Source organism: Podarcis pityusensis (assembly GCF_964106645.2).
Source record: "Podarcis pityusensis genome assembly, chromosome: 6".
NCBI lineage: Eukaryota > Metazoa > Chordata > Lepidosauria > Squamata > Lacertidae > Podarcis > Podarcis pityusensis.
In genome coordinates this window covers 48,905,873-48,963,877 of record NC_138030.1, presented here as the reverse complement: position 1 = coordinate 48,963,877, position 58,005 = coordinate 48,905,873, and the positions used below count along the sequence as shown (strand labels likewise).

General features: G+C 41.6%; 4 protein-coding genes across 4 annotated transcripts; all 4 read right to left on the bottom strand.

Moving 5' to 3' along the window:
• Positions 1–1,931: 1,931 nt before the first annotated feature.
• LOC308479215 (embryonic pepsinogen-like) lies at positions 1,932–13,604 on the bottom strand. Its single transcript, XM_081009669.1, has 9 exons — positions 13,473–13,604; positions 11,972–12,134; positions 10,072–10,189; positions 8,745–8,863; positions 7,831–8,015; positions 6,320–6,430; positions 5,445–5,574; positions 3,510–3,608; positions 1,932–2,303 (listed from the first exon to the last, which is right to left on the bottom strand). The coding sequence occupies exons 1-9, from the start codon at positions 13,526–13,528 to the stop codon at positions 2,163–2,165; spliced, it is 1,122 nt and encodes a 373-aa protein (XP_080865795.1). The 5' UTR covers positions 13,529–13,604; the 3' UTR covers positions 1,932–2,162.
• Positions 13,605–18,080: 4,476 nt separating this feature from the next.
• Positions 18,081–28,091, bottom strand: LOC308479216 (embryonic pepsinogen-like). The gene is made up of 9 exons (XM_081009670.1): positions 28,006–28,091; positions 27,440–27,596; positions 26,121–26,238; positions 25,048–25,166; positions 23,406–23,590; positions 21,907–22,020; positions 21,206–21,329; positions 20,186–20,284; positions 18,081–18,452 (listed from the first exon to the last, which is right to left on the bottom strand). The coding sequence occupies exons 1-9, from the start codon at positions 28,059–28,061 to the stop codon at positions 18,312–18,314; spliced, it is 1,113 nt and encodes a 370-aa protein (XP_080865796.1). The 5' UTR covers positions 28,062–28,091; the 3' UTR covers positions 18,081–18,311.
• A 4,936-nt stretch (positions 28,092–33,027) lies between these two features.
• Positions 33,028–42,480, bottom strand: LOC308479214 (embryonic pepsinogen-like). Its single transcript, XM_081009668.1, has 9 exons — positions 42,372–42,480; positions 41,133–41,295; positions 40,507–40,624; positions 39,843–39,961; positions 38,922–39,121; positions 37,508–37,621; positions 36,746–36,890; positions 35,327–35,425; positions 33,028–33,410 (listed from the first exon to the last, which is right to left on the bottom strand). Exons 1-9 carry the CDS (start codon positions 42,425–42,427, stop codon positions 33,273–33,275), a joined length of 1,152 nt encoding a protein of 383 aa, XP_080865794.1. The 5' UTR covers positions 42,428–42,480; the 3' UTR covers positions 33,028–33,272.
• A 7,040-nt stretch (positions 42,481–49,520) lies between these two features.
• PROK1 (prokineticin 1) lies at positions 49,521–55,085 on the bottom strand. The gene is made up of 3 exons (XM_081010203.1): positions 54,785–55,085; positions 50,576–50,701; positions 49,521–50,016 (listed from the first exon to the last, which is right to left on the bottom strand). Exons 1-3 carry the CDS (start codon positions 54,854–54,856, stop codon positions 49,897–49,899), a joined length of 318 nt encoding a protein of 105 aa, XP_080866329.1. The 5' UTR covers positions 54,857–55,085; the 3' UTR covers positions 49,521–49,896.
• Positions 55,086–58,005: the final 2,920 nt, after the last annotated feature.

The following is a 58,005-nucleotide window of genomic DNA, read 5'->3' as shown; positions in this document are numbered from 1 at the left end:
GGCATATGACCTGACCAGATACCCTGAGAAGGGAGAAGGGTACATATGAAGGGTACATATGAAGGTGAATGGCAACAGGGCCACTTGAGGCATTAGGAACTTGACAACTGAACAAAGAGACCTCTAAATAGATCCCTTCTCTCTGCCCAGCAAGGAACTTTTCCCTTCACCCAGCAGGTTGCTGGGAGTATTGTTGGCATAAACATGTGTTCCGGCTCCCTCCAATTCTTACCACCTTCAACCACCAGATTCCTGCCACCCATCACTGGTAGGGTCCAGAGGATGCCATCATGGCAGCAAATGGGCAACCAAGCTCTCCCACTGACACTTCTGCATTCCAGCATCCTTCCATTCCTGGAGGAGTCCAGAAGGCCACAGAAACAGGCTAGAAAGTGAACCAAGAACCTCTGCTCCATACAGAGGTAGAGCCAGGGCCAGCCCATCCACGAGACAAGGTGGGATGACCACCTTAGGCAGCAAGATCCACAGGGGCAGCAGATCCCGCCTCCAAGGAATTCATCGCCTGCTGTTGCTGCCATTGCCATGTGCTCCTTGCATACCAGATCTGCTGCCTCCTCAGCAGCCCCCTTCCATGCCACCTCTACAGCGACTTGGAGGAGCTACTAGTCTCCTCTTAGGTTCTTCATTCACCCAACATGATTCAGACCTAACATGGGACTGAACTTTCAACTTAATGTGTTTTAAGAATTGGGTAGCAAGAAAAACAAGGAAACTTGGACCTAATCTAAATTCCACCAAAACAGATGAATCACTTTTATTTGGGTGTGATCATTAATGGTGCAACATCAGGAAGGTGATATAGCTTTCACAATCACTTGTTTCTTCAGAAGAAGTTTTGCAAAAGCAACAGCTGTGAGGATGAAGACAGCAAATAGGTGCAATTTCCTTTATGCTGGAGAAATTTGTAAGTGCCAACTCAAAGCTCAGAGCTGCAGTTCAACTGCCCCAGAAAGAAGGAAAGGCAGGTTGGCTCTTCAATAAGCTTGGTTATTTTATCCTTAACAGTTATTTTTATCCTCCAGTCTTCCTTGGAGAATTGTTAAGGTAAGCAGCCTGTTTTTTCCAGGAGCCCCCCGGATCCCTTCTTAAAAATTGGTGATACATTGGCTACTTTCCAGGTTTGTTTCCATTCTATTCTCCATTTGGACAAGACTTATTTCTTTTAAAGAAGCCTTTTTGTCTATACTAGCTTCTTCGACATTGCTCATTAACTATGCTGGTATCCTTTGGGCTTTCATGGTATCTTTCCTGATCTGTACTATACAGTCAGTGGGTGGTGAAGCAACCTAAAAACTGCTTGATCAAGAAACTCCCCAAGGTCCAAGCAAGTTGAAAAGGCTGCCAAGTTTGGCCCTTGAATCAGATGTCTCATCTGGTCAGAATGTGAAATTGTGAAAGGAGGCAGTGAAAACAGATGTTGCTCCAAAGAAACCACTAGATGGTGAGGGGGCACAGTCCTTTCACTGCCACCCAGTTTAGGACAATATGTGATTATCAATAAGGGCAGGCATGGCGAACTTTTGACCCTACAGTTTCCATCATTCCTGAACTCTGGCCATGCAGGTTGGGGCTGGACTGCAGCTCAACAACATATGGGGGCCCACAGGTTCCCTGTCCCTGCAGGATGAGTGCTTGTATCTGTGACAACTCTCCAGTTCTGTGCGTGGTATTAGTGTACAGTACTTGCTGTGTATTATTTATAGGGCATAAAAAAGAAATAAATGAGTAAAAATACTGTTAATGTACATTGGTGGCTTTTTACTCTCTCTTTCTCTCCATAACTTAAACTTGACTATCCTGAGACTGGGCCCTTTTCCTTTGCCTTTTCCCTCCTCATTGACCTCAGAAATGGCACCTCAGCTTCACTCACATTAGCTATAGGGTATTGTACACGAAACACATCCAAAAGCTTAGCCATGGAACAGTTTATTAATTTGAAATACATAATTTTCAGATCATATATGCCACAACAACGCTACCACCTGCATCTTCTTTAAAGACATCTGACAAATAAAATTTTTATTAGGACACCGAATGATAGTATTTGTTCAAATACATTGCTATGAAGTTAGGATGACGTTGGCATTAGTTGATTAAATGAGAAACTACAGCACTTGCATAGTTTAAATGCAGAATTTTTTTTACACTGCCTTTGCCAGTCCAACTTGGTTGTTCCCCCTGTCAAATATACTGTAGTATTCTCTGAGGAACATATCTCCTAGTATCAAGTGATCATAATCTTTGCTGCCAGAGCTAAAGCCACTCTTGCAATGGTCATCATCCTAGAAGGTAAGGAAAGGAAAGGATATCCTTAAGATGTGGGTGATTCGACATCCATACCAACCAAGAAATTAATCTAGGTAAAAATGCACAAGGAAGGGTTGCCATATTTTAAACCCTAGCATAAGGTAACATTCCAACATAAAGAAGGACAAGGAAGGATTTTTCCAGGAAGAAAAATCTCAAAAGGAGATAAATGTTGTAGATGTAACACTAGGACAATAGTAATAGTGCACAATATTGTAAATTGTGTATTCAGTCTATAATAATTAGCATAATACCTTAATAATGAACAACCAAATTGTACAAGTCAGCAAACTATTTTAAAATTATAGGCAGTCTCCACAATTCAAAATGTTTTTTGCTCTCCTCTGTTGGAAGAAATAATTGCATGCAAATGCCATCTTATCCCTGGAATTATGCCGGCTTAAAGATGATAGAATCAGTTCCACACAAGGAATCTTTGCCAAGCCCACTTGGAAATGTTGGAGGTTTAAACTGTGAACTTCTATTGATAAAGCAAATCCTCTACTACTGAGCTATGGCCCCTCCCTATGGAGTCAATGGAGATCACAAGAGACTTATTTCCCATCTCCTCCTCGCTCCACCTCTCCTGCTAGCTATAAAGGATAGGATCACTGTGTCCCTCTGCCAATAGAAGCCCTTCTTCAGGGCTACATGTGGAGCATTAGGATGCTGCTGAGAGTGAGATTTAGAAACTCTCTAGATTGTGTTGTCACTACATAGAGGAAACGAGGGGAGAAAGAACATTATTTGCTTCAAAATTGTTCCATATCTGCAACTGCCAAGCAAACACACCTGAGAGCTGCATACAGTATATATGTTGCTCTATGTGATGGAAGATTTAAGTCCTTCTCGGGGTCATCAAGCACCCATGTTATACAACATGTCAGAGGCAACCTTCCTGGGATGGGAATCATCTGCAGTCAGAGATACGATACTAAACTGTCATGAAACTATGTTGGTGGGAATTTGCACTGGCCTTTTTTCTATAGGACATGCAAGTTTGGGTCCAGCTCTTCTGACCGTCTCAGGATATCTAATAGGCTTTCTGCCCCAAAACGTATTCCATTTCCCCCTGTCTTTAGCCCGTGTGTTCATAAATATTTTGCACTTCTAATCTGCCCTAAACTGTTTGAACCTGCATTATTATGGCAAGTAGATAATATTCCAGTTCTATCATATACCTTATGAGTATAGGCATGTGGAGTCAAAGGATATTGAATTCCATTGATTACAAAAACAACATCTGGCATGTTGTGGAGGTTTCTGCAGTTGAAGGAATGCTGAAAGAGATAAGGAAGAGTTGAGTTTGGGCATTATTCTGATCATGAAGGAATTGAACCAGCAAACCTCAAGTTTGCTCGAGAAATGTCATGGATTTGTCCCTGAGCCAATCTCGGGAAAGCAAGCATACCGCTTTAAGTGAGAACTTAATAACCATCTAGTGTAACTCACAGGTTTGAACAGCACACTGTAGAACACTGTAGCACAGAAGCACGCCATCTAGCTGAATATTACAAATAAATCACCTCAACACTTCACATCTAAACCTCACAGTCTAAACCAGTGGAGATGATCCAATCCATTTTTAAAGTCCAGTATGAGACCAAATCCCCATTCTAAAATGGCTGCTGATGGCAGGCTGATGTACTGAATCTGTTTTGAGAGATGTTGTCTGGAGGAAATAAAGCCAATGTATTTTGGAGACAGACTACAGTACGAAATAACAGCAGTGCTCTCTCTCTCCCCCTTCCTTTACTGGATGTCATAGCTTATTTTCTTTTCCTGCCATTTCCATTGTTGTAGCTTGGATGCTCATTCACATTTGCATGCATATGCGGTAGGTATCATGAAGAACCATGAAGGCTAACACTGAGGTGCCAGCAGCTGTAGTCCAGGAGGCAGGGCGGGGCACCAACTTGGGCCCCAGATTATGGGTGCCCAATGGCATCCGTGATGTAACGTGATGTTTTGACATTTTGATGTCACGTTACATTGCACACGCTGCAGCAGTTCCTGGTAGGCCTCCAATGTGACCTCCGGGGTCATGACTGAGGTCTCTCAAAGCCTCCAACATGACTTCTGGTTTCTCCTGAATTGTCGCTTCGGGAGGCCCCGCAAGGCCTTGGATGTGACTTCAGGAGCCTTGCGAAGCACCCAAAATCACAACGGAGGCTCCGCAGTGTCGGTGCCAAACACCCACAATTTTTTGTGTGGTGCCTGGGCCCCCAATGGGCCCCATGGAGTTGGTACCAGTGCCAGGAGGTATCGAAAGTCAAGTCTAATCCTCACCACCTTTGGTTGTGTGCCTCTGAAACCTGAGCTCCGTCTAACAATTAGAGTATGGAGTGTGGACACTAGAGTGATAAGGATGAAATGCACCCTCTATCTGTATGGGACTTGGATGTAGAAGAAGGGTTTTCAGCAGAACTAATACCTGCTGAAAGTTCCTCCTCTGTACAACTATTAAAGGTGCAAGTGTTTTGTTGCGTTTTGCATGTGGCCACCTTTCCTGTACTGTATAGTGGACTCTTTTCAGAACCCTGCATATAGGAAAGGATAGCCCAAAGCACATGCAACAGTGCAATAAACCCATGGGAGATTCTCAGGTTATATCATATGAAAATGGCAAGGTCACACATGAAATCACCATCAGTCAAAGAGAAGCTTCCATGGATCATACTCTCATTGCATCGGGATCTAGCAATGGGGAACAATCTTCCAAAAGCCAATAAGCCCATTGAAAAAAGGCCATCACTTCATTTAACTGTGTGGATTTAGTATCAGGCTCACTGGAAGTGCTTATTTCATGGGATGTCACCCTCCCAGATTGCTATCTTTCCCTGCCATTTCCATGGGCGTAGTTTGTAAGCTCATGAACATTTGCGTGCATCTGCAGTATCATGAAGAACTATGAAGCGTGGCACTGAGGTTTCAGTAGTTGCAGTCCAGGCCATATCCTAGGTCAAGCCTAATCCTCACCACCTTTGGTTGTGTGCCTCTGAAACTTGAGCTCTAGCTAACAATTAGAGTATGGAGTGTGGACGCTGGAGTGAAGAGAATGGTACTGGGCCTCTTTCAGCTACAGTATGAAGACAACCAGCAAAAGTCAATCTTACTTTTGTAACTCCAATGGCTTGTTGGATTTGGCTAATTTCAGGTGCTGGGCCAAGCAAGAAGGACGTCCCTGTGTCAAGAAGTGCTTCACAGCCATCTCTGCAGGCAATTGCCTGACCATACACTAGAATGCTGAGAAATAGGACATCATTAGATTCTTTAGATTCTGACATGAAACATAAAAACCCACACTGTATGGAGCAGCTCTCCAGGATTTCAGAGAGGGAGTTCTCATAGCACTGCCTGGAAATATCAGCTATGCGACCTAGGTGAAATTTAAAAACCGTTCTGAAAATGGTATTTTTTAAAAAAAGGTTTTAAAAATACAATGAATTTTCTGTAAGGCTCACCATCAACATCTAGCGTCATATTGTATACCGTATTTCACTTAAAACACACTTAAAACATTTTCTTTGCAGCTGTATAGCTGTGTCCATGGAGGCTTCTCCTTGCAAAGCAAATGATTCTCAGCTGAGGTAGGGCCCTTCCCCAAACATGGGTTGGCTTTTTTAAATGGAGAGTGGGATGTGATAAGTACTTTCAGGTAGCTGCATTGGAAATAGTACAAGGAATAAAACAAAACTCATGAACTACAGATTGTAAAGTGCTCAGAGCAAGGGCCTGCCCTCATATGCTCTGTAAATGCCATTTACAAGAACGGTTCTATATAAGTCATCCTAACAACGGACAACTAGAAAACACAAAGTAAGTTGCACATTCGTATTTGCATTTTATTGCCCTCCATCTCTTCCTGTTTAGCTAACTAGTAGCCATTAAAATTATTCAGAAAAACTTTTCAGTTTTATTGTACCCAGTCAATATGTTAAGATTAACAATAATGTTGCTAATACTACTAATAAGAATAATTTCTGCTTACCTGTCCACTTCAATCTTAAATTTCCTATATGTGGCAGGAATCCAGTTAATAGGACCAGTGAAATAAGATTGATCAATTCCACCAAAAATGATCATGCTCCCATCTGTTTTTCTGAAACATAGATAAATATATGATGTTGTGAAGTCATTCATTCAGAATAAGCTGGGCTGCATATTTAAAAAGTGTATGTATCATGTTCTTGTACCTCTGTCCAAATTAGACAAAAAGAGAGAGAGAAAGGAACTTTTGCAGTGCACCAGTATCTACTGGTGAACACTGGACAATGAAGGCTCTAAGATTTTGAAAGGTGAATGCTGTTAATGTTCTATATATCACCATGCTTCCTATTCAGCTCTGTATATCACACACTGACTTCCCTCTTCATAATCTTCATTAGTTTTGTTCTTCTAATTGGTTTTCATTGTGATTTTAAGCAAGCCAGTTTGGGGCAGTGGAGGCCATTCTGCGGAAATGGCTTCTACTCCACCAGCCTCAATCTACTACTAGCCAGCCTCACCTGCCTGCCTGCCTGCCTGCACCCAGTCTAGGGAGTGTCACTGTCTGTCAGATTCCTCCTCCTTAGTCAGTCTAATTGCTACCTTTATATCCTCAGCTGGGTGGAGAATGCGGACAAAATCAGCTGGCTTCACTTGTGTCTGGCTCTGCTTCCACCTACTGCTTCCCTTCCTGCCTTCTGCCCTACAAAGGCTTACTACCTCCCTTTCAAAAAACCATTAAGGTTGCAGTGCCAGGCACTGTAGCACTGACTTCTGAGCTGACATGTACAGGATGGGTTGCATATTAGCCACCTGATGGGAGGGAGCAATTTATACACTTCAGTTCTTGATCTACCCCCAAAATAGTCAGGTGAAATGGTCTTTGTGATACTATCCTCCAGTTATTCTGCATGGGGTAGGATTGTGATTTGGAGCAAAAACTCCAAATCTCTAAAGTGTTTTTGGGGGCAGATTTCAAGTTGGTACAGTATTAAATTAAAATGAAAAGGGAATGTAGCTACATGGATGAAATACAACATTTTTTAAATTCCGTATTTCCATGCATTAAATAATAGTAAAAGAAGCAGGGGGGTTGACCTCTTCACTCTCTGCCTCAAGTCTGTCCACCTCCCTCTCTTCCCACATTAACACTTAGCTCACCTGAGCTTGGCCCCTGCTCTCAAGGCACAACAAGCAAGATGGCGCAGTCGACTGCTGGGTACTAGAAAACTGGAGGAACCTTTTCTTCAACAGCATCAAGTAGCCTTGACTACAATAGCTTATTCATCCCTGGAGGGGCTCAGCATTCTGACCAATTTGGGGATGGAGGTTCCAGTCCTCTCTACCCATCAACCGCTGTGCAAACAAAGCACAGTGGTAGACAGCCTGTTCTACAAGATTCAGCAGGCAAAGCATTAGCCAACCTGTAAACTAATCTCATGCACAGTTTCCTTCCATGAGTCCTCCATCAACATGCAACAAATCTTCTTAGCAGTAAAGCAAAATAGTGTTTACCCGCTGAGATAAACAGAAAATTCGTCTTTCTCAAGCAAGCCTTTCTTCATCAGGTTATCAAAGAATGAACTTTTTTTCCAAGGGTTTAAGCCAAGGATCCCATCATATTTAGTTCTGGAAAAGGGGTCTTCTGACTCACTGGTACTCAAGCCGAATTCCATATCGGAAATGGTAAGATCAGATATCTAGGAGAAAAACAAAGTCTTCCCTTACTTCTTTATCAAGTTGTAAAGTACAGAGCAGGCTTTTATGAGCATTGCATTGAGGCTACAATCCTGTGCATGTTAACATGAAAGGAAACCTCATTTGACCTTTCAGACAATAATATTCAAACATGGATAGTGGCAGGTAACAAAATATTGGGGGCGAGAGGTAAGTCCCATCCTGCATAATTGATCACAAGACACAGTCAATGCACACCACTTGAATGGCAAAGCCCAGTAACTTTGGGCGGCGGCCCTCGTCAGATAATATTTGGGGGATGAAGGGACCATGGCCCATAGGAATTGGCTCCTATGGATAGTGGGCAAGAGCAAATTGGGTCCTAGTTTTATGCCTCTTTATTCAGAGGTAGGTCTCATCAATTTCATTGATATTTACTTCAGGATTGCATAACCTTAGTGCTGCAGCTTTAATTTGTACTACTTTGATTGTAACAACGACAATTAAAAATAAACTTATTTGTTACCACATATTGTGTTCTGAATTCCTTGAGGAGCAGCCATCAATGTATATATACTGTGCATAAATATCTCCACAGAATATAAAGGGCTGATTCAGTTTTTACTGCTTTAAATTTTCCAGGATTCAAAAACACTGAGAAGTATAGTTCTTGGAAATCCACAGAAGAGTCAATATTTTTATAAGCTTGTATTCACAACTTGTCCTGTATCTATAAAATACTATTAGTTTACCTTGACTGTATCAAGTCCAAAGATCCCTTCCATGCTTCCTTTCCCATACTTAATGGAGAATGGCTGTCCTGTTTCTTGGAAGGTAGAAGACGTACGTGGGTCAAATCTATGGTGTGTTTCTAAAGGTAAAAAGGAAACAGAAATTAATTAATACAAAAACAACTTTTAATTAGTGATCAATAGCAGAAACAAACTGAAGGTATAAATTTTCTGAAGAGAATAATTGTAATAAAAGGACATTGGAAAACACTAGGGAAACATTTAGATAACCGGAGCTGGGATGTATTACTTTTTTTACTAATCTCACCAAACACAATTTTTTTACTAATCTCGCCGAATAATTGATGCTTTTGAATTATGGAGCTGGAGGAGACTCTTGAGAGTCCCATGGGCTGCAAGAAGATCAAACGCATCCATTCTTAAGGAAATCAGCCCTGAGTGCTCACTGGAAGGACAGATCCTGAAGCTGAGGCTCCAATACTTTGGCCACCTCATGAGAAGAGAAGACTCCCTGGAAAATATCCTGATACTGGGAAAGATGGAGAAGGGGACGACAGAGGACCAGATGGTTGGACAGTGTTCTTAAAGCTACCAGCATGAGTTTGACCAAACTGTGGGAGGCAGTGGAAGACAGGAGTGCCTGGTGTGCTCTGGTCCATGGGGTCACAAAGAGTCGGACACGACTAAATGACTAAACAACAAAAGACTGTCCCCGGGACAGGTGAGGCTGCTGATCCCTTATTTTCAAATCTGAAAGTTTACAGCTATGTACAAGGTGGGGACTCAGATTGAGCACCTTGTAGCTGAGAATGGCAGGCTCATGCTGCTCTCTCTGTATTAATTGTAAACTACTGTAAATCTTCCAAGAAACTCATTACTTCTTTCTGGAGCTTGTTTGCCTGCCTGAGATCATTACACCTGATCACTGAAAACTAAGATCTCTCTCTCCAGCAGTGGAGTGCCCTGTTTTGCCACTTGAAGCATAATGGGATGTGCCCCCACTCTACTACCCTGCCCCCCTTCACTGCCCCCCTTACTTGGGCTGTGTGGGGACACTGATGACACATCAGGTAAATGGGTATAGGATTGCAAGCCCACATCAGGTAAATGGGTATAGGATTGCAAATTCCACACATATTTATTTAGACGTTGGCATCACTGAGTTCAATCAACCCTACTCATATGTAAATAGAATTATGACCCGAGTCTGCAATGCTGGATTGTGAACTAATGAATCCATTCCTTTACACAACTTCATAGGCCCTCCCAGGTCATTTTTAATAACAGACTGACATGCTTGAAGACTTTTTTATAGTCAGTTACTTACGGCATGCTGGACTACTGCAATAGACAGAGGGTACCCAGAGAGTGGATGATCCAGTATCAAACACAACAGTGAACTTCTGTGGTGGGGTTCCAATGTAGATTGTTCCATAGTATTCAGTCTGTTAATTCATAAAATAAACACAATTTGCAAAACTTTCCTTCTTTTTAGGCTTTTGAACATTTTACTTCCTCACAGATATGCAAGGTAATCACTGTAAATCTAAGTGCTACATTTAAAAAAATAATAGTTAGAAAGGAGAAATTTATTTCCTGTCAAAAGTGGGATAATGTGAAAAGGGAATTGTTCAAATAAACAAATAATAAACGACATAATGCAAAAGCAGTATGTGCTTTAACATAACTCACAAACAGGAGAAATACAGCAGAACTGACATTTCCTCCACTTCAAATAACTTCTGTGCATAAGAAATAAGTGCCATTGTAAAAACCTGCAGTTTCTAAAAATGTATATAATAGATTTTTAAAAAAGAATAGATTGAGACAATCTGGGATATGCAGGGAAAGATGAAAACAATTTTAAGGAACTACAGAAAAAGGGGGAGGGAAGTCAAGATTCAAAGTGTAAGAATTACTGTTGATTGATTTGTGAAATGTTTTCCTTTTTGTTATAATTGAAAATTATAAATATTTTTTTAAAAAACAAGTAAGTACCATTTATTGCCATAGAAGAGCTGTCACAATGTTCATCACAAAAAGCAAGCTAAAGTACTATTTTTCTGGCCTACACAACACCCTGGCTTCATCATTTTCCTGCTCTGCCCTTTAATAAGATGTCTAGATGCAAAAAAGAACACGGTTCTCACACCTTGAATAGTTGTAATAAAGGGGCACTCAGCATCTGTGAACTTGAATGAAGGGTCACGAAGAGTCGGACACGACTAAACGACTAAACAACAACAACAACCTGCTGAAATTCCCTCTTCTACACAACTATTAAAGGTGCAAGAACCCTGTTCTCTACTGTATCTGGCTACCCTAGGTGTCAATGGGATTTCAATGTAATTAACTTTGGCTGGCTCATAACTCCTCTATGGGTCACAATCCAGCAAAAGTTAGTTGCAACTTCTTATGTTGAAAACGATCACTGCAGATGGTGACAGCAGTCACGAAATTAAAAGACGCCTGCTCCTTGGGAGAAAGGCGATGGCAAACCTAGACAGCATCTTAAAAAGCAGAGACATCACCTTGCCAACAAAGGTCCGTATAGTTAAAGCTATGGTTTTCCCAGTAGTGATGTATGGAAGTGAGAGCTGGACCATCAAGAAGGCTGATCACCGAAGAATTGATGCTTTTGAATTATGGTGCTGGAGGAGACTTTTGAGAGTCCCATGGACTGCAAGAAGATCAAACGCATCCATTCTTAAGGAAATCAGCCCTGAGTGCTCACTGGAAGGACAGATCGTGAAGTTGAGGCTCCAATACTTTGGCCACCTCATGAGAAGAGAAGACTCCCTGGAAAAGACCCTGATGTTGGGAAAGATGGAGGGCACAAGGAGAGGGGGACGACAGAGGACAAGATGGTTGGACAGTGTTCTCGAAGCTACAAACATGAGCCTGACCAAACTGCGGGAGGCGGTGGAAGACAGGAGTGCCTGGCGTGCTCTGGTCCATGGGGTCACGAAGAGTCGGACACGACTAAACGACTAAACAACAACAACAACAATGTTGAAAACAAGAGGGCTTTGTGATAGTCATGACTAAGTCCCATTGTGTGATTGAGTTGTGGCTGTGTTTTGCTGAATTGCATCTAACATATTATGTTGATAACCTCTGGGTGTCAGGAGAAATATGAAGAAGTATCTCAACTGAGCATCATGAAAACTTTGGGGAAATATTGTTCAGCAGCATAGAAAATTGATAAGAGAAAAGCATTACCTCACCTCAAAAGAGTTCAGAAGTGGTTCTTCAGCCACCTGGGCAGCATTAGAAATATCTGAGTTGTATTTTGTACCAATGTCATAACGGTATTTCTGAAGAAGATTTTCTAGCAGATTTTTCTCTTTGAGAGTGTCTTCTACTTTTGTCCCTCTCTGCAAGGGAATCCTGGAACATAAGAAACAAAATACTAGGTTTGGATTTTCTGTCTTTGTAAAATTTGCCTATTTTGCAACCTGTCTTTCCATTCCATAACTCCAAACATAATAATAGGTTTAATATCACCACCCCATCATAGACATAGCTAGGTAATCTTGCGCTCCTGGCAGAACTGTCCAGATTGTGCCCCTTAGCCATTGACAAATTAGCTCTTCTTTCCACCTCTCCTCTATTCCCCCTTCAATTCACCCTCTATTTAAAACCTTTTCTTATGAGGCAATAATCAATATTTTTATAGACATATTTATGGAAATATTTTAGCCAATTTTGTGCCCCCCATTGCCTGCGCCCCTGGTGGGGGCCCACCTCACCACCCCCTAGTTACAGCCCTGCACACCTTCCAAACTCTCTTAACTACTAGATCTAAGCTATTACAAAAATTTGGGTACTCAGGAAATTGAACTGGAAGTTCGCACCCACTCAATGCAATCAAAGTCTTTTTTTAGCATCAAGAAATAGTACCATAGCCTATAATCTTGCACACATTCATTCATGCATCTTTTCTATAGACATGGATGGGATCTGAACAGCTTTAATGCAGGGGAAAGAAGCCAGTGGGGATTTCCAGACATTGTTGAGCTCCATGTCCCATCAGCCCCAACCAGCAAGGCAAATAGGGATGGTGAGGGTTCAAGTTCAGCAACATATGGAGTATTAGGATCCTAGTCCCTGCTGTAATGCATGACAGGGATATTAATCTGCTTCATCTCTCAATTAATTTAAGGAAGATAGCTGGGGGGAAAAACTGTAGGTGTGTAGGGTGTTTAATATTTGCTGACATGAAATTAATTCTTTGCAGCCCATTTTTTAGACTCCTTTTGTTTCAATTAGTGTCAGCAGCAGTTCAAAGTGTGCTATTGGGCCCTCAATTGCTTATTACAAAGAACAGTTTGACAATTCCACTTTCTCTTGTCACTTCGGACATGCTGTGATGAGCTTCAGGTGCTGAGCATCATCCTGTTACTGTGTTACTGAAGGCAAGGAGACCTGTTGGGCTAAAAAAAGCACACACACAAATGCCCCAAAATATTGTTCCATCTCAAATTAGACGTTAGTGATGCTTTCTTCAGTGAGTCTATGTGTTTCTACCCTTGTAATTGCTACCAGATGACCATTTTGCATTTACTAATCTCCTCTCAGCTGTGTGTATGCGTTTATATATATGTATATATCTGAAAAATTCTTTAAGATTTGAAGTTATAATTCACATTCTCTCTCCTCTTCATTAGTTAATCAGAAAGTATAGCTGTCAGATGAGTAAATATCAGCAACGAAACAATAACTTACTTAACAAGACATTCGGAGAGAGCAACAATGGTGAAGAGAACTGCAAGGTACTTCATCCTGCTTGTCCAGTGGGGGCTGCTCTAGTTTTTCTGGTGCTTGTTGGGGGAAACTCTGTTATTTTATAGCTGCTTGAGAAGTGCCCACCATCATCTAAAGATCATATTTCATCACAGAAAGTCCAGCCCATACTTGGAAATGAGAAGTAATCAGTCACCTTGCTTTGTAAACACAATGAAATCATACCTAAGAGGAAGTCATGTATTCAGCATATAATAGGGTAAATAACTCACTCGCTGGGTTTTCACCTTGTCGGGGTGAGTGGGCTTGCACGTTCCTATGACCCTTGTGAGCAAAACCATCAGGAGTCTCATACTCCCAGCCGAGTCACCCAAGACGGTAAGGTCAAAGAGGAGGAGCTAGACAAAGAATGATCCAAGAAGTCCTCAAAAGCTGAACAGGTGGAAGATAACAAGGTATGTTACAATGGCTGTGAAGGTGGATGAAGGCTGCAGCAGATAAGAATCTACCGGTTGTCATGGTACTCATGCCATCGAAATAGAGCCTTACTGTGAAGACTGAGTGTTGGTCAGCATGCACTGATCTATATACATAAAACAAATTCACACACAGGTTTCTTCCAAAAACCCATCACAAACCCAAACCCCCAAAGTCCCATGACCATTGGCAAATGGTAATGGGGACAGGACAATGAAATCTGGAAGCCCCTAGTCATGAACTGGCACATGGGTGGTGGATACAGATTCAGTCACTCTGACTCAAGGAACGAGGCAGTTGAGCAGCTCGGCAGCTGTGTCCATGATGGAGCAGCTCTATATGGGATCCACTCTGTTCACCCCGAAAAGGGGAAGGCTAGAAAAGTTGCCCTAAACATAGTCTGCCTCCCTTTTCCCCTGACTGCATTACCATGCCCAGTGGGGTCACCACCCACTGGTCGTAAAAGACAATTGAACTTAGTAACATGCAATATAAGGGCTTTGTAGGGTAACACAGACCATGAGCATCCTGAGCGGAGAACTGCCATCACTGCAAGGGAGCTGCAATGTTTTAACATCGATATTACAGCACTTCAAGAAACTCGAAGAGCAGGCGAGGAACAACTGAAGAAAGAAAAAGGAGGCCACACATTCTTCTAGAAAGGTCTACCTGAGCAAGAATGTCCAACAAAAGAGAGAGAACGCATATATATATATATATATATATATATATATATATACACACAGTGGTACCTCAGGTTACATATGCTTCAGGTTAAATACGCTTCAGGTTACAGACTCCGCTAACCCAGAAATAATGCTTCATGTTAAGAACTTTGCTTTAGGATGAGAACAGCAGCAGCAGCAGGAGGCCCCATTAGCTAAAGTGGTGCTTCAGGTTAAGAACAGTTTCAGGTTAAGAACGGACCTCCGGAACAAATTAAGTACTTAACCCGAGGTACCACTATATATATATATATATATATATATATATATATATATATATCAGAATATGCACTGCTTGCAAATGAAGCACTGTGACACTCCAGAAATTTTTCATGTGCAAACATAATTAAAATCATGACCACATGTGACCACCTCAATAGCACGTGAGCACAAATCATCATGAATGGGGAAAAAAGAAGAAAAAGGGATGCCAGGAAGGACCTGAAATTGCACAAAAAGAAATGAATCAATCTTATTTTGGGGGGTTGTCATTTCCTTAAGGGTGATATACCAGCCATTTAGGAACAGAGAAAGCTACCTTATACAGATCCAAGCTATTAGTCCACCTACATTATATCAGCGAATGTTCTCATGCCCTTGATGGGTATATCTACAGGCATTGTATGTCCAAAGAGCAAATTTACCACTCTTATCTGAGGTCCTCAACACATATATTTGAGCACAATCACTTTGATGTCTTATTAATAACAAATGTACATATTTAACACTGCTATTGGACTAAGCATTCTAATGGAAATTTGATAAGCTGCTCAAAATGGAATGAGATAAGCTTCTCAATAACTTTGCACGTGTGTGTTAGGTTAAGTCTTAACGCTTACGTCCAGTCAAAGGCGACTATGGGGTTGCAGCATTCATGTCGTTTTTCAGGCTAAGGGAGCCAGAGTTTGTCTGGAGACAGCTTTCCAGATCATGTGGCCAGCATGACTAAATCTCTTCTGGCGTGACAGAACACTGTTTACCTTTCCACTGCAGTAGTACCTATTTATCTACTTGCACTGGTATGATTTCGAACTGTTAGGTTGGCAGAAGCTGGAACAGAGCAACGGGAGCTCACCCCGTCACGTGAATTTGAACTGTCAACCTTCCGATCAGCAAGCCCAAGAGGTTCAGTGGTTTAGGGTATATCTGAACCAATTTTTTCTCATGGATTTGCACCTAATCTGAATGACCTGTGATGATTTTCTGCACAACATCCTGAATTCTGCTCTACTTTCAAGGTGTTAAAGTCCAAACCTGATGGGTAAATGTCTTTCAAGTGTGTGCTATTCAATTGTCTCAAACACAACAAGGGTTAAGAAGACTTCTGAAAAATTTTAGTCAACTGGCAGTGCAAGAAAAACTAAAAATTCTGAAAGGACAAAAGTCACCTCTGAAAAAGTGGCTTGTTTTGCCTTCAGAGCAGCAATTTTAAGGAGAAAAAATTCTTCAGGAGAGCAAACTCTTATCTGACAGAATGCCTGGTTTTAAAAATTATTTTAACTGCATAAAGTATTTTATTCTGCTTATGTAGTTTGTTTTTTGTAATGTCATTTTGTAATGTCACTTTCTACATATCTCCATTTGAAGAACTGTTCATTTATTCCTACTCTTGCCTTCCGGCTTCCCAGCTAATTCCTGATGCTGAGGAGGACCTCTCCTCTTAGCCTATGACTGCCAAGCTTAATCAGGAGTCCCTGATGAGGAACTTTGTCAGAAGGTTTTTGAATGTCCAAGTATGCTTTGTTGACCAGATCATCTCTATCTATGTGCTTGTTGACACTTTCTCAGAACTCTAGTAGGGTTTGTGAGACAACTCTTTCCCTTGGAGGAGCCTTGCTTGGTTCATAAGAGCCAACTCCTTGGGGCTGAGGTCCCCCCCCCAATAAAATATTTGAGTGGACCCGTGGACCCCAAAGTTGATGGCCATTGCTATTCAAATGATGTTTGTGTACAGCATCATATGACTGATTATGTGGCGTGAGGCTTACCTGCCTCCCCCAATATTTTATTTAACTTGACACCCCAAGGTTAGACATTTTATCCTTAATAATACTTTCCACCAGTTTTCCCTGGAGAATTGTTATGGTAAGCAGCCTGCTATTTCCAGGAGGCCCCCTGGATCCCTTCCTAAAAATTGCTGATACATTGTCTACTTTCCAGGTCTTGGGTATGATGGATGATCTTAGGGACAAGTAACATGTTTTTGTTAGAAGATCAGTGATTGCACATTTTCATTCACTGAGAACTCTTGGGTGGATGCCAGGTAGACTCGGTTATTTGTCCATTTTTATTTTGTTTATTAGGCTTAGAAATTCATTTCTTATCAGCATTCATCAGTTCTTCAGAGTTGATCCTACAAAAGTTAAATTATGGTTCCGGGATCTGCCCAAAATATTCTGTTGTGACGGCTGAAGCAGAAAACTCAGTCAGTTTCTCTATGATTCCCTCATCCTCCTTTAGCACTCATTTGACTCCCTTTAGCCCAGCCATCTCCCTGCATATTTGAAATTCTTCTTGTTAGTCTTAATTTTTTATGTGTGTTCATCAATTTCCTTTCTAGCATCCCTTATGGTGTACCTGCACATTTATTTATTTTTTGGCCAATGTTTGCAGTGATGGAGTGTAAGATACAATTACCCGGGGTGGGTGCGTGGAGCAAACCCTCAAGGGTGGTAGGGCACAGAGGAAGCCCACTGCAGCTTGCCTCGCAAAGTGGCACATGCGACGCACTCACATTCTGCAGCCAGGCAGAGGAGGGAGGTGGCAACACTGCAGCCAACTCTCCTGCTCTCCGCCCCTGGGTCAGGCTTCACCTGGGAGTGGAGCTAACACGAGGATCCACTGAGTGAGCCTGTCATGGGGGCACTTGGTTGCACCCCCTCCGAAGCAATACACCCAGGGCCACGGTCCCCCAGCCCCCCCACCTTACTGTCTGCTTGCACTTTTTTCTTTTCTTTTCCCCCCTCACCAAAGTTTGTGTTATTTTTGTTCTCAGTTTGGACAAGACTTTATTTGTTAAGGGAAGCCTTTCGCCTCTAGTAGCTTATTTGACTCTGCTCTTTAACCATGCTGGTATCCTTAGGGCTTTCATGGTATCTTTCCTGATCTGTAGTATACAGTCAGTGGGTGGTGAAGCAACCTAAAAACTCCTTGACCAAAAGACTCACCCATGTTCTAGCATGTTGAAAAGGCTGCCAAGTTTGGCCCTTGAATCAGATGTCTCATCTGGTCAGAATGTGAAATTGTGAAAGGAGGCAGTGAAAACAGATGTTGCTCCAAAGAAACCACTAGATGGTGAGGGGGCACAGTCCTTTCACTGCCACACAGTTTAGGACAATATGTGATTATCCATGGGAATGGCACCTCAGCTTCAATCACATCCAAAAGCTTAGCCATGGAACAGTTTATTAATTTGAAATACATAATTTTCAGATCATATATGCCACAACAATGCTACCACCTGCATCTTCTTTGAAGGCATCTGACGAATATAATTTTTAATAGGACACCGAGTGATAGTATTAGCTCAAATACATTGCTATGAAGTTACAACAACATTGGCATTAGTTGATTAAATAAGCAACTACAGCACTTGCATAGTTTAAATGCAGAATTTTTTTTACACTGCCTTTGCCAGTCCAACTTGGTTGTTCCCCCTGTCAAATATACTGTAGTATTCTCTGAGGAACATATCTCCTAGTATCAAGTGATCATAATCTTTGCTGCCAACGCCAAAGCCACTCTTGCAATAGCCGCTATCCTAGAAAGAAAGGAAAGGATATCCTTAAGATGTGGGTGATTCAACCAAGAAATTAATCGAGGTAAAAATGCACAAGGAAGGGTTTCCATATTTTAAACCCTAGCATAAGGTAACATTTCAACAAAAAGAAGGCAAAGGAAGGATTTTTCCTGGGGGGGGGGGGGAGTCTCAAAAGGAGATAAATATTGTAGATGTAACACTAGGACAATAGTAATAGCACACAGTGTTGTAAATTCTGTATTCAGTCTATAACAATTAGCACAATACAGTGGTGCCTCGCAAGACGAAATTAATCCGTTCCGCGAGTCTCTTCATCTTGCGGTTTTTTCGTCTTGCGAAGCACGGCTATTAGTGGCTTAGCGGCTATAAGCGGCTTAGCGGCTATTAACGGCTTAGCGGCTTAGCGGCTTTAAGAAAAAGGAAACAAACTCGCAAGAACTCGCAAGACGTTTCGTATTGCGAAGCAAGCCCATTGGGAAATTCGTCTTGCGGAACGACTCAAAAAACGGAAACTCTTTCGTCTAGCGAGTTTTTCGTCTTGCGAGGCATTCGTCTTGTGGGGCACCACTGTACCTTAATAATGAACAACCAAATTGTACAAGTTAGCAAACTATTTTTAAAATTATAGGCAGTCTCCACAATTCAAAATGTTTTTTGCTCTGCTCTGTTGGAAGAAATAATTGCATGCAAATGCCATCTTATCCCCGGAATTATGCCGGCTTAATGATGATAGAATCAGTTCCAGACAAGGAATCTTTGCCAAGCCTACTTGGAAATGTTGGAGGTTTAAACTGTGAACTTCTATTTGCAAAGCTAATCCCCTACCACTGAGCTATGGCCCCTCCCTATGGAGTCAATGGAGATCACAAGAGACTTATTTCCCATCTCCTCCTCGCTCCACCTCTCCTGCTAGCTATAAAGGATAGGATCACTGTGTCCCTCTGTCAATAGAAGCCCTTCTTTGGGGATACATGTGGTGTATTAAGATGGTGCCGAGAGTGAGATTTCAAAATTCTCTAGATTGTGTCATCACTACAAGAGGAAATGAGGGGAGAAAGAACATTATTTGTTTCAAAATTGTTCCATATCTGCAACTGCCAAGCAAACACACCTGAGAGCTGCATACAGTATATATGTTGCTCTATGTGATGGAAGATTTAAGTCCTTCTCGGGGTCATCAAGCACCCATGTTATACAACATGTCAGAGGCAACCTTCCTGGGATGGGAATCATCTTTAAGAAGATTCCACCTAAACATTAGGAAGAACTTCCTGACAGTAAGAGCTGTTCGACAGTGGAATTTGCTGCCAGGGAGTGTGGTGGAGTCTCCTTCTTTGGAGGTCTTTAAGCAGAGGCTTGACAACCATATGTCAGGAGTGCTCTGATGGTGTTTCCTGCTTGGCAGGGGGTTGGACTCGATGGCCCTTGTGGTCTCTTCCAACTCTATGATTCTATGATTCTATGATCTGTAGTCAGAGATACTATACTAAACTGTCATGAAACTATGTTGGTGGGAATTTGCATTGGCCTTTTTTCTATAAGACATGCAAGTTTGGGTCCAGCTCTTCTGACCGTCTCAGGATATCTAATCGGCTTTCTGCCCCCAAATGTATTCCTTTTCCCCCTGTCTTTAGCCCATGTGTTTGTAAATATTTTGCACTTCTAATCTGACCCAAACTGTTTGAACCTGCATTATTATGGCAAGTAGATAATATTCCAGTTCTATCATATACCTTACGAGTATAGGCTTGTGGAGTCAAAGGATATTGAATTCCGTTGATTACAAAAACAACATTTGGCATTTTGCGGAGGTTTCTGCAGTTGAAGGAATCCTGAAAGAGATAAGGAAAAGAATTGAGTTTGGACATTATTCGGATCATGAAGGAATTGAACCAGCAAACCTCAAGTTTGCTCAAGAAATGTCGTGGATTTGTCCCTGAGCCAATCTCGGGAAAGCAAGCATACCGCTTTAAGTGAGAACTTAATAACCATCTAGTGTAACTCACAGGTTTGAACAGCACACTGTAGAACACTGTAGCACAGAAGCACGCCATCTAGCTGAATATTACAAATAAATCATCTCAACACTTCACATCTAAACTTCACAGTCTAAAGCAATGGAGATGATGCAAATGGGTGCTGATGGCAGGCTGATGTACAATCTGTTTTGAGAGATATTGTTTGGAAGAAACAAAGCCAATGTATTTTGCAGACAGACTACAGTACGAAATAACAGCAGTGCTCGCTCTCTCCCCCTTCCTTTACAGGATGTCACAGCTTATTTTCTTTTCCTGCCATTTCCATTGTTGTAGCTTGGATGCTCATTCACATTTGCATGCATGTGCAGTAGGTATCATGAAGAACCATGAAGGCTAACACTGAGGTACCAGCAGCTGTAGTCCAGGAGGCAGGGCGGGGCACCGACTTGGGCCCCAGATTATGGGTGCCCAATGGAACCTGCGACGTAACATGACGTGTTGACATTATGATGTCCAATGCAATCTCCGGGGTCATGTCTGAGGTCTCGCAAAACCTCCAACATGACTTCCGGTTTCTCCTGAAAGTCGCTTCGGGAGGCCCCGCAAGGCCTTGGATGTGGATTTGTACCAGTGCCTAATCCTCACCACCTTTGTGTGCCTCTGAAACTGGAGCTCCGTCTAACAGAGTAAGGAGTGTGGACACTAGAGTGATATGGATGATACAGGGCCTCTATCAGCTACAGTATGAAGAAAATCAGCAAAAGTCAATCTTACCTTGCCAATGGCTTGCTGGATTTGGTTAATTTCAAATTTTGGACCAAGCAATAAGGACGTTCCTGTGTCAAGAACTGCTTGACAGCCATCTCTGCAGGCAATCTTCTTAGAATTCACTAGAATGCTGAGAAATTGGAAATCATTATATTCTTTAGTTTCTGACATGAAACATTTTAAAGCCACACTGTATGGAGCAGCTGTCCAGGATTTCAGATAGGGAGTTCTCATAGCACTGCCTGAAGATATCAGTTATGGAACCTGTGACCTTCTGTTTGCAAAGCAATTGATCTGCCACTGAGGTAGGGCCCTTCCCCAAACATGGGTTGTTGTTTTTTTAATGGAGAGTGGGATGTGATAAGTACTTTCAGGAAGTTGCGTTGGAAATTGTAGAAGGCATAAAACAAAACACATGAACTACAGATTGTAAGCTGCTCAGGGCAAGGGCCTGCAATCATATACTCTGTTAATGCCATTTACAAGAACGGTTCTATATAAGTCATCCTAACAAGGGACAACTAGAAAACACAGAGTAAGTCGCACATTCATATTTACATTTTATTGCCCTCCATCTCTTCCTGTTTAGCTAACTAGTAGCCATTAAAATTATTCAGAAAAACTTTTCAGTTTTATTGTACCCAGTCAATATGTTAAGATTAACAATAATGTTGCTAATACTACTAATAAGAATAATTCCTGTTTACCTGTCCACGGCAATCCGCCATTGATATTTAGATCTGACAGGAATCCAGTTAATACGACCAGTAAAATAGGATTGATCAATTCCACCAAAAATGATCATGCTCCCATCTGTTTTTCTGAAACATAGATATATAGTGTGCTGTTGTCAAGTCATTCATTCAGAATAAGCTAAACTGCATATTAAAAGAGTGAATGTACCATGTTCTTGTACCTCTGTCCAAATTAGACAGAGAGAGAGAGAGAAAGGAATTTTTGCAGTGCACCAGTATCTACTGGTGAACACTGGACAATGAAGGCTCTAAGATTTTGAAAGGTGAATGCTGTTCATGTACTTTTCCATTCTTGTTCTATATATCACCATGCTTCCTGTTCAGCTCTGTATATCACACACTGACTTCCCCCTTCATAATCTTCATATGTTTTGTTCTTCTAATTGGTTTTCATTGTGATTTTAAGCAAGCCAGTTTGGGGCAGTGGAGGCCATTCTACTCCACCAACCCCAGTCTACCTTCAGCCAGCCTCACCTGCCTGCTGGCTTGCTTGCACCCAGTCCAGGGCATGTCACTGTCTGTCAGATTCCTCCAATTTAGTCAGTCTCATTGCTGCCATTATGGTGGAGAATGCCGAGAAAGGGAGAATTGGCCGGCTTCATTTGTGCCTGGCTCTACTTCCACCTACTGCTTCCCTTAGTGCCTTCTGCCCTAGAAAGGCTTGCTACCTTCCTTTCACAAAACCACTAAGTGTGCAGTGCTGGGCACACTTACTCAACAGTAGAGCTGACATGTACAGGATGAGTTGCATATTATCCACCTAATGTGATGGAGAGATTTATCGTTATTGATCTACTCCCAAAATAGTCAGGTGAAAAGGTCTTTGCCTTTGCATTACAGTCCTCCAATTATTCTGCATGAGGTAGGATTCTGATTTGGAGCAAAGACTCCAGAGGTATTAAATTAAAATCATAAGTGAAGGTAGCTACATGGATGTGTGTGTGTGTGTGTGTGTGTGTGTGTGTGTGTGTGTGTGTACCGTATTTCCATGCATTACAGAATAGTACAAGAATTAGAAGCAGGGGGGTTGCCCTCTTCACTCTCTGCCTCAACTCTGTCTACCTCCCTCTCTTCCCACATTCATACTTAGCTCACCTGAGCTTGGCTCCCGCTCTGCTCTGCTCTCAAGGGACAAGCTGCAAGGGGGGTGCAGTCAACTGCTGGGTACTAGAAAACCAGAGGGACCTTTTCTTCTTCATCATCAAGTAGCCTTGACTACAATAGCTTATTCATCCCTGGAGAAGCTTGGCATTCTGACCAATTTGAGGATGGGGGTTCCAGTCCCCTCTACCCATCAACCTCTGTGCAAACAAAGCACAGTGGCAGACAGAATTGTACAGCAGGCAAAGCAATAGCCAACCTGTAAAATAATCTCAGGTGCATTTTCCTTCCATGAATCCTCCAAGTACACACAACAAATCATCTTAGCAGTAAAGCAAAATAGTGTTTACCCGCTGAGATAAACAGAAAATTCGTCTTTCTCAAGCAAGCCTTTCTTCATCAGGTTATCAATGAATGAACCTCTCCTCCCAGAGCCTAAGCCGAGGATCCCATCATATATAGTTCTGGAAAAGGGGTCTTCTGACTCCCTGGTGCTCAATCCAAATTCCATATCAGAAATAGTAAGACTGGATATCTAGGAGAAAAACAAAATATTCCCTTACTTCTGTATCATGCTGTAAAGTACAGAGCAGGCTGCTACAAGTGATGCATTCAGGCTAAAATCCTGTGCATGTTAACATGAAAGGAAACCTCATTTGACTTTTCAGACAATAATATTCAAACATGGATAGTGGCAGGTAATAAAATATTGGGGGTGGCAGGTAAGTCCCATCCTGCACAATTGATCACAAGACAAAGTCCATGCGCACCATTTGAATGGCAAAGCCCATTAACTTTGGGGGGCAGCCCCTGTCATATAATATTTGAGGGATGAAGGGACCATGACCCATAAGAATTGGCTCCTATGGAGAGTGGGCAAGAGCAAATTAAGTCCTAATTTTAAACCTGTTTATTCAGAGGTAAAGGTAAAGGGACCCCTGACCATTAGGTCCAGTCATGGCCGACTCTGGGGTTGTGGTGCTCATCTCGCTTTATTGGCCAGGGGAGCCAGCATACAGCTTCCGGGTCATGTGGCCAGCATGACTAAGCCAGTTCTGGCGAACCAGAGCAGCTCACGGAAACGCCGTTTACCTTCCCACCGAAGCAGTACCTATTTATCTATTTGCACTTTGATGTGCTTTCGAACTGCTAGGTTGGCAGGAGCAGGGACCGAGCAACGGGATTCAAACCGCTGACCTTCTGATCGGCAAGACCTAGGCTCTGTGGTTTAACCCACAGCGCCACCTGCGTCCCACTATTCAGAGGTAGGTCTCATCAGTTTCATTGATATTTACTTCAGGATTGCATAACCTTAATACTGCAGCTTTAATTTGTGCTACTTCGATTCTAACAACAACAATGTTAACATGAAAGGGAACCTCATTTGACCTTTCAGACAATAATATTCAAACATGTATAGTGGTAGGTAATAAAATATTGGGGGTGGCAGGTAAGTCCCATCCTGCATAATTGATCACAAGACACAGTCCATGCACACCATTTGAATGGCAAAGCCCATTAACTTTGGACGGCGGCCCTCGTCAGATAATATTCGGGGGATGAAGGGACCATGGCCCATAGGAACTGGCTCCTATGGAGAGTGGGCAAGAGCGACTTAGGTCCCAGTTTTAAACCTGTTTATTCAGAGGTTGGTCTCATCAATTTCATTGATATTTACTTCAGGATTGCATAACCTTAGCACTGCAGCTTTAATTTGTGCTACTTTGATTCTAACAACGACAATTTAAAATCAACTTCTTGGTTACCATATATTGTTTTCTGAATTCCTTGAGGAGCAGCCATTCTATGAATATATACATAATTATATCCAAGTAATATAATGGGCTGATTCTGTTTTTACTGTTTTAAAGTTTCCAGGATTCAAAAACATTGAGATGCATTGGCCTTGGAAATACACAGAACAGTTAATTATTTATAAGTTTGTATTCCCAACTTGTCCTGTATCTATAAAATACTACTGTATTAGTTTACCTTGACTGTATCACATCCTAAGATCATTTCCACGCTTCCTTTCCCATACTTAATGGGGAGTCGCTTTCCTGTTCCATTGAAGGTAGAAGACTTATGTGGGTCAAATCTCTGGTGTCTTACTAAAAGTAAAAAGAAAACAGAATTTAATTAATATAAAAAACAGTTTTTAATCTGTGATCGATAGCAGAAACAAACTGAAGGTAAAAATTTTCTGAAGAGAAAAATTGTAATAAAAGAACACTGGAAAACACTTGGGAAACATTTAGATAGCACGTATTATTATTTTACTAAGGAAATCTGACCCAACACGAAATGATTCCCTGATCATTGAAAACTGAGATCTCTCTCTCCAGCAATGGAGTGTCCTATTTTGCCATTTGAAGCATAATGGGATGTGCCCCCACTCTACTACCCTGCCTCCCCACCCCACAACTCCTCCACTGCCACCCTTACTTGGGCTGTGTGGGGGCACTGATGACAGCTGGTTCCAGTGATATTTAGCAAAGTCTCACTGAAATCTTGCCTGATCTTGCATGCTCCATGAGATCTCATGAGATCTCACCAGAGACTGGTGCTGCTGGCGCTGGCCAACAGGACACCCACGGGTGCCACCTCTTCTGCTTCTGCTGCCCGGGGTAGCTACCATACGCTGCCTCATGGGTGGGCCAGCTCCGTCTCTTCTTCCACCATATATATTTCAAAGAACCACATTGTTTTAGCATTATCATTTTGTACCTGTCACTAAAAATGACTGTGCACAATGATGGAAACTGGGTTTTACAAAACCAAATCTACTTGATTTATTGTGTACTCTAGTACGTGTTTACTCAGGAGTAACTTCTATAATTGAGTTTAATTTCTCCCAGGTAAGTGAGCATATAGGATTGCAGACTATGTATATTTATTTAGAAGTCCCATTGCATTCAACGAGTCTTACTTTTAGGCAAATAGAATTAAGGCCTCAACCAGACTGGTTATGATATAATGAACTCTTTCCTTTATGCTACTTCGTTTCCTTCCTTTTGTATACCTGGCTAACATGCTTAAACACTTGGACATTCTCAGTTACTTACTGCATGCTTTATCCTTGCAATAGATAGATGGCACCCAGAGAGGGGATGATCCAGTGTCAAACAGAACCTTGAATGGCTGTGGTGGGGTTCCAATGTAGATAGTTCCATAGTATGTCAGCTGTAGATTTAGAAAACAAATATGCATTGCAGCACTACCCTGCCTCTCTCTCTTTGCTTTACATTTTAGTTCCTCATACTTATGCAAGATAATCTTGTAAATCTGAGTACTTAACTAAGAGGTGGGGTGGGGGAGAGGCAGAAATAAATCACAGTCTTTCATAGGGTAATGTGGAAAGGACCTTGTTCAAATAAATGAAAAATAAACAGTATAAATTCTTGAAACTTGAAAGATGCAGCAGTAGAGCTGACATGCCCTTCCCATGTATATCTGTGCATGGGCAATAAATACCGTTTATCTCTCTTAATCCTTAGCCTTTTCTTCTCTTGAAAAGACTTAGAATCAGAGGCAGCAGAGGTTTAGAATCTGAGTTTTCCTTCTCCTAGATGGGCTACATTCCCAAGTTAACAAGCCCCATCTGCCCCTCACTTCCCTCTACAGCAGGGGTAGTCAACCTTTTATTCCTACCATCCACTAATGCATCTTTCTTGGTGGTAAAAATTTCCTTACTGCTCATCAGTGCTCAGTGGAATGAGGATTCAGCTTGTGCCCCCACCGCCCACCCAGAATCCTGAAATGCCCACTAGTGGATGGTTGACAACCCCTGTTCTACAGCATGTACAGAAACCGCTTTCTTGACAGTTCCACCCACTATTGGTCTCATCCGCTCAATCCACCAGAGCCTGTCTTTTCATGCAGAGGACGTTCCCAACTCACCAAGGGTCTCACACCCATTGGCTCCCCTCACCTGATTTAGCTGGCAGGGCTGACAAACCTTTAAGGGTCTTTAGCAAAGAGACTCTGAGCAAGTGGAAGCTTGCAAGACAACAAACCACCCCTGCTGAAGCACTGTATTCTACACCACTACAGATATTACAGATACGAGAACTCTGATCTCTTTTGCATCTGGCCAATGGGATTTCAATGGGGTTCCAAAGTGCTTAACTTTGGATAGTGCTTAACTGGGTGCAATCCAGCAACTCGTCCCATAGAAATAAATGGGGCTTTGATCTAGCCATGGCTAAATCCCCTTTCCATGCTTTTAGTGGGAATGAATCATGGGTGTGATTTGCTTAACTGATTATGTTGACACCCCCTGGGTGTCAGGAGAAATATGAGGTATTTCAATCAAACATCAGGAAAACAATGGTGAAAATTTGCTCAATGGGGCAGCAAATTGATAAAAGCAAAGCAGACTCACATCCTGGAAGTTCTTAAGTGGTTTCTTAAATCGGCCACGTTTAGAAAAGGCTGTGATATATTCTGTATCAATGTCCCGATGGGTTTTCTGAAAACTTTCTAGCAAGTTTTTCTCCCTGAGCATCCCTCTTCGCGTCTTCTCTCTCTGCAATGGAATCCTGGTACAAAATAAATGAATGATCATGCTTGGATTCTTTTCTGCTCCTGTAAATGTGCTTATTTTGAAATCAGCCTTTCATAATTAATAGGTTTAATGCCATCACCACATCCAAACATTCTCAACTACCAGGTCTAAGCATTTCCAAAATTAAGGCATTTCGGAAATGAAACTTAAAGGTCACATCTACTCAACATGACCAAAGTCTTTCTCAGTATCAATAAAGACTAATATAGATTACAATCTTGCACACAGTCATTCATGCATCTTCTCCATTGACTTCAACAGGATTTGAACAGGTGTAATTCGGGTTAGAGTACCTGTAGATCTCCAGATGTTGTTGAATTATTATTTAATCAGAAAACACAGCTGTCAATAAAGTAAATATTAGCAACTTAATGATCACTTACTTAACAAGACATTCAGAGAGAGCAACAAAGGTGAAGAGAATTGCAAGGCACTTCATCCTGCTAGTTCATCAGAGACTGCACAAGTTTCTCTGCTAATTGCTCTAGAAACTCCATTATTTTATAGCTGCTTGAGAAGTAACCACCATTTTCTTAAGAACAGATGGTCATATTTCATCACTGAAAGTCCAGCCCATTCCAGGAAACCAGAACTGATCAGTCACATTTCTTTGCAAATATGTGGAAATCACACATAAGATTTCAGCATATACCAGGCATCCCCAACCTTTGGCCCTCCAGATGTTTTGGACTACAATTCCCATCATCCCTGACCACTGGTCCTGTTAGCTAGGGTTTATGGGAGTTGTAGGCCAAAACATCTGGAGGGCCAAAGGTTGGGGGTGCCTGGCGTATACCACTGTAAATATAAACAATTCCATTGAATATGTTGCCATGCATTCTATTTCCAACTCCTGTTTGACACCCTGGAGACTCACTGACAGTCAGTGTAGTCCAGTGGTCTTCAACCAGTCCAGACAAATAATGACTGAGCAAAACAATTATTTTAATAATAATTTTTATAATTATTAAAATCATGTAATAATAATTTAAATTTTTTTTTAATGTTGGAGCAATTCATACAGGTGAACTGAGCACCAAACAAACCCAAAGTTTGCATGCTTGTTGTCTTTGTGAAGTTGTCTTGCTTGCAGTGGAATTCTGTGGCTTTTCCTCATACCAGGTCCTTTTTTGAGAATTTATCCAGTATGACAACATTGCTTTTAATACAACTTAGTCAGCTACTGCCATCATTGACATTTGAAGTGAAGTGCCTGCAACTGCTAAAGTTCCAAGGAATGCATTGCCTGCTGTTGCTGCTATTGCCATGTGATCTGTGGAAGCCAGATCTGCTTGGAGGAGCTACTAGTCTCCTCTTACCCCAGGAAGGAAATGGTGGAGGCTGCCATCTTGAGTCTCCTAGGTTGTGCATCCACCCAACAGGATTCAGACCAGGCCCCTTCTGCCCCTTCTTCCCTGGCAGTGGGTAGGGTGCCATGTTTTTGCTCACCTCAGGTGCCAAAATGTCTTGGGCCAACCCTGGAGGGGAAAAACCCCCTGTAACAATAGCAACTGATTGCATTCTTGACAATTAATAGCAATTCCCTTTATACCAAATAATAATTTGAAATTTAGATCCTTTGATAATTACTGTTACCAAATAGGAGGGCTATTTGCAGTGAAGCCATATTTTCTCATAAAAATGTAAATGAATGATAGTTAATTGTTGTTTCCCAAGTTACTCATAATTTGATAAATTTTATGCTGCCTTACTTTGGTTTATACCGTATGAATTTTTTGAACTCATTTAATGACAAGGCCTAGATTTAATTACTGATTTGTTTTATTAGGCCATAGGAATTCATTTCTCAAACATTGCCACATTCTCACTGTTTCCTCAGTAGCTGCTATAGGAAGATGTTGAAACCAAAAAAAGCTTATATTGGATAAGATACTGATCATTCTTGCACATATTCATCTGGAAAAAGCTAGTTTTAAGAATTCCCATCTTTCCATTTTTACTTTATTTATTTTTTCTTCCAAAGTATAATAATTTACTGAGCAGGGAGAATGCAGAAGCAGAAGCAGGAGAGGAGGGAGGCCAAGAGGCAGGGATGAGTCAGGCTGGTGACGAAGCCAGGATGTCTCCCACTCCTGCTGTGACAAGCTACCCTCCCTCCTGATCTCCCAGAACTAGAAGAGGTATGAAGAAAGAGGAGCAAAGGCAGGTGCACCAGTGGAGTCTCAGATTGCTTGGGAGGGACCTGGGAGAGGAGGAGACTTAGGCAGCTGTGGGAAGGCGAAGACCTGCAGTCCCCACAACTGCCTCATAGGGGCAAGATCAGCTGAGAAGAGCTGCCGTGCTCACTAGGCCTGGTACTCTTGAGCAGACCTTGTTTCTTCTAGTAAAGAATTAACTTCACTTAGTCTGTGTGATTTATTGTTGACCTGCTTTTGACACCCACTCCTGGCAGCTAGCAGCCAGGGCAGAAGGTGGGGGGACAGGCAGTTCACAGCACCAGCCTGGGCTTGGGTGAAAGAACATGTCCACCTAATCCATTCACTCTCCCCACAAGCCCAGTGCAGAGAAGGTTGGAGTGCTCTGTTACAGAAGTATTTTAGAGAGCCAAAATTTTATGAAACTGTTTTTTTCCATTAAAAATATTTATTTCTCTTAAATAACACAATTAGTTCAGGTCCTGACAAGCATCTGTATAGAGGGCAATATACAGCTTATATGAGTCAAAACATTTTCTAATGTGTGGAGAGTCCTCTGTTTTCATTTCTTGCCTCTTAATGTTTTGTTTTTGTTTTTTGTTTTGTACAGTCATACCTCGGAAGTAGAACAGAATCCATTCCAGAAGTCCTTTTGACTTAGGAAACGTTCCAAAGCGTGGCTTCTGATCGGTTGCAGGAAGCTCCTGCAGCCAATCAGAAGCTGCAGAAGCCCCGTCGGACGTTCGGCTTCCAAAAGGACGTTTGAAAACCGGAACACTCACTTCCAGTTTTCGATTGTTCGGGAGCCAGAACTTTCGACTCCCAAGGCATTCGGGAGCCAAGGTATGACTGTATAGTTTTATTTCTGTCATATATATATATATATATATATATATATATATATATATATAATGATACAGCAGAATACATTGCAAGAGAGTCGTTATGCTTCAAGCCTTGTGCCAATTTCATTTTATTAGTCAGTTTTCCACAATTGCTATCTGCCATACTTGATTGTAACAATTTGTCAAAGAGATAATCTCCACATTCTTCCAGTGTCTCCTTATTACAAGCCTGTCCTCTAGCAAAACGGAACCTATTAAGGGTTTGAACTGTAAGTTAGTGTTATCTTGTGTGGAAAGATGGAACAGCAGTAACTCTGGACATACTGTCCAGCAATTGCTTTTATTTTGACAAATATTTGCCCCCCAAACTGAACCACTTCTCCACATGTCCACCATGTATGTTGATTAGATTATCCTCTCCAAGAGTTTGGTGAATAAGACACTCTAATATGGGCTAAACATATAGGCGTGAGATACCATTTTTGCCATATTTTAAGTGCTATCTTTCATTGAGGTTGAGACAGATTTAAAAGGAAATTTCCCCACAGTGATGCCCAGACCTCTTTATTAACAGTGGCAGTAGGCTTCCCACATCTGACTTAGACCATCAGATGTACCCATATCTATTAAGATTAGCATACTATACAGTTTAGACACCAGACTCTGTTCCATCCATTTCATGAAACCGTTGATGTGCTCCGATATTATCAGATACAGTTCTAAAAAGGGACACTTATTATGAGAGTGGTAGGTCTTCATGAATATTATAAAAACTTCTTCCCTTACAGTGTGGTTCTTTCAGTTAAATTCTGATATTTGCTTTTTAAAGGTGGAAGTTGCTAATAAATTTCTATGCTAAAGCTAGGCAGTCTTCCCTGTTCTGAAATCTGGACTGAATGCTGTCCAAAATTCAAATGAAGCTGGACAGACTACAGGAATTTTTCATATCCAGGCAATTATTCCTGGTTTGGTAGCCACCCCCATCTTTTGAATGTACTAGGAATCCAGAACTGTGGTTGCTCTGAGAGCCAGTGTGGTGTAGTGGTTAAGAGTGGTAGACTCGTAATCTGGTGAACCAGGTTCGCATCTCCGCTCCTCCACATGCAGCTGCTGGGTGACCTTGGGCCAGTCACACTTCTTTGAAGTCTCTCAGCCCCACTCACCTCACAGAGTGTTTGTTGTGGGGGAGGAAGGGTAAGGAGAATGTTAGCTGCTTTGAGACTCCTTAAAGGGAGTGAAAGTCGGGATATCAAATCCAAACTCTTCTTCTTCTTCTTCTGATTTTCAGAAATTTGATTCTGTTCACATTGAAAGGCCACCCAACAAATGCCAAAATGCAGCCACCTTTCAGGATTTGGACTTCTCCAAATTTTGCGGGACAATTCTCCCGCAATGCGATGGGTGCAAAAAAATAAAAACCCACATCCCAGGGTAATGTATTGGTGAAAATAACATACAAAAATGCACTTTTGCTTTGAAAAAATATGCATATTTGGCAAAATGGCATGCAAACATGCATATTAGGAGACATTAGAACTAAAATTATGTGAATTTTCATGAAGACTTTTTTTAAATTCTGGAAATGCGGAGAACTGAAGTTAAGGCTGGAAAAGGAAGAAACTGGGAGAAAGCTAAATGGGTGGATTTGCCCATTCCTGGTGGTGAAGCTTCCTGGAGAAAGGATGTTTTCAGTACAGGATCCAGATATGGTTGTATTTCAATTAATCCAAATGGTTATACACTCACTTTTCAAACTGTTCTTGCCTGCCTAACAAGGTGGCTCTAAGGATAACTAAGATAGGAATCTCCTGAAACTATTAGGGCAGCAAGGTGGCACAGTTGTATTCTCTCCACCCAGTTTAGGGCAAAATGTGATGATCAATTAGGAATAGGATGGTGAACCTGTGGTTCTTCGGGTGTTGCTGGACTGCAACTCACTTATGGAGGGGCAGAGGTTCCCCATTCCTAAATTAGGAGCTCCTATATCTCTGGTCACTCTCCAATTCTGTGCATTGTTTTATTGCACAGTAATTTATATTTATAAGCTATAAGAAAGAAAAGAAATAACAGCAAATAAAGTATATTGATGTGTTTTTTCTCTGTATAACTTGCACTGGAGTGATTCTGAGAGCGGGCCCTGGGCCCTTGTCTTTCCCCTCCCCTGCTCTGCTTGCTGACCTCTGAAATGGCACCCCATTTCCTAGGCACTGAGGTCCCTTTGGTCCCCCAATAAAATATTTGAGCCCCCGCCAATGGGCATTGCCATTCAAATAGTGTTTGCGCACTGCATCATGTGATTGATTATGCAGGGTGGGGCTTACCTGCCCCCCCCTATTTTATTCAAATAGGCACCCCGACTCACATTAACTATAGGCTTTTACACAGAAATCGCTAACAAAAAAACTTAACTTTAGGACAGTTTATTAATTTGAAATTCACCATTTTCAGATCATATATGGCATAACAGTGCTATCATCTGCAGGTTCTTTAAAGACATTAGATAGATATTGCTTTTAAAAGTACATAACTGGAGTCGCTGCTTATTTGCTTATTTGCTCAGATAAATAGCTATGAAGTTAAGATGCAATCTGAGTAAGTTGATTAGATGAGCAATTACAGCCCATGCTGTTGTTTAAAAGCACAGTTATTCTAGACTGCCTTTGCCAGTCCAACTCGGTTGTTCTCCCGGTCAAAAATACTGTAATATTCCCTGATGAACACATCTCCTAGGATCCAGAGGTCCCCAGCTGTGTTTTGGAAACCGCTAGTGCATTCTGCTTGCATCACCTAGAAGGGAAGAAAAGGACAGCCATCAGATAGGGGTTATTCTACATAAATACCCATCTAGGTAAAAAATGCATAGGGTAACATTCCAACATATAAAAAAGGAAGTCGCAGGATATTCTCTGAAAAAGTCTCAAAAGAAATGGAGAGAAATAACACAAATTCAACAACTAAAGAGACAACGGTGCACATTATGTACTCACTCTATCAATTAATAATTCGATATCCTAATCAATTCAAATAAGCAAATTGTACAAGTATGGATAGTATTTAAAAGTTATAGGAAATCATGATTGTGACATTGCTTTTGTTCTGCTCTGTTGAAAACAATCATTGAATGCAAAGGCAATCCTATCCTTGGAATTTGTATAGGGAAAAGGTCTTGCCAGTGTGGCGAATTTGCACTGCTGCACTGACATTAACCTTATTCCTGGTTGACATTACAACCACCACAAAGGGGGGGGGGCATTTGATAGGGAGAAGAGCTTAGTTGGATGACAACAGAATGTGACAATATGCCTGCAAAAGAAGTTGTCTAAAGGGGGGAAAAATACTTCCACTGAAGTCATAGGAAGATAGGGAGCTGCCTTATACTGAGACAGACCATTGCTCCATTCCATTTATTATTGTATACACTGACTGGTAGCAATTCTTCAGGGTTTCGGAGATGCCACAAATGGAAGATGCCACAAATTGAACCTGGGGCCTTTAGCATGCAATGTAGAGGCTCCAGCCCTGAGCTCCAGCCCTTCCCTGTAGAGTAAGTAGAGGGCCCCAGTAAAATGCATTGATTCCTGCATTGCAGAGGGTTGGACTAGATGATCCAATTCTGTGATTCTTTGATTCTATTAAGTGCTACTTGCTTCCTCCCACCTGCCTCTGCCACATCAAAGGATGGGATTCAAGCCAATGCAAGCGACAATTACCTGGCACAGCACAATCATAGAATCAATCTGCCAGGCATCCTATATTGAAAACATATTGCATGCTAGGGTTCGTATGATGTCACGTTGCTGCTGTATCCAGGTTATTTTCTTTTTTTCCTTTCGGATGGAGTGGGGAAATTGTGGCCCTCAGGTGTTGTTAGACTCCCAACTCCCATCAACTCCAGACAGCATGACTGATGGTCCGCTATGATTGGAGCTGGGGTCATACCTCACTGGGAGGACCACAGGTTCCCTATCAATGCTTTAGTGCAATGCTTTGCCTTCAAGCCTTTGGTGTGGAAATGGAGGAGCTATTACAGATGGAGAAGTCAGGGGCAGTGGGTGCAAAGGGGCCCCTTTTCCTGCATTGCATTTCCAAGGTTAAACTTGATGCATTGGGAAATAGGATAAAGCGGGGAGTGAGATTTTGAAATTCTCTGGATTGTACAATATCTGATAAGAGGAAACAAGGGGAGAAAAACAGAGCATATTTCCACATTCAGCCATATCTGCAACAGCAAAATAAATAACTTGTAGCATTTGAGCACTGTATTTATAGCTTAATCTCAGGAGGCTATTTTTGGTGGAAGGTGTAATGTGAGTCCTCCTGGGAACGATCAGGCACCCAGGTCTTCCACCTTAATGGGGCACCTTTCCCAGGATGGGAATCATCTGTGGTCAGAGATACAATATTAACAGTCACAAAACTATGTTGGTGGAGAATCTCTTGATCCTTGACAGGACAGAGTCATCTTATGTACCTGGGCTGACCGTTTCTTTTCGTGAGATACGCAGGTATCAACCCAGCTCTTCTGATAGTGTCTGTATATCTAATAATATTTCTTCTCAAAGATTTCTTTCCTTTTTCTGGTTTGCAGCCCATTTGTTCATAAAGATTTTGCCCTGCTAATAAACCCCCAAACCCTTTTGAACTTGCACTCCTGATGAGTAAATACAATTCCGTAATTCAGTAAATACAAATCTGTTTTGTACCTGATTAGTATAGGCTGAAGGGGTGAGAGGATACTGGATTCCGTTGATTACAAAAACAACATTAGGCATATTGGAGAGGTTACCGCAGTTGATTTTATACTGAAAAAGATAAGGAGGAGTGTTGAGTTAATCTGAAGGAAATGAACAGGCAAACCTCAGGTTTGCTCAAGAAATGCAGTGGTTCCCCCCCACCCACAAAGTCTGCCTCAGGAAACCACACCTTCCACTTTAAGTGAAATTCTGAAACTTCTGGACTTCACTCAGATAAGCATCTGGTATAACCCACTGGCCTGAGCGGAACATTGTGACATAAAAGCAAAGCAACTCACTGAAGACTACAAGTGAACCAACCTAAAACTTCTCATCTAATCTTCATACATAACAACCATGTGCTCCAACCAATTCAGATATTACAGCACTGCATTTTAAACTCTGGTCTGAGTCTAGATTCTTCATTCTGAAGGTGGAGCTATTTGCATGCTGAAGTAATGAATGCCTATGTATGCTCTGTGCTAAAGAACACTGTTTGAGGATATTTTGAAGAGAGACAATAGTACAAATTAATGACAGTAAGGTCTCTCTCTCTCTCTCTCTCTCTCTCTCTCTCTCTCTGTGCGGGTAGTGTGGTCAGATCCAGAACTGGACAGGACTCTTGCACCTTTCATAGGTGTGTAAAAGAGCAAATGCCTTAGCCTGTCATGCAAGCTTACACCTACTGAAAATCCCTCTTCTACACAACTATAAAAGGTGCAAGAGCCCTGTCCAATTCTGCATCTGGTCACCTTACATAAATTGCAAACCCTTCTCAGAACACACAACAGTCCAATAAACTCATGGGACATTCTCAGGTGACCCTTGTCATATGATAAAGGCAAGGTCACATGTGAAATTCCAGTCAGATAGAAGATTTCACAGATCATCCTCTCATTACATCAGGATCTAACAACAGAAGGCAATTTACAAGCCTTTCCGAATGAATGCCATCACTTCAGCTATCTTTGTGAATTCAGTATTAGGCCTACTGGAGCTGTTTCTTTCCCTGGATGTCACCCAGGCTCAGCCAAACCTCAGCTTGTTTCCTTTTCCTACCACTGCCATTGTCTCTTCCTTCTGCATTCCTTATACATGCTCACAAGGGATGCTACCACTCCAATCTTACACACCGTATTTCCTTATGCTTGTGCACATTTGTGTGCCTCTGCAGTATCATAAAGAAACAAGAAGCATGGGACTGAGATGCCAGCAGCTGTAGTCCAGGAGGAAACCGGGATCAAGTCTAATCTTAACCATTTTACGTTGCGCATATCTGAAACCCGAACTCTGGCTAAGGATTTGAGTACTGAGTGTGGATGCTAGGGTGCTTTTGAGTCTTTTTCAGCCACAAAGTGAAGAGAATCGGTGTGAGAGAGTAAATCTTACCTCGCCATACTGTGCTGCGGTAGCTCCAATGGCATTTTGGATTTTGCTAATTTCATATGCCGGACCAGCCAAGAGGGACGTCCCCGTGTCAACAATCGCTTGACAGCCACCACTGCAGGCAATTGTCTGACCATTCACTTGAATGCTGAGAAATTGGAAATCATTAGATTTAGACATGGAACATACAAAACTGCCATATACCGACCATTAGTCCATCTCACTGAGTAAACTCCAAGCTGACTACCAGGGGCTCATCAGTGCTTCAGATAAGTCTTCCTCCTAGCCCTACTTGAAGTGACTGAGCCTGTAACCTTCTGCATGCAAAATGAAAATGCTCTACCATTGAGCAAAGGACCTTCCCCCAAACATGAACTTAAAACAACATGGATAGCGGGATGTCATAACTGCCTTAAGGTAGCTCTCCATTCTCATTAAGGAAACGTTCTCTCCTGTCTTAGCCGATATTACATCATTGGAAATTGTAGAAGGCAATAAGACCACAGGCACTATAGCTTGCAAGCTGTTCTGGGCAGGGACCTGTCCTCTTACACTCTGTAAAAGTGCTGTTAATGAGGATTCTATATAACTAGATAATGATAATAACTAATCAGTTCGACCTAACTGCCAACTAGCAAATACAAAGTAAACTGAACATTAGTATTCACATTCATTGTCCTCTATCTCTTCCTTTCTTTTTGTATTTAATCTTTTTAAATAGTTATAGTAGTAGTAGTAATAGCAGCAGCAGCAATTTCTGCTTACCTGTCCACTGCAATCTGCCAATAACCTTGCTGAGTGACAGGAATCCAGTTAATAGGACCAGTAAAGTAAGAGTGATCAACTCCGCCAAAAATGACCATGCTCCCACTTGATTTTCTGAAACAAAAATATATGGTGTGCTGTTGGCAATCCATTCATTCAGAATAAGATAAACTACACGTTTAAAATGTGAATGTCACTTGCTTCTGTACCTCTGTCCCAATTCCCATTGAGAGAGAGAGAAAGAGAGAGAGAGAGAGAGAGAGAGAGAGAGAGAGAGAGAGAGAGAGAGAGAGAGTAGGAAGGTGTATAATATCTCACAGTGAATAAGTATCTATTGGTGGTTAGCGAATTTTGAAAGGCAAATTCTGTTAATACATTTCTCCAGTCTTGTCAAGTACATCATAATATTGGCAACTCTGGTCTGTATATCACAAACTGATTTCCCCCTTCATAATCTCATAATGTCTTTCAGTTTCCTCCTCCTTAGTGTCAGTGTTACCCTTGTAGTTCTCAGCCAGAAAGAGGACAAGAACTAGAATTGTCACCACCTGGAAGATTGCAGTCTTCCTTTCACAAGACTTCAGTCCTGTGCACACTAACTCATGAGTATCACTGTCTTCTAAGCTGACATATATAGATCTGGGCTGCATATTATACACATGGTGAGGGGGAAAGATTGACACTTTTTGTTGACTCCTCTACCTCAGAAATAGGTGAAATTATCTTTGCAATAATGCCCTCCAGTTATTCTGGATGGGGTAAGTTTGTGATTTGGAGCAAAGACTCCATAAGTGTTTTTATAGGGATATCAAGGTGGTTCAATTGAAATCAAAAGGGATATTAACTCTACTGATGTGATAGTAATTAATTAATTAATTAATTAATTAATTAATTGTCTATTCTACAATTTCACAAATTATAGAATAGTAAAAAAATTAGAAGCGGAAGTCTTGGCCTCTTCTCTCCCTGCTTAACTCTGTCTACCTCCCTCTCTTCCACATTAACACTTAGCTTCCCTGAGCTTGGCCCCTCTCTTCATAGCAAAACCCTGCTCTCAAGGCACAACAAGCAAGAGGGTGCAGTTATGTCCTAGAAAACTGGATGGACCTTTCCTTCTTCATCAAGTAGCATTGACAACAATAGATCATTCACCTCTGGAGGGGCTCGGCGCCCTGGCCAGTTGAGGGGGGCTTCCAGCCCCCTCTGCCAATCATTTTCTGGGGTCCCTGCCTTATACCAATGCAAGTACAGCACAGTGGCAGCCATCTTACTTAGAGTACAGGATTGGCCAGCCTGATTTACAACACAACAGCCAGAGCAATAGCCAAAAGACAAGCTGTGTCAGATCAGGCACATGATTCCTCCCAGCTATACAAAACAAATAATATTACCAAGAGATAAAAACACTATTTACCGGCTGAGATAAACAGAAAACAGGTTTTGCTGAACTAAGCCTTGTTCCACCATGTTATCAAAGACCGGAGTCGCACTATCAACAGCAATGTTTGGGTAGCCTAAGCCCAGGATCCCATCAAACTGAGAATAGACAAATATGATGCCTGGCTCACTGCTGCTCAAGCCAAATGGCTGATCTGAAACGGCAAGACCGGATACCTAGGAGAGAAACAGAGTAGACCTTTACTTTCATGTCAAGCTGTGATCTGCAGAGCAGGTTTTTACTACTGATGTATTAAGGCTTCAGTTCTATGCAAGCGAACTAAACCCGGTAGGGTTTATTTCTCTTTTTCTTTTAACCATAAAACAAGATTAATCTGTAAAAAGGTGCAGAGCAAGTAGTGGCTCTTTTAAACTTGCTTTTTTCTTGAAGATGAAACTTCTTTATATGACTAACTGTGTCTTGACATTTTGTACATGAATCAATAACGTCTCCTATGTACCCCTCATACAGTGATCATCGGGGAGGCTTCCCTTTTGTCAGAGAATTTCCACAGGGCATGTGTCTTATATTCGTTCATCAATGTTTGCTTCTGTTTAACAGGCTTGCACCCTCTTTTTCAATCTGTTAATTCAGAAGGAAGTCCCATCTATTTCATAGAAATTTACTTTAGGATCCTATGACTTAAGGACTCCAGCTTTAATATTGAACGGCTCTGATTCTCTAAATGACCATTAAAAATATACACTATTTGGATAATTTGGATAGTTTGTTCTGAATTACTTGATGTGCATCCATCTACACATCTTTAAAGGAAAGACTGCTTTCCAGTTCCAGGATTCAAGGAGACTGAATTGCACTGGTTCTAGAGATGCCTATAACATTGTCTTCGCAGTTTGTCCTGTACTCATGTAATGCAACTGAACTGAGTTGAATTACCTTCACTGTATCATATCCCAAGTACCCTTGCATGCTTCCTGTCCCATACTGAATGGATATGGTCTGTCGAGTGCTTTGAAAAGTAGAAGACTGAGATGGGTTAAACCTCTGGTGCTTTTCTAAAAAGAAAAAGAAAACAGTGTTTAACTAATGTAAAAATGGCTTTTAATTATAGATATAAGACTAAGTATAAATTTGGTTGCTTGAAGAAAACTATTGGAACAATGTAAAGTGTAGGGCATTTGGAAAATATCTAGCAGAAAAACTCATATATTCAAAAAAGCATATTCTTTTTAGCATTTTCATTTTTGTACACATTACTAAAAATAATAGTGGACAAAAAAATGGGAATTAAGTTTTGCAAAACCAAATCCACATGATTTGGAGTAAAGTTTTACACAATTTTACTCAGTATCATGCCCCATAATTGAATCTGAAGGAGCCAGGTAAGTGGGTATAGGATTGCAAGCCCACCTTCAATTCTACACATATTTATTTAGAAGTTGGCCTCACTGAGTTCAATCAACCCTACTCATAGATAAATAGAATTATGACCTGAGTGAAATAATGAATCCATTCCTTTACACAACTTCATAGGCCCTCCCAGGTCTTTTTTAATATCAGACTGACATGCTTGAAGACTTTTTTATAGTCAGTTACTTACGGCATGCTGGACTACTGCAATAGACAGAGGGTACCCAGAGATTGGATGATCCAGTGTCAAACACAACAGTGAACTTCTGTGGTGGGGTTCCAATGTAGATTGTTCCATAGTATTCAGTCTGTTAATTCATAAAACAAACACAATTTGCAAAACTTTCCTTCTTTTTAGGCTTTTGAACATTTTACTTCCTCACAGATATGCAAGGTAATCACTATAAATCTGTGCTAAGTACATGCAACATACCGTGGTACCTCGGGTTACGAACGTAATTCGTTCCAGAGGTCCGTTTTTAACCCGAAACCGTTCTTAACCTGAGGTGCGCTTTCGCTAATGGGGCTTCCCGCTGCTGCCGTGCCGCCGACACGCAATTTCTGTTCACATCCTGGGGCAAAGTTTACAACTCGAGGTACTACTTCCGGATTTGCGGAGTTTGTAACCTGAAGTGTTTATAACCCAAAGTGTTTGTAACCCAAAGCGTTTGTAACCTGAGGTACCACAGTATTATGTTGATTACCTCTGGGTGTCAGGAGAAATATGAAGAAGTATCTCAACTGAGCATCATGAAAACTTTGGGGAAATGTTGTTCAGCAGCACAGCAAATTGATAAGAGCAAAGCATCAACTCACATCCAAGGAGTTCAGAAGTGGTTCTTCAGCCACCAGGGCAGCCTTAGAAAAAGCTGAGTTGTATTTTGTACCAATGTCATAACGGTGTTTCTGAAGAAGATTTTCCAGCAGATTTTTCTTCTTGAGAGTGTCTCTTACTTTTGTCCCTCTCTGCAAGGGAATCCTGGAACATAAGAAACAAAATACTAGGTTTGGATTTTCTGTCTCCCTAAAATTTGCTTATTTTGCAACCTGTCTTTCCACTCCATAACTCCAAACATAATAATAGGTTTAATATTACCACCTCATCTAAACTCTCTTTACTACTAGATCTAAGCTACTCAAAAAAAAGGGGGGGGGGGAGCACTTAGGAAATTGAACTGAAAGTTCGCACCCACTCAATGCAATCAAAGTCTTTTTTTAGCATCAAGAAATAGTACTATAGCCTATAATCTTGCACACATTCATTCATGCATCTTTTCCATAGAATGGGTGGGATTTGAACAGCTTTTATGCAGGGGAAAGAAGCCTGTGGATCTCCAGAGGTTGTTGAGCTCCATGTCCCATCAGCCCCAACCAACAAGGCAAATAGTCAGGGATGGTGGGGGTTCAAGTCCCGCAGCATATGGAGTGCTAGGATCCCAGCTCCTGCTGTGATACAAGACAAGGATGTTAATATGCTTCATCTCTCAATTACTTTAAGGAAGATAGCTGAAAGAAAAACAACTGTAGGTGTGTAGGGTGTTTAATATTTGACTGACATAAAATGAATTCTTTGCAGCCCGTTTTTTAAGACTCCTTTTTATTTCAATTAGTGTCAGCAGCACTTTAAAGTGTGCTATTGGGCCCTCAATTGCTGATTACAAAGAACAGTTTGACAATTCCACTCTCTCTTGTCACTTCGGACATGCTGTGGTGAGCTTCAGGTGCTGAGCATCATCCTGTTACTGCGCTACTGAAGGCAAGGGATAAAAAAAGCACACACACAAATGCCCCAAAATATTGTTCCATCTCAAATTAGACATTAGCCATGCTTTCTTCAGTGAGTCTATGTGCTTCTACCCTTGTAATTGCTGCCAGAGGACCATTTTACATTTACTAATCTCCTCTCAGTTGTGTGTATGTGTTTATATATGTGTCTATATCTGAAAAATTCTATAAGATTTGAAGTTATAATTCACACTCCCTCTCCTCTTCATTAGTTAATCAGAAAGTATAGCTGTCAGAAGAGTAAATATCAGCAACAAAATGATAACTTACTTAACGAGACATTCGGCGAGAGCAACAATGGTGAAGAGAACTGCAAGGTACTTCATCCTGCTTGTCCAGTGGGTCTGCTCTAGTTTTTCTGCTGCTTGTTGAGGAAACTTCGTTATTTTATAGCTGCTTGAGAAGTGCCCACCATCATCTAAAGATCATATTTCATCACAGAAAGTCCAGCCCATACTTGGAAACGAGAAGTGAACAGTCACCTTGCTTTGTAAACACGATGAAAGAGGAAGTTGTACATCCAGCATATAATAGTGTAAATATAAATATCAATGAAGTCAGTGAATGTGTTGCAATGCATTCTGGTTTCATCTCCTGTCTGAAATTCTGGAGAACTGATGACAGTCAGCATATGCTATGCTGAGCTAGAGGGACCAGGGGTCTCACTCTGTATTAAAGGTAAAGGGACCCCTGACCATTAGGTCCAGTCGTGACTGACTCTGGGGTTGTGGAGCTCATCTCGCTTTATTGGCTGAGGGAGCCAGCGTACAGCTTCCGGGTCATGTGGCCAGCATGACTAAGCCGCTTCTGGTGAACCAGAGCAGCGCACAGAAACGCCATTTACCTTCCTGCCGGAGTGGTACCTATTTATCTACTTGCACTTTGACGTGCTTTCAAACTGCTAGGTTGGTAGGAGCAGGGACCGAGCAATGGGAACTCAAGCCATCGCGGGGATTTGAACCGCCGACCTTCTGATCAGCAAGTCCTAGGCTCTGTGGTTTAACCCACAGCGCCTCCCGCGTCCCTTGACTCTGTATTAAACCGCTTATTTTTATTATTTAAATTTGTATACCACCCTTCATTCAAATATCACAGTGCAATTCACAACATATAAATAGAAAATGACAACACAAAATATGTAATAAAGCAAAAGCAAAGCAAAAACCCTCCTCCCTGTAATGACCCTTGTCTTAAGTGTCACCAAGTATATGAAACATATCATGGTTGAGGACTGGAGCACAGAATGTATGCTTTATGTGTGTTGCCCTTCTTGCATTTGGGTCGCCTGCCTTTTCCCTGTGGCAGAAGGCAAGGCGTGTTATGGTGCACCCTACTGGGGAAAGTGTTGGGAGAGGGGTCAGAAGCAAAACCAGCTATGGCTACGCTTTTGTGTTCTTAATGAGCATTTTGCTCACATGACTTGCCCTGTTCTGCAGTCAACAAACAGAAAGACACCCCACAGCGGGGAAGGAAAGAGTTTTATCTAGCAGGCAAGGATGCAACAAAAAGATGGAAGCAAGATTGAAAGGAACCTTTCATAGAAGCAAGATGTCTGTAACACTATCCCTGTTTTTGTTTTCCTTTTTCATTTTCTGCTCCATGGAGAGTGATCCATTAGTAAAATATTGGAGTAGAACCAGCACAAAGCCTCTACTGAAGGAGCCCTTTACAACTCTGTTTATGCTCTGGAGAGTCCACTAAAAATCAGAATGATCTCTTGCACTTTCCCAGACAGTTGTGGGGATGCTATTCCAGCAAAGGAGATGCTGATTCAGCAGGAGGACTGGAGTCCTCCTGGGCAGGTGATTAAGATACAAGCAGAATTGTTAGTGGATCAGTGGTACACAATGAGATTCATTTGGACCGTCTGATCAAAATCTCAGTAATTCTGCATATTGTTATGGCATGCTGTTTATTCTTTGGAGGCTCAAGAGCTATGGGGATCTGAACTTCATTGTCAGGATTCATACATTTAATTTTCAGGTTAATAAAGAGCCACAACAAAGGCAGGAGCCTATTATTTTCCAGTCAAAACCATGCATGCCATTAATTTTAGCCGTTCTGTCCTTACTTATCAGGCTAGACTTCTGGCTTTAAATGTTAGCTTCCCAATCTTCCATGACCTCCAGGCCCCTGATGCTTGAAAAAGCTGCATCCTTGGGAATAACTTCAATTTAAATCAAGACGATTTACTTCAAATAAATATGTTTACAACAGGGGTGTAACAGAAATACATGACAAATACATTATCTCAGTGAGCAGCCACAGGCTGCTTTCCAATGTTGTTAAGTACTGCCAAGGACAAGGAATGCCTAGAAATATTCTTCTCCCCCCCAAACCTTGATTCCAGTCTTCATCAAGCCTCCAGGTGCCAAATTTCCTCCTACACCCAGGCTCGAAATTCCTGTTCTGATTTTTCACTAGGATTCCCCTATAATCTACTAGCGATAAATAAATGCAGGCCTGTGCCAGTTTACATGAATTTGATCAATGTTTTATATTTTCAGGGGAAACTATAGTTTTGGTTCAGGTAGGTTTTATGAAAGTTCTGTTGATTGCATTTCTTTTTACTTAGCTGCTAGATTAACCATGAGAAAGGTTTTATCTGGAGATTCCGGGGATCTGTATGGTCAGTAAAAATAGCTTTTGCTATGAAAAGATAGAAAAATGAAAGGATTTAGTAGAACTGACTCTGGGACAAAAAGCACAAGAAAATGTGGTGCCATCATTTCTTGCAGGTGTATTCCACAACAAATTATTGGCACAACAACAGTGCATTAGTGGTGGTTTTATTCTATTTATCTATTTGTGTGTAAATGATTTCAGAATATGCATTGCTTGCAAATGAAGCACTGTGGCACTCCAGAACTTTTTTCACGTGCAGACATAATTAAAATCAGGACCACATGTGACCACCTCAACAGCACATGAGCACAAATCATCATATATTTCAAAAGAAGAGGAAAAAATGGGGGGGGGATGGATGCCAGGAAGGACCTGAAATTGCACAAAAAGAAATGAATCAATCTTATTTTGGGAGTTGTCATTTCCTTAAGGGTGATGGGTTACTGGGTTCATCGGAAGATGTTGTGGAAAAATAACAGCAGTGAAAACAAAACAGGAAAAAGGTGCAATTTCCTCCACACAGTGAAATTTGTACCTTCCAACTTCTCATGTGACAGCAGCAAATTTACAGGGGCAAAATGGAAGGGGTAGAGGCAGCCAGCCATTTAGGAACAGAGAAAGCTACCTTATACAGATCCAAGCTATTAGTCCACCTACATTATATCAGCGAATGTTCTCATGCCCTTGATGGGTATATCTACAGACATTGTAGGTCCAAAGAGCAAATTTACCACTCTTATCTGAGGTCCTCAACACATATATTTGAGCACAATCACTTTGATGTCTTATTAATAACGTATGTACGTATTTAACACTGCTTTTGGACTAAGCATTGTAATGGAAATTTGATAAGCTGCTCAAAATGGAATGAGATAAGCTTCTCAATACCTTTGCAGGTGCATGTTAGGCAAAAGGTGAAGGACCCCTGAACGCTTAAGTCCAATCAAAGGCGACTATGGGGTGGCAGCAGTCATCTCACTTTTCAGGCTGAGGGAGCCAGTGTTTGTTTGAAGACAGCTTTCCGGATCATGTGGCCAGCATGACTAAACCGCTTCTGGTGTGACAGAACACTGTTTACCTTCCCGCTGCAGTAGTACCTATTTATCTACTTGCGCTGGTAGGTTGGTAGAAGCTGGGACAGAGCAACGGGAGCTCACCCTGTCATGGGGATTCAAACTGCCGACCTTCCGATCAGCAAGCCCAAGAGAATCAGTGGTTTAGACCACAGTGCTACCTGTGTCCCTAGATGTGTGTTAGGGTATATCTGAACCAATTCTTTCTCATGGATTTGCACCTAATCTGAATGTCTTGTGATGAACTTCTGCACGACATCCTGAATTCTGCTCTACTTCCAAGGTGTTAAAGTCCAAACCTGATGGGTAAATGTCTTTCAAGTGTGTGCTATTCAATTTTCTCAAACACAACAAGGGTTAAGAAGACTCTTGAAAATTTTAAGTCAATTGGCAGTGCAAGAAAAACTAAAAATTCTGAAAGGACAAAAGTCACTCTGCACCTCTGAGAAAGTGGCTTGTTTTGCCTTTAGAGCAGCAATTTTAAGGAGAAAAAATTGTAGAGATAAGCTACATTCTTCAAGAGAGCAAACTCTTACCTGACAGATTGCCTGATTTTAATAATTATTTTAACTGTATAAGGTATGTGATTCTGGTTTATGTATTTTGCTTTTTGTAATGTCTTCTGCTACGCAAATAAATAATATTTGTATTAATTCATTCAAGTGTATGCAAATATATAGACCTGTCTCCTCCCAACCTTTATTCCTCCATTGCTCCTCCAATATCTGAACATTCCTGTTGTTTGAGAGTGACATAAAAAAAGCATTTCCACCTATTCATCTGTCCTCCAACAACATTCACCTCATACAGGGTGTTTCTTACTGACATTTTTCATGCCATGACGTGGCTCCAACTAATTCTGTATACCAGTCAGATGGAAGTTCTCCACTAGCACCTGTTTGCACTCCAGAAACATTATTGGTATGAATGGCCCGTTTTAATGCAAAATATGTGGTACTGCTTCTCATTTCTCAAATATTCCATTCAATTTGATCTTCTGGTGCAATATCACATCTTCAGAGCATGCAAGACTTCAATGTTGATAGGAAAATGAGGTCCCTTCTCTTGTTAGCGCATTCATTGCAGTGTGGAATGTGGTTACAGGAGTTCCAGTGACTAGTGTTAGATATTGCATGTGACCTCTGCGCAACTCTGCCAGTTTTCCTTGCCATTTTGTAACTGCATTTTGGGACAAATATTGTATGATTGAGTCTTCTTTTTTAAATGTTGTGTGAATGAACACAGTGATTCTAATCTGTCTTAATTTCTGGATAAAAAAAGTGCAGAGTTTATGAAATTTGCTATCACAAGATGTGCTCAGGGCCACCAGTTTAGATGACTTCTTGGAGGATAAAGTGATTGGCTATCAGTGGCTACTAGTCTTGATGACTACACATTACCTGCAGTTATCAGAGTTATGATGCTCATCTCTGTGATACAGCCTCCTAAAAAATTCTATCACATGCTTATGGTTGACATAATTACTCTGATGAATATCAGTAACGGGATCACGCTACTGTTTGTGATTCACATAGGCATCTGGTTTGTCATTGTGAAAAACAGGATGCTGTACTAAAAATAGGTCTTTGGTCTGATTCAGCAGGGCTGCTCTGACGTTCTTAACACCAGAAGGGTATTTCGTCCTGCACAGCTGTGCCCCACAGCTGGACAGATTGTTTAAATCTCAGCAGCTTTTAGGGATTGCAATCTGATGTTTGGTGAATACTTACTTTTCATTGCCAGTGCCCTCACAGAACGGCAGAACAAAAACTATGGGTGATATCCATATCCTTTGTCCCATCAGTACAAGGTTTTCTGTCCATGCAATGGGATTATCCTCCCTCTTCTTGCACTTTTAGTCTTCAACTTGGTACAAGATAGGCATTTGCACTAGACAAACATTTGGCCTGATCCAACAGGGCTCCCTATTCTCTTGTTCTATTTCCTCAATTCAATTTTATTGCATATTTCCCTTATTAGATTTGTGCGTGAGTTGTCATGATGCAACAGGGCATTTGAATTTGACACTGAAGTACTTAAATGAGTCAAAACACATTAGTTACCAACTTTATCTTAGTGAATAAATAAAGAGCTCTGGTGCTGTAGGTCACCTTTTCCACAAAGCAACCTTTTTAGGATGTTGTACGTGGCAAGTATGAATTCATTTAGCAGGCCATCGCCTCTTGCACAAACCTCTCATTGTCTGGCACATGGAGGGGGGGTTTATTGCATGATATTTTAAATGTGCAAAGTTGTCACATTCAAAATGATAATGTGAGGAACACCACTATTATTCACATTTTACAGATGGGGAGTCAAGTGAAAAATGGAGACTTGCCCAAGGACAGGGTGAAACGTGAACCCAGGCTTGCCAGAGGGATAGACAACAGGGATATCTATAGGCCACAAACATAGGCACATGGGCCATTTACCTGCTCCTTAGACTTCTGTGTAAGAGACTAATTCAATCTCAGTCCCTGTTTTATCCATATTGCAGACAGGGGTGATAGCAGGGCCAACCAGCACAGGAGTAGACAAATTCATCGAGGACAAGGCTACCAATTGCTACTAGCCATGATGGTCATATTCTACTGCCACTGACAGACACCCCATGCCTCTAAATACCTGTTGCTCAGAATTGCAGGTGGGAAGAGTGCTCAGTTCCTGCTTGCAGGCTTCCCACAAGCATCTGGTTGGCTATTGAGAGAACAGGATGTTGGACTAGATGGGCCATTGGCCTGATCCTGCAGGGTCTTCTTCCCATAGTGCATTCGCACAATTTCCTTTTTGTCCTATTGGTGAAACAGGTATCTGAAGCTGTACAAAAACAGTAAAACCTATTTATCAGTGGCAAAAGTAGGAGAATTGTCCATGTCATGAGAAGTGGCCTCTTTTTCAAGCATCTATGAAAAGGCTTTGAACTTCTGGCTCCAGCCAAAGAGTTCCCAAAACACCACAATTTCACAACAAGACAGAAGTTCCATACATATATAATATTATGAATGACTGCAGGAAAATAATTCAAAGTACAATACAGCACACTTGATGGTTAAAAAAACAAATGTACACATTACAGAGAAACATTCCGTATTATATGGCATATTCAGGCCCCGTAATTCTGGGCTTCAATCCACAGTCAAAGCAATGTTCTTGAGGCTGCGATTCGGATATACACATCTTCAGCAGTGAGCCTGCTAGGAATTCACGTTCAGCCCATTTTTCGATGTATGTACACATTGTCAAATTGAGTCAAGATAAAAAGCATATGTCCAGAGCATATGGAAGCCTGGAAACTGGTACTGGAAGAATACAGCACTCTCTCTCTCTCTCTCTCTCTCTCTCTCTCTCTCTCTCTCTCCCTCTCTCCGTGTGTGTGTGTGTGTGTGTGTGTGTGTGTGTCAGTAGAGGGGTGCATGTCAACTGCAGAGCTCACCCAATAGCAGAAAAACTTATAATACTTATTCAGGCCTTAATAATGAAAATTGGGGCAGGGCTAAACTAGATGGGACTTTGAACTTTAAAGATTTAATAGCAGTCATGGATGAGGAGGAGAAAGAAATATAACCAAATAACCAAGACCACAGTACTAGGGGAACGTACCTACAGGTTTTGTCCTACAGGGCAGCTGGCAGTTGCAGAGGGGATTTTATTGGGGGAACTCTATAGGGGGAAAGGTTTGAACCTCCCATATTGCAATCCTGATTTGATTTTTTCACACACACACACACACATACTCAGAGTGGCATGTGAAAACCTTTAAAAACCAGTGGCTGAGGCTGATGGGGGATGTAGTTTGAAACATGTGTAGGGTTGGAGAGTCTGCTCTGGACAAACCCAACTGATCAACAGCCTTTTTAGGATGGAGTGCAAACAGCCATTCCCCAAACTTATTTCAATTAATCAATTATATTCTAAAATCTCCCCTGATTCATTTGTGAAAACAATTAATGTGTGTTGATAAATCACTGACTCCATTAATGTCAATAGACAATGCTTGTGTGAATGGACACTGAATTGTTCTCATAGGATGTCAAAGACATAAGGATGTGTTTAATATGCACTGCAGATTAGGAAGGACTATGCAGCTTTCCTTTCCATTAAAAGTCCATGCTCTTGAAGTCTATTGAACATCGGTATCGACCATCAATGAATTTGGAGCATATGAAGTTTGGCAAACATGGACAGGTATGATGTTGCCGTTTTCCAAAGAAAGGGACCTTTCAGAGAAAACAAAAAATGAAGAATGTTAATAATATGCTATCAGTGAAACCCAAGGTAAATGCTTTAGAACAGAGCTGGGCAGACTTGTGGAATCTACTTTGTGTTTTTGGAGAACTCCCAGGTCCACAGCCAGATCTGGTTCAAGGGGTGGAAGCAATTAACTATTGCATCCCAAAAGCTGTTCACTGGACTAAACTGCAAATATGAGTACAAATAGACATCTACAAATACTACAAGTTGGACTCTAATACTAGCCAGCAGACATGTACAAAGATCAGACAGAAAGCATCCACATCAGATGTATCATGTCCCTCTCCTTCTGTCCCTATTCTGTCTCCACTCTGTCCTTGCCTCCATGCCTGAAGACAAGCAGACAGACAAGCCAACCACTGCTCAGAGACATTCCACACCCCTTCAGGCATGGCAGCACCCTGTCCAAATGTGCTCCCCTCCATCTGACCAACTCTGTTTTAAAAAAAAAAAGTGCACCAGCTGTCATTAAGAACATTAAAATCAAAGGATGTTGGTTTGTGGGCCATGGCCACTTGCAAATACCTTATGACTGATGGGGTGGCATTCATCTCCCTCTTGTCCTAATGGCGTGCACATCCGGAGCCCCCGGAGCCACAAGCTGATGGCGCAGCATGTCCCAACTCCACACTGGAGGTCCCTTTCACAGGCCTAGAAGAAAGATGCACCACAGTAGTATGAATTAGCAACATGGAGGAAACTACTATTCCTGGCAGCAAACTGACTTGTCTGAAGGTGCAATTGTATCTAGGAAATTTAAAGGTGTGGTGCCCATCTCTGGTGAAGAGCTTTTTAGGATAGAAAGAAAACCATTATGTCTCGGAGACATTGCAGAGTAGGAAGAGTGGCCATGTTGGTGGTGATTATAGGGGCACAGGTTTGTGTAAGCAGTAGTAACATTTAGACAAGGTTGGCACCAAGGGTAAGGGACTTTCTGATAAAGTGCCTCCCAGTGTGCCTTCTCCAGTAGCTCCTCTCCTGAAGGCAACAGCATTGCAGCAATCTGTGGTGGGTGCCTGTGAGCTGCCCATTGTTTCTATTTTCCCCAGCATGTAGCATCTCCCTGTGGCATTGTGGGAACATCCAGAAAGTGGCTAGGATTGTTGCTGTCATATTAACATGGAGGAGCTGAAGGATGCTCACAAATTTATCTGGGCAGCTGATTTTCAGAAGGACAGTCCACAGGGCATTGTGATTTACAGTGTCAAAGGCCTTAGTCAGGCCAATAAATGCCATATACAGGGGTTGGTTTTGCTCTCTGCATTTTTCTTGAAGTAATTGAGTGGTGAAAATCATATCCATTGTCCCCCTAGAAGCTCTAAAACCATTTTGGGATTCAGGAAGAGTAGCCTTAGATAGTGTTATGAGACGGTTTGCTAAGAATTTTGCCAACCGCAGCTAGTAAAGAGATGCCTCGATGGTTTCTGCAATCCGTTCTATCACCTTTTTGAAAGAGATTGATAATTTTGGCATCCCTAAAGTCTGCTGGGATCTCTCTCCCCAGATTTTTTCAATGAGCTTGTGAAGTTGTTGTGTAAGTTCAATTCCTCACACTTTGAAGACTTTGGCAGGTATCCCATCAGGTACACAACTCTCCCAGATTTGGAGATACTGCAAGCTCATCTCTAATTTGCCTTTGGTGCAGCTCTTACTAAATCTGTTTATTTCCACTCTGCAATCCCACCTGACTACTCCTCATTTGTTTTTCTTTTTCTTTTGGAGCTTGAAAATCTGATGAATTGGTTACACTGGACTGTATTTGGTATCCCATTGGCACAATGGTTTCCGCTTGTGTAATGGGAACTCCCTTCCCGCCCCCCGCCCCCCAGTGTCTGCCCTACACTTCCCCAGAAGGTTGGGGAAACGTCTAGAAAAGCTCTAGGGGGCATGTGGGGAAGGAGTGAAGGAGAGACTCAGTACTACATTGGATTCCACCCTCTGAAAGGTGGGGTGGACATAATGGATCTTGCCATTGAGCACTCCATTGGATAATATGTCATAAGATCCCTTCTAGCTATAACCTTGCATATATTTTTTTAAAAATGGTTATTGGTTTATACATGTAGCCCTAAAGTGGGTTGATCTTTTTAAAACATCTACTTCCACTGTCATTCAAAAACCATCTGACTCACTCACACAGCTGTGACAATTTAAATAGATAAAAGTCAGGACAAATACGTAATAATGCAATTTGCTGCATCTGTTAAAATTCAAATAGTTTAAATTAAGTAAAGATGAGGAAAATAAGTATCAGTCTTATTCAAGGAAATGCCACACAAATAAAAATCAAGTTCTGCCAAGCTTATTCATGAGACATCACATTGAAGCCATCAGAATTATTTAAGGAACAGGAAGTAACCCATCAATAATGAAACTACCACAACCCAGTTATTAGAATATGATGTTTGACAGTTTCATCCTTGTTTGAGATGGGGGGGCTGGGGAAGATGACTGTGATGGAGTGTTGACGAAACAGTTGTACTTGACACTTGACTTTGAATTAATCTGAATTCTGCTTGTTTTAGACCTATATAGAATAGTATTTATGAAGTTATTTAAAAGCATTTATATCACAAAAAATTCCATGCCACATCTAAGTAAGTGCTCCGTATCTTTGGAAGCAACTTTATTTTTCACAGAAGAATACTGTTTTTTTCTCAAAAGAATAGGCTACTACAAACCGCGTAATATTTTTGTCCATTGAAGAAGTGGAAGTCCTTGCATCAGCTGATGGGACTCCTTAGGCAAATCCCACTGATAGTTACACATTTTTGCAAAGCAATTTGCCATAATATGGCGCTTTTACACGCCCTTTTCACTTATATATGCATTGAAATGCTTGAGTGGTTACCCTGCCTAGTTTCCATGCTGTGCTTTTACATCAATTTTAGCACAAGCTGCCTTGAGCCTTAGAAAGCCACCTTATTAATGCTTTGTTGCTGTTTTATCAGCTGGCTTTTCTGCCACCTCTATGCCATCTTTTTATATATATAACAGCGGCTTTCTAAACACTTCAGCACCCTTCAGATCTAAAGAGATTTCCCAGCAGCTTCATAGGAAGCTGCCTTATATTGCACCAGACCATTGCTCTATCTAGCTTAGTATTCTCAACACTGGCTGGCATCTGCTCTCTGGGATTGCAGGCAGAGATTTCTCCCAAGCCGTACCTGGAGATGCTGTGGATTGAACCTGCAATCCTCTGCATGCAAAGCAGACAATCTACCATTGACCCACAGCCCTTCTCCAACCACAAACAGAATTTCACCTTAGAGCTGATGTAGAAATCAGCTGCTGTGTGGAAATAGCTGCTCACGCAAGTGCTCTTCTCACATGAGTAGTGTACCATGCAATACTGAGACTTATGAAACATCTCTGGGGCTACCTTTGCCATTTTTCTAAACACAGAATAAACTGCTGCAATCTTCTATAAAGGCCTTAATTAACACATGGAGGTATTAATTAGGTGTTAAAATATACTTTAAATATAAATTTTGCACCAGCTCTGGTAATAATAGGCATTTTAAAGCTACTTTAAGTTGTGAAACAGCAGCATTGGGGGGGGGGGAGTTTTCTTATCATTTTGTGTAGGAAATTCTTTATTGGAAATAAACAAATTTGACAGAATCAGTAATACCGAGCAGCAAAAACTATGTATCCAATGTTAGTTCTACTTCAAGTAGACCTACTGAAAGTAATGGACATAACTTAGGTCCATTAATTTTGATAGGATTGCTCTGAATTGATTTAGTGTGATTCTACTCACTATCAAGGAAGAAAAGCATTTCAATAATTAAGGTTGTGTTTATAGTGAACATTTAGAGAACTATTCTGCATCGCAGACAAAAAAAGCAATTCTTACTATTCAGTGTTGCTAGTCAAATTCAGCATTGTTGTTTTTAAAAATTAAGATGGAAAAATAATTTGACATTCATTTAGCTTGCACACTAAACTCTTGAACCATTACATAAATGGGTTAGGGTCACATTTTAATTCCCCACCCTCCTCTGTGATCACAAATATTTTTCAACCCCCCCAAAAAAAACTTCAATATTTGCACCCAGTTCCATGATTCCAGGACCTGGAGCTTTGTGAAGCTGAAAATACAGCAAGCCTTAAATAATTAAAATATATTGTGTAACTCTTGTCCATTTCTTTTGATGTTTGATTTCTTTTGTTGTCATTTTGCAGGGTGAGATTTGTTTTCTCCCCCCTTTTCAATCCTGAAGTTGCATTAAATGAATGTATGTCCTTAATAAAGGGTAAGGTAACAATTTTACTGTCATATTAAAAAATGAAAGCCATCCCTTCATTTCTTCCACCCTGGCTCTAAACATATTAACATGTAAATCACAGTTCACTTCTTTCAGTCAGGCTTGCCCCATCAACTTTACCAATGCAGTGGTTAGACCTAAGTAGTGGAGCCCAAATCTGAATTAAGCATCGCCATTTATATCAGCTGACAATAGAAGGTAACACAGCTTTCTAATTGCTACTGTAAGTATTGCCGTGACCTTAAATGATAGCAATTCTAGTTTTTAAAATGCGGATTTGGGGCTTCTGCCAAGAAGACCTTTTCTCTGGAGAACAGGCTTCTAGTTTGCTTCTGCCCCACACTTGCCAAAATCATGCTCCCATCTTCCTAGCAAATGGGGCACAAGTTCCCATACATCCCAGCCAGACCTTCTGCCACAATTAGAAGTAGACGAGCGAAGTAGAAAGAAAAGAACAACTTACCCCTGTGATTACTGCACATTCATACAAGGTTATCAACAGAAAGATGCACATGATTTGGATAGTTATTTTCATGGTGCTTGAAAGAATAAGGAGATCCTTGTCTTTTGCCTCCTCTTCACAGCCTCTCTTTCATGTCACGGCTGCACTGTGGTGTTGCGAGTCCCTCTTCTCCCTCCTGCCTTGTTAGGTTCTCAACGAGAGCTGATCACACCCCTCTCTCCTGCCTCTCTATTTAACATCTTCTCAGCCCCTTTCAATCTCTTTTACTGATGTGAGACTTGCTATGATGATCCCCGATACCACAGACAAGGCTCGTATCCATAACATAGCAAAACAGGAGGAGGACGATGATGACAGCAGTCTGGGGGCTTTGAAAGATTTATTGCATGTGGAATTTAATCGCACGTCATTTTTAAGATTGCTTTATTTTTAATGTAATGTTGGTGGATTTACAAGACGTTGAAGTCCTGTGGCTTTCATTATCCCTTTCTATGAATTTACCAATTTATTATCACTTATTATCGTTACCATTATATCTCAAAGGGTCCTCCAAGAAGTTTAAGGTGGCAAACATTTGCCATCACAACAAGCCTGTGAGGTAGGTTAGGCTGAGAGACAGTGACTGGCCCAAGGTCACCCACTGAACTGACTGAGTAGGGATTTGAACACTGGTTTCCCAGTTCCTACTCTGACACCCTATCCATTACATTACAGTGGATCACCAGTGTTATGTCTGTATGTGCACCTTTAGGCCTTTGGAAAGGAGTGGGTAGAATATAAACTAGAAGTACATGGTCTCCTCAGAGGCAACAGTGGTTAGATCACACTAATTGATGCAGAGTAGCTGAGTTGGCATAAGCAGTGGGTTACACCACCATAGCTAAAGCTTGAGAACTCTGTACCTGGAAAGAGAATCTCAGCCTTCTAGTCCTATCCAACCAGTTGTTGTTGTTGTTTAGTCGTTTAGTAATGTCCGACTCTTCGTGACCCCATGGACTAGAGCACGCCAGGCACTCCTGTCTTCCACTGCCTTCCGCAGTTTGATCAGATTCATGTTTGTAGCTTCGAGAACCAACCAGTAAAAGACAAATTTTCTACTGCAGGCATAGGCAAACTTGGCCCTCCAGATGTTTTGAGACCACAATTCCCATCATCCCTGACCACTGGTCCTGTTAGCTAGGGATGATGGGAGTTGTAGTCCCAAAATATCTGGAGGGCCGAGTTTGCCTATGCCTCCTCTACTGAGACCAGCACATGGTTAGAAGCACAGAAATCTACCTTATACCAGGTTCTAGCCCATAGATGTCTACTCCAGAAATGGCTTCCTTGGATCTCAAACGGAGGGATTTTACATCACTGTCTACCCAATTCATTTAACTGGAGATGTCCAGAGCTATATCTGAGGCCTTCTGCATACAGAGGTACAACAAAGCAGGGCTAGGCTAAGACATTTTGCTGCCTAATGTGAAGGGCAAGATGATGGCACTCTTCCCCCATTTCTGCTGCATTGGCAGTTGAACTTCAACATTAGTTATGAACAGCCAATGAAGACAAAATGGGGCACATGAGTTCTGAGCACATGTTAATTTATACATAGAGATTCAAATTCAGAAACAAACACTAGAATCTAACTGAAAATGCACTGCATCTCACCATAGTGGGAAAGACTGGGACCAGGGGGCTTTTGATGTCTGTTTGCTGTCCAGGTGCTGACGTCTGATGGGCAACTTCAAGGCCCCTGAAGCTCTCCCATCTGATGCCTCTTTCTCATGCAGTTGGACAGAGCCCTTCAAAGAGAGAGATGTTGTTTCTAAAGTAGGGACACATGGCCACTCTGGCCCGTGTTTTGATCCCTTGGAGTTCTGTTAGAGTTCTGGGACTTAGAGAGCAGGATAGGTTCCACTAACCCACCTCTTTCAATCTCCATTCTAAAAGGGTGCTTTGATTGAGCAGGATCACCACTGCACCCATCACCCCTCCTTTTGCTGGGGAAACAAATGTTTCCAAGACATCCTCCTGAAATACTATTCTCAGAGAAGTGAGGGAAACAATGGTCTCCCTACAGGACTTCTTCCTTGCAAAATATTCATGAATTCAGGATTTTTCAGAGTGCTACTAATTTGGATGGCCTGGTTACAGTATCTGGTGTGGCCAGCAAATCTCAAGGGAGAACATGAACTGCGTAGTTCAAGCGTACATGCAATTTCTGTGCTTTACTGTCATTGTTGCAACAAACAATGCAAACTTAGTGCCCCACTACCAACAAGTAGCAGAGAGGGTCCCTTCCTTCTTAACTTACCTAGGCAGTTTGCAGGCTGCTTCCCTCATATAGAAGTGCAGCTAGGAAAGAAGAATGGATGAGAAAACGGTGAACACTTCTCACCCACCCCAAGTAGCTGATGGCAAAGGCAGAAATTAGCAGAGAAAGGGCAATCCCCTGCACCCAGTTAAACTCTGGGTCATTAAATGTGTCTGCATTCACCATGAACAGCTCTTTGTAAAAATGCACACAATGTTTTGGGGGGTGGTTGTTGCTAATTATCAGAATTGCAGCTGCAGTCCAAACTACAATTGCTCATCTGAAACTGCTATTTCCATTGGGAGGAAAGCCCATATTGGGAGGAAATACCCTTTTGGCACCAATGCAAACAGCCATTTTAAAGTTGTATTTTGCCTTTCTATCTGCTGTGATTCTGATAGTTTTCAGGGAGCCTTCCCCAGGTGCAGTGTATATATATATATATAGTAATCATGAAATACAATGATGCATCTTTGTATTAAATGCATTTGATGTTACATCTAATTTGGCCCTAATTGTGAGAAGCACTTTATATGCCTGAGGTGGGGGTCACTGCTGTCTGAGATAAGAAGGGGAGTTCATGCTCACCTGAGCAACTTTCTTAAAGTGCCTTTCATGGTATTTGTGGATAGTCACTAAGCTAACAGTAGAAGTTGCCTCCCATTTAATACTGGAGAGCCATAAGCAGAAGTCACAACTCAATGCTGTAAGGGCCCCTCCAGAATGGAGATTTGTTTTGCCGCTGTTTTCTGCAGCATATCATGTCATCTGGAGGGGCACCCCTGCACTGTGGTGCAACCAAAGTGGGACAAGAAAATCCTGGCACATTTTTAGTTAAAAAAAAGCTGCAGAATTTTAGCAGGACCTTATGGGACATGCAGTGATTGGCAATGAAGCAGTATGTTCACCCCAAAACCTTTGC

What these genes read in the sequence shown, in the direction of transcription:
- LOC308479215 (XM_081009669.1), bottom strand. Translation starts at nt 13,528, where the DNA reads ATGAAGTACCTTGCAGTTCTCTTCACCATTGTTGCTCTCTCCGAATGT. An exon ending in TTGCAGTAGTCCAGCATGCC is followed by an intron (nt 8,864 to 10,071) that starts GTAAGTAACTGA and finishes TTTTACCTTTAG; the next exon opens with AAACACACCATAGATTTGAC. An exon ending in AAGCCATTGGAGTTACAAAA is followed by an intron (nt 3,609 to 5,444) that starts GTAAGATTGACT and finishes TATCTCTTTCAG; the next exon opens with CATTCCTTCAACTGCAGAAA.
- LOC308479216 (XM_081009670.1), bottom strand. Translation starts at nt 28,061, where the DNA reads ATGAAGTGCCTTGCAATTCTCTTCACCTTTGTTGCTCTCTCTGAATGT. An exon ending in CACTTAAGAACTTCCAGGAT is followed by an intron (nt 26,239 to 27,439) that starts GTGAGTCTGCTT and finishes CTAAATCTACAG; the next exon opens with CTGACATACTATGGAACTAT. An exon ending in TTGCAAGGATAAAGCATGCA is followed by an intron (nt 25,167 to 26,120) that starts GTAAGTAACTGA and finishes TTTTACTTTTAG; the next exon opens with TAAGACACCAGAGATTTGAC.
- LOC308479214 (XM_081009668.1), bottom strand. Translation starts at nt 42,427, where the DNA reads ATGAAGTACCTTGCAGTTCTCTTCACCATTGTTGCTCTCGCCGAATGT. An exon ending in TTGCAGTAGTCCAGCATGCC is followed by an intron (nt 39,962 to 40,506) that starts GTAAGTAACTGA and finishes TTTTCTTTTTAG; the next exon opens with AAAAGCACCAGAGGTTTAAC. An exon ending in CCGCAGCACAGTATGGCGAG is followed by an intron (nt 35,426 to 36,745) that starts GTAAGATTTACT and finishes TATCTTTTTCAG; the next exon opens with TATAAAATCAACTGCGGTAA.
- PROK1 (XM_081010203.1), bottom strand. Translation starts at nt 54,856, where the DNA reads ATGAAAATAACTATCCAAATCATGTGCATCTTTCTGTTGATAACCTTG. An exon ending in AATGTGCAGTAATCACAGGG is followed by an intron (nt 50,702 to 54,784) that starts GTAAGTTGTTCT and finishes TCTTTCTTCTAG; the next exon opens with GCCTGTGAAAGGGACCTCCA. An exon ending in GCCACCCCATCAGTCATAAG is followed by an intron (nt 50,017 to 50,575) that starts GTATTTGCAAGT and finishes TTTCTCTGAAAG; the next exon opens with GTCCCTTTCTTTGGAAAACG.